Genomic DNA, 72,089 nt, shown 5'->3' with positions numbered 1-72,089 from the left:
GGGGAAGAGGAGAAATGGGAATGGGAAGGAGAGTCAGTTCAACAAGCCGGCACTGGCAGAGGTTAAGCTCTTTCCCCTTCCCTTTCCTCTCCCCAAGAATGCAATAGGGCAGTTCCCACATGTCGGGTATGGGCCTCCATAGTCTGACCCTTTCTTCACCACCTTGATCCACCTCAAGAGCCCCTCTCCCCACTTCAGGAGGGCCGGCCAGCTCTCTGGGGACAGTTCTGCTCACCCCAGCTCAGTGCCAGCCACTGCCCCTCCTCCCCGCCCTGCCCCCACCATGGTGAATGGCAGATTTTAACTGTGCTGCATGGGAGCTATGTGGTGACTTTTAAAGACCTACTCCTGCTCTTGCCCCTGCCCTGCATTACAGTACCCACCAGTACCTCCGTCTTTTCCTCCTGGGCTCCAAAGAGCTGCAGGGCCCAGGGGGGGCAAGGGTTTCCCCCCTGCAAAGGGATGGGAGCTCTTTTTCTAAGTGGAACAGAGTGAAAATTCCCCCAGTCCAAACAGAACAGGGTGGACAGTATAATGCTCATCTGCCCTCATCCAGCATAGGGCCCTAGGTGGGCTGCCTGTTGCCGATGCTGCCTTTCCTCACTCCCCATCCCCTGCCCTTGGCCGCGATGAGCTGGCTGGATCCCCATCTCTCCTGAGGTGATTTTAAGTAGGTTGCCTCACTGCACACTGTGGGGTGCTTGGTGGGGGTCCTCCTTATCGCCCCTCCCCACCCGGACTCAAGAGTCGCATTTGGTTCTAAGAAGAGCCGGGAATGGCTCTTGAGCCATAAGCGGTAGGACCAGGAGAGTTGGCCCAGGAGTTCAGACATCCTAGATTTTAGCTTTGCCTCCGCCCTGAGCTATGCAGCCTTGGGCCAGTCCTGTGACATCCCTGCTTCTCTGGTCCCCCAACTGAAAAGGCAAGGATAGTGTCTCTATGGTGGAGCCATCGTGGAGGATCCAGAGTCTTCTGACAGCAAGGCCAACTGGCATTGTGATTTGTGGAGGATCTAGGTGGGCCAGGAGTATACTAACCCCCTCCCATATAACAACTGTTCAGAAGGAGTATATGGCATCTTTTCCAGAAGTATTAGAGGAACTCTCCTGTTCTCTTCAGCAGTGTGGACCAGAGGCCTTTTTCAAATGTGTCTAGGATCAGACACCAGTGCACCGTGAATCACAGCCTTGAAAATAAGAAATACCGTCAAGAACCCATTTCTCAGCCATAAAGGAGCTATTTTTAATTTGGCAAAGTATAAGCCAGATAAACCAGTATATTTACAAAGAGGAGATGTTGTGAGCATGTTCATTTGTTTCTTTTTTATTGTACTCAAAGATACTGATTAAAGTCAATTCCCCACATCCTGCTTTTTGAACGTGAGTGAACATGTACACCATTTGAACCCGTGGGGACTGTCAAATCATTTAGACCCCAAATCCATGTTTGTTTTCTTTTCCTGTGTGATTTTTTTTAAAATACCAACTAGGAGCACCTTATTTCTAATATTTATAAAAGGCATATAAAGGTTACCATGGTCTTTTGGATGCATGAATAAGGGTAGATTGTGGTTTGGTTAGATCAAGCATGGCCTTGGCGTAGTTCTTACGTTGCCGACTCCCTGGGGGGTCCAGCGTGTCCTCAGATTCCTCCACTCCACTACTTCCCGTAACTCCCCCATCCCTAAACAGGACTGATTCAAAGATCAGGAAGCAAAGAGGAAGCAGCAACGATAGGGCTGAGAATCACAAAGAGCCATTTGGGACCTCCCAGGGAGTTGGCAGTGGCCCAAGTACACTACCCTCAGCCCACTGTGATACTGATAATTAGCAATATTTTTCAGAAGGCTGGGGAGAGGACAGGAACAGTGTAGCCAGAGCCATGGCTGACTGTCACTGTCAATCTGGTCTGAATACTAGTATGGCTAGCTATCTGCAGAATTCCATTCTCATCTTCAAAACGCCTCTTTCCCTTCCATCCTGACGTCCACTTTTCCCTTTGTAGTAGAGAAAAGATGAAGATTCCAGAGATCTGATCCCAGTTTTCGAGTTTGCTTACCCTATTGTGCTTTTCCAAGTGCTTAGTTCAGTGCTCTGCTCATAGTGAGTGCTCAATAAATACCACTGATTGACTGGGGTAAGGGGTTGCTTTAAGCTTCAAAGGTGTTTGAATAGTTTTCTTTATGCCCTATTTTTCTAGGAATGTTTATGTTTTCTAAGAATGTGCTAGTAGACATTTTGCTAACATTTCAAACAAATACCATAGAGAGAAGTTATTAAACAAGTGTCTACCCCTGTAGCCTAAAATGGGCTAGCAGCTAGCTCTCCTGGGCACAAGGGAAAGTAGTGTCCCTTCTAGCACCTGGCATTCACTGGTGGTGGCTGGAAATGAACCACTCTCCATTTTTTTAATGGCATTTGTTAAGCACTTACTATATGCCAGGCACTGTACTAAGCGCTGGGGTAGATACAAGATAATCAAGTTGGACACACTCCCTGTCCCATTTAGGGCTCACACATGGTCTTAATCCCCATTTTACACATAAGGGAACGGAGGCCCAGAGAAGTTAAGTGACTTGACCAAGGACACACAGCAGACAAGTGGTGGAGCTGGGGTTAGAACCCAGTCCTCTGACTCCCAGTCTCATTACTCTATCCATTAGGCCATGCTACATCTGAAGCTAAGCTGCTGGCAGTGTGCACTGACTTGCAGAATTTTATCCTGCACATGTTTTATTTGTGTGTGTGTATATATATATATATATATATATATATATATATATATGTGTGTGTGTGTGTATATATATATATGTATATATGCCTATAATGTATGGAGCTGGGATTCGAACCCAGGTCCTTCTGACTCCAAGACCTATGCTCTATCCACTAGGCCACTCTGCTTCTCAGGGTTGTGTACACCAGCTGCCTTAACTTCTTCTCCTTCCTTGAGCTACTACAATCTGGTTTCCACCCCCTTATCTCAATCAATCAATCCATCAATCAGTGGTATTTATTGAGCATTTACTGTGGGCAGAGCACTCTACTAAGCACTTGGGAAAGTAAAATACATCAGAGTTGATAGACACAGTCATCAATAAATGGTATTTATTGAGCACTTACTATGTGCAGAGAACAGTACTAAGCACTTGGGAGAGTACAGTGCCACAGAGAAGCAGTGTGGCCTAGTGGAAAGAGCACAGGCCTTGGAGTCAGAGGACCTGGGTTCTAATTCCAGCTTTGCCACTTGCTTGCTGTGTGACCTTGGGCATGTCACTGGACTTCTCTGTGCCTCAGTTTCCTCAACCTTAAAATGGGGATTCAATATCTGTCCTCCCTCCTACTTAGACTGTGAGTTCCATGCGGGTTGGGGCTGGTACATCCCCCAATGATTAGAACAGTGTTTGACACATAGCAAGCACTTAACAAATACCAAAAAAACCCAAAACAGACTTAACAGACACGTTACCTGCCCAGAATGAGCTTACAGTCTAAAAGAGGAGACAGACATTAATATGTGGTGAGCCCACAATAAGCTGCCTTACTAGTGACTGTTTGTGATCCTGCGAACAAGAAGAAGGAAGAGACTGGCGAAGGCACTGATGCAGAGAAGCAGCACAGAGGCACACAAAGAGGCAAGCAGCAGACAGCAGAAGAAGCAGCAGGAGAGCAGCACTCGAAAGCAGCAGAAGGCAATGGAACTTGGAAGCAGAAAGAAGAAGAATTGGCAGAACGGGCTCCTTTGACCACAGACTGGTACTGGACCCTTGGTGGAGTGGAGTGAGTGAGTGTGTGTACGTGTCACTCCCTTGCACGCAAGTAAAAACTTTCCGCAGTAACCTTGATCAGAGGTGTGATTTGAACTCTACTATGTGTCACCGAGGCTCCCCAGATCCAGGAAGGTCCTGGTTGGTACAAACCGGGGGCTCGCAATGTAATATAAATGAATAATTTATACTATATAATTTGAAGACATACACATGGTGCTGTGGGTTTGAGGGTGGGGCGAATATCAAAAGCCCAGAGGATCCAAGTGCATTGATGACTCAGAAGGGAGAGGGAACCAGAGAAAAGGGGGCTTAATTGGAGAAGGACTCTTGAATATATGCCCTTAATAATGCTTTGAAGGTGGGGAGAGTGGTGGTCTGGTGTATAGAGAGTGGGAAAGCATTCCAGGCTAAGAGGAGGATATGGGAAAAGTGTGGCAGGATAGACAGGATTGGGGCACAGTGATTCATTCATTCATTCATTCAATCATATTTATTGAGCGCTTACTGTATGCAGAGCACTGTACTTTGGGAGAGTACAATACAACAATAAACAGACACATTCCCTGCCCATAATGAGGTTACAGTCTAGAGTGGGGGAGACAGACATGAATACAAATAAATACAATTACAGATGTGTACATAAGTGCTGTGGGGCTGGGAGGGGGAAAGTGCAAAGGGAACAAGTCATGGTGATGCAGAAGGGAGTTGGGGAGGAGGAATGGTGGGGCTTAGTCTGGGAAGGCCTCTTGGAGGAGATGTGACTTCAATAAGGCTTTGAAGGAGAGGAGAGTGGTTCTCTGTTGGATTAGAGGAGGGAGGGCATTCCAGGCCAGAGGCAGGACTTGGGCTAGGGGCTGGCTTCAAGATAGGCGAGATCGAGGCTCATTGAGAAGGTTAGTACTAGAGCAGGAAAGTGTGTGGGCTGGGCTGGGAAGGAGAGGTGCAAAATGAGGTAGGAGGGGGCAAGGTGATGGAGTGCTTTAAAGTCAATGGCAAGGAGTTTTTGTTTGATGTGGAGGTGGATGGGCAACCACTGTAGTTTTTTGAGGAGCAGAGTGACACACCCTTAACGTTTTTGTAGTAAAATGATTCGGGCAGCAGAGTGAAGTATCGACAGAGTGAGGAGAGACAGGAGGCTGGAAGGTCAGCAAGGAGGCTGATGCAGTAATCCAGGCAGAATTAAATGAGTGACTGTATTAACGTGGTAGCAGTTTGGATGGAGAGGAAAGAGTGGATTTTAGTGATGTTGTGAAGGTGGGACCGGCAGGATTTGGTGACGAATTGAATAGGTGGGTTGAATGACAGAGAGGAGTCAAGGATAATGCCAAGGTTACGGGCTTGCAAGATAGGAAGGATGGTAGTACCATCTACAGTGATGGGAAAGTCTGAGGGTGGACAGGGTTTGGGTGGAAAATTAAGGAGCTCTGTCTTAGACACGTTAAGCTTGAGGCGATGGGAGGACATCCAAGTAGAGATATCTTGAAGGCAAGAGGAGATATGAGACTAGAGAGAGGGAGAGAGATCAGGGGAGGAGATGTAGATTTGGGTATCATCCGCATAGAACTGGTAGTTGAAACTGTGGGAACCAATGAGTTCTCCAAGGGAGGGGGTGCAGATGGAGAATAGAAGGGGACCCAGAACTGAACCTTGAGGGACCCCCACAGTTAGGGGGTGGGAGGCAGAGGAGGAGCCTGTGAAGGAGACTGAGAATGAATGGCCAGAGAGATACGAGGATAAGAGATAAGAAGTGTGCAGGCTGGGCTGTGGAAGATCAGTGAGGTGAGGTAGGATGGGGCGAGTTGATTGAGAGCTTTAAAGCCAATAGTAAGGAGTTTCTGTTTGATGTGGAGGTAGATTCATTCATTCATTCAATCGTATTTACTGAGTGCTTACTGTATGCAGAGCACTGTACTGAGTGCTTGGAAAAGTACAATACAGTAAACAGTGACATTCCCTGACCACAACAAGCTTACATTCTAGAGGGGGGATAATAATTGTGGTATTTGTTAAGCGCTGACTATGTGCCAGGTGCTGTACTAAGCGCTGGGGTGGATACAAGCAAATCGGGTTAGACACAGTCTCTGTCCCAAATGGGGCTCACAGTCTCCATCCTCATTTTACAGATGAGGTAACTGAAGCACAGAGAAGTTTAGTGACTTGCCCAAGGTCATACAGCAGACAAATGGCAGAGCTGGAATTGGAACCCACGACCTTCTGAGTCCCAGGCCTGTGCTCTATTCGTTACATCATGCTGCTTCTCACGCCACACTGCTGGGCAGCCATTGGAAGTTCTTGAGGAGTGGAAAGACACGGATTGAATGTGTTTTTTGAAAAATGATCCATGCAGCAGAGTGAAGTATGGACCGGAGTAGGGAGAGACAGGAGGCCAGAAGGTCAGAGAGGAGGCAGATACAGTGGCCAAAATGGGATAGGATACGTGTTTGGATCAGCGTGGTAGCAATTTGGATGGAGAGGAAACGGCAGATTTTAGCAGTGCTGTGAAGGTAGAACCGACAGGATTTGGTGTCAGATTAAATATGTGGGTGGAGAGAGAGAGCAGAGTCGAGGACACCACCAAGGTAACAGGCTTGTGAGATAGGGAGGGTAGTGGTATTGTATACAGTGATGGGAAAGAAAGCGGGAGGATAGGGTTTTGGTGGAAAGATAAAGAGTTCTGTTTTGGACATGTTTAGCTTGAGATGTTGGAGGGACATGCAGGTAGAGATGTCCTGAAGGCATGAGGAAACAGGGAAAAAGAGAGAGAGAGAAAGCTCTCAACTAAGATTTCTCTCTCCAAAGTGAACAATGATCCACTTTAGCAAATCTAAAGTCTTCTAGTCTGTTCTAACCCTCTTCAGTCCTTCGGCTGCCTTCAACACTATGGACCATGCCTTTCTCCTAGAAACACTAACTAACCTTGGTTTTTCTGACAGTTCTCGTCTCATTCTTTTAGCGTGGCTCAGTGGAAAGAGCCCGGACTTTGGAGTCAGAGGTCATGGGTTCAAATCCCAGCTCCGCCACTTGTCAGCTGTGTGACTTTGGGCAAGTCACTTAACTTCTCTATGCCTCAGTTACCTCATCTGTAAAATGGGGATTAAGACTGTGAACCCCCCCATGGGACAACCTGATCACCTTGTAACCTCCTCCTCAGCACTTAGAACAGTGCTTTGCACATAGTAAGTGCTTAATAAATGCCATCATCCTCTTTTGCTGGATCTTCATCTGCCTCTCACCCTCTAATTGTGGGTGTCCCTTAAGGCTCAGTTCATGTTCAGCTTCTCTTCTGAATCTACAGGCATCCCTTTAGGGAGCTTATCTGCCCCTAGGGCTTCAACTATCACTTGCAAATCTCTCCCTCTGGCCCCCAAACTCTCTTCTCTGCAATCTCTGATTTCCTCCTGCCTTGAGGATATCTCTATATGGATGCCTTGCCAGCACCTCAAACTCAAAATGATCAAAGCTGAACTTTCTTCATCCTCCCTTCAAAATCCTCTCCACCCCCTAACTTTCCCATCACTTTGAACACTACCATCTTCTCATCTCTCAAGCCAGTAGCCATGGCATTGCCCTTGACCCCTCCCTCTCTTTCAACCCCCATATTGAGTCTGTCACCAAATAATAATGATGGCATTTGTTAAGCGCTTACTATGTGCAAAGCACTGTTTGAAGTGCTGGGGGGGATACCAGGTGATCAGTTTGTCCCATGTGGGGCTCACAGTCTTAATCCCCATTTTACAGATGAGGTCACTGAGGCTCAGAGAAGTTGAGTGACTTGCCCAAGGTCACACAGCAGACATGTGGGGGAGCCGGGATTAGAACCCATGACCTCTGACTCCCAAGCCCGTGCCCTCTCCAAATCTTGTTGGCCCTTCCTCCTGACCCTCCTTCACATGATTTCCAGGATCCACCCTCTCTATCCAAACAGCCATCATCCTAGCGCAGGAACTTGTCAAATCCCAACACAACTACCACGCCAGCCTTCTCACTGGTCTCCCTGCCTGCACCTCTTGCTATCTATTCTACACTTCACTCTGCTGCTAAGAAAAAATTTTTTAAAGCATCATTCTGTGCACATCTTTCTACTTCTCAGTAACCTTCAGTGGGTGCTTATTCCTCTCTGCCTCAAGCATCATCGGGTTTAAGGAACAAAATCAACTTCCTCTCTTCTTATCCACTCTCTTGTCTTTTTATGATATTTGTTAAGTACTTGCTATGTGCCAGGCACTGTACTAAGTGCTGGGGTAGATACAAGCTAATCAGTTTGGATTCAGTCCATGTCCCACATGGGTTCTCCCACTCCACCCCAGCTCACACTCTTCCAACTTTTCATGCTAATCTCCAAGAGGCATTCCCTGACTCAGTCCTCCTTTCCTCTTCTCCCATTCCCTTCTGGATCAACCTGACTTGCTCCCTTTATTCATCCCCCCACCAAGCCCCATAACACCTATGCACAGATCTATAATTTTTTTATTTATATTAATATCTGTCTCCTCCTCTAGACTGTGAGCTCACTGTAGGCAGGGAATGTGTTGTTCATTGTTATATTGTACTTTCCTAAGCACTTAGTACAGTGCTCTGCACACAGTACACTCAATAAATTTGATTGACTACTCACCAAGTCTTGTTTTCGTCTCCCCTACTACTGAGCTCCCCTCTCAGGGTCGCACCTGGAGAGTTTCCAGTATTCTACCAGTCTCGGCTATGGATGGGAGAGTCAAGCAGAGGCCTAGCCATTCCATCCCTAGCTTGGGAAGTGTCTAGCAAGTGGAAGGCAATCTGCTACAACTCAAAACTCCCCCGTTCTGGGCAGAGCGTCAAGGGAGAGAGTCCAGAGCAGAGACTCAAGTTTACTGTGCTGAAGGCGGCAATGGTAAACCAATTCCGTATTTTTACCAATAAAACTCTATGGCTACACTACCAGAATGATTGCAGATGGAGAGTGGGGCACTCTGAGAGAGATGTGTCCGTGGTGTCTCTATGGGTTGGAAAAGACTCGACAGCATAAGACAAGACTCTCAAGCCCTTTTCCCTGATTGGAACTCTCTCCCTCTTCATATTCAGCACACTACAACTCTCCTCATTTCATTGCCTTTCTGAAATCACATCTTCTCCAGAAAACCTTTCCCTGTTAATCTCTATTCTCCCTCCCTATATTCTCCAACAATTCCTTCAGCCTTTTCACACCACCTAAGCTCTTAAATTCTCACAATCCGCATGACACTTATATTTATATCTTATATATACCTATTTGTAATTTATTTAAGTGTCTCTCTCACTTTATTATAAGATCCTTGAAAGCAGGGATGATGTATACTAATTGATGGTGATGGTACTTGTTAAGCGCTTACTATGTGTAAAGCACTGTTCTAAGTGCTGGGGGGGATACAAGGTGATCAGGTTGTCCCACGTGGGGCTCACAGTCTTAATCCCCATTTTACAGATAGGTAACTGAGGCACAAAAAGTTAAGTTTCTTGCCCAAAGTCACACAGCTGACAAGTGGTGGAGCCGGGATTAGAACCGATGACCTCTGACTCCCAAGCCTGTGCTCTTTCCACTGAGCCACGCTACTTCTCTTAAATTCTCACAACCCCCATAACACTTATATTTGTATCTTATATATACCTATTTGTAATTTATTTAAGTGTCTCTCACTTGATTATAAGATCCTTGAAAGCAGGGATGATGTACTAATTCTACTCTATTGTACTCTATTGTACTCTCCCAAGCATTTAGTACAGCGTTCTACACACAATAGGTGCTCAATAAACACTACTGAATGATCCTGTTCCAGATGTGGCTTTCAGTTATTTCAGTCTCAGTGATGTGATTTCATTGATGCAGTTCAGAGCCCTGCAAAGCTTAACTGATGTTTATCAAGCTTTTGGCTACCTCAAAAAAAAAACACAGGGTAGAAGCTCACTACATTTCTAAGGTTGATGTGTAACTGCACAGAAAATTAAAGAGATTAAATAAATGCTGATTAGTAATAATTAATAATGCACCTTGGACTACTACTGAATACAGTAGGAAGCATAACCTACATAAATTAATTTTGCTAAGTGACATTTCATAAATTCAGGTCTCTTAACCATAGTCTCCTTAATTCCTTTAAAATCCCACATATTCAGGGAAATTCATGCCCTGGGTATATCTTAAAGAGAGAAACTGTGTGTGTGTGTGTGTGTGTGTGTGTGTGTGTGTGTGTGTGTGCATGTGCATGGTTGCAGCTGAGCCACCATACTAAGATATCTCAACAAATACATGTGTAGACTAGTTTTAAGAAAGATTGGGCTGGGCTTGTTTCAGAGCTGTTTTCAGGCTTAATTGGGAAGGGTTGTGGAGGGGTATAGAAAGAAGCTGTGGGGGGTGGGTTGGAAGCTGCACCTACATTTTTTGTGCCCATTGGTTTGAGCTGCTGAAATGTGGGATACAGATTTCTGTCTACTTAGCTAAGTCTGACTGACTCTATACAAGTGCAGTGATATGGAACGTTTGATTCCACTTCAAGCATTTGATCTTTCTAAAAAAGAGTCTGTGCCTGCAAGAGCATACCAGACAGCTGTATCATAAAAAGGTACATTGAAGGTATATGGACTGTCCCAGTTCCTTCAACATTGGTGACCTCTTTTCAGGCCAGTAGTTGATGGGGTCATAAATATCTCCCATCCCAAACATGGTGCAGATGAGACTTAGCAGTGAAATTACTTAAAAATCGGAGGATATATCCCAAATTAAAGTACAGAGGAAGAAATTTAGAATCCCTCTCTAAACTGCTCAGAGCAACCATAAAAGTTAATTACTTTCCAAATATTTGAGGGTGTAATTTGATTTGCATTTTAAATGCAGTCAGGGAGCTGATTACATGAAAGGACAAGTCTTGGAGGTTGCCTTTAGTTCTGACAAGAGAATCTGAAACTCCAGACTTTAGATCACAAAGGTGTGAGGAAAAGTGTGGCTGCCAAAGGACTTTGAAGGGAGATTGAGATTCAGAATGATATCAAAAATCAAAGCTGTGTGGAGGTTGAGGTAAGGTGGCAAAAATGAAAAAAAAGGCATATACACGGCAATTCTAATTTGTTAGAATAACCTTTCTCCAGAAAACAGTCTCTAGGGCCTTCTCCATTGTTTTCCCTGTTCCTATTATTACAATTATTATTAATGGTCTTTATTAAGCATTTTTCTTCAGAGAAGACAAGGTCCCTATCCCACCCAGGACTCACAGTCTAAGAAATGGGGAGATGGGGTATTTTATCCCCTTTTCACATCTGAGGAAACTGAAGCTAAGAGAAGTTAAGCAACTTGTTCACGGTCACTCAGCCGGCCAGTTGCAAGCTGGAAGTTGGGTCTTCTGGCACCCAGTTTTATGCTCTTTCTACTAGGCCACTTAGTGTCCCTGCTGATGCGTGGGCCTGGAGCTGAAGAAACTGGCTTCACGGCCTCTGGAAAGCTTCCCAGACTAGCCCATGAGATTAACAAGGGGTACTGACAGGGCTCTCAACCCATCAGACACGCATACATGTCCCTCTGCCCGCCCCCTCGCTCCAACCAGCCAATCTTGGAGGTGACTCCAACTGGATTTCCTTTCATCTTGGAACCTACATTATTCCAGAAAGAGCTTGGCCCTGATCTGCTCCTGATGAATGGGATTTACCTGTAATATAAATACAGCAAAAGCCTGTTAAGTAAGCCACCATTTGGGGCAGGCTTGGAACATTGCAGCACTTTGCACTTACAACACAGACCTTTCTATAATGGTAGATACAATCCCTCAGCACCTCCAACCTTAAAATGTCCCCCAAAGTAGGCAGGTGACAGACTTTGGCCTTAACATCATAATTAGGTCAGATTTAGATATGAGTTTCTCCTCTAAATATGTGTGATCATTTCTTATTTCAAATCCATCAATCAATAGCACTGACTAGAAACCTGCTGTGTACAGAACACTGCATTAAGCACTTGAAAAAGTAAAATAGAGGTAGAAGACAATTCCTGCCCTTAAGCAGCTTACAATATAATGGGGGAGACAGACACAAAACAATTAATAGGAAGAGGAGGAGACTGGAAAGACGGCTATGTGGAAAAGCCAGTGCTTAAATAGTAGACTATACAAATGAATATGTACAAAAGTGCAGCAGTTGTCATTGGGTGGGCAAGATCTGGGGAGAAGAAAACATTAATTGGGGAAAGCCTCCTGGATGAGAGAGGACTTCAGGAGCACTTTGAAGATGGGGAAAGCTGTGGGCTGGTGGATTTTAAGGGAGAAGGAGTACCAGGCATATTGAAGGCCAGAAACCATATTGGAGGCAGGAGACTCAAGAATGAAGCACAGTGAGTTGGAGTGTACTAAGAGAAATGAGAGAATAAGTAAGAGGGAGACAGCTGATGGAGTGCCTTAAATCCAAGGGTTAGTAACGTTTGGGTTGCCTATGCGCTCATATCTGTACCCTTTAAATTGATATTCACCCCACCCTCAGCCCCACAGCACTTATGTACATATCTATAATTTACTTTGATGCCTGTCTCCCCATCTAGATTGTAAACTCCTTGTGATCAGAGAACTTTAATCCCAGCTCCGCCACTTATCAGCAGTGTGACTTTGGGCAAGTCACCAAACTTCTCTGCCTCAGTTACCTCATCTGTAAAATGGAGATTAAGACTGTGAGCCCCATGTGGGACAATCTGATAACCTTGCATCTATCCCAGTGCTTAGAACACTGCTCGGCGCATAGTAAGTGCTTAACAAATACCATCATCATTATTATTATTTGTCTATGGGCTCTGTTGTACTATACTCCTCCAAGTGCTTAGTAGAGCTGTTGCACACAGTCGGTGCAAACATACTGCTGATTGTACGCCCAGTTTTCATATGTAAAGAGCAATTGCAATGAATCCTTTATTTAATCAGTTTGCATCCACATGTGGCTCAGCAGGGCTACACCTTCATATCAAAGTGTCTCCTCAATAGCTCTCATGGGTAGGGAACATGTCTTCCAACTCTGTTATATTTTACTCTCCCAAGTGCTTAGTATAGTGCTCTGCACAAGTTAGCTCTCAATAAATACAGTTCATTTACTGATCCTCTAGAAAATAAGACATAATAATCATCATAATAATCATAATAATAGTATTTATTAAGCACACACTACATGCCAAACACTGTGCTAAGCACTGGGGTAGATACAAGATAATCTGAACAGGGACAATCCCTATCCTACACAGGCTCACGCTAAGAGGGAGGAAAAACAGATATTTTATCCCCACTTGACAGCTGAGGAAACTGAGGCACAGAGAAGTTAAGTGACTTGCCCAAGTTCAATTGCTAGATTAAGCCTTATTCTGTACTATCACCAGTTTTCTCTGCATGGAAGATGGGTAGGAAAGTACTGCTTCTCCTACTCCTGCAAAATCTCTTGCCCCTTCCTTCCTTCCCTCCTTAACTTCCATCTTCAACCGCTCACTCTCGAAAGCTTCTTCCCCTCTGCCTTCAAACTTGCCCACGTCTCCCCCATCCTAAAAAAACCCTCTCTTGACCCCACTGCCCCCTCCAGTTAGCACCTTACCTCCCTCCTACCCTTCCTTTCCAAACTCCAAAAGCAAGTTGTCTACACTTGCTGCCTCAAATTCCTCAACTCCAACTCTCTCCTGGACCCCCTCCAATCTGGCTTCCACCCCCTTCACTCAACTGAAACTGCCTTCTCTAGGTCACCAATGGCCTCCTTCTTGCTAAATCCAATGGCTTCCACTCTATCCAAATCCTCCTCGACCTCTCAGCTGCCTTTGACACTGTAGACCATCCTGTTCTCCTCAACAGGTTATCCAACCTTGGCTTCACAGACTTCATCCTCTCCTGGTTTTCCTCTTATCTCTCTGGCCATTCATTCTCAGTCTCCTTCACGGGCTTCTCCTCCCCCTCCCATCCCCTAAATGTAGGGGTTCCTCAAGAGTCAGTTCTTGGTCCCCTTCTGTTCTCCATCTATACTCATTCCCTTGGTGAACTCATTCACTCCCACAGCTTCAACTATCATCTCTACGTAGATGACACACAAATCTACATCTCCTCCCCTGTTCTCTCTCCCTCCCTCCAGGCTCGTATCTTCTCCTACATTCAGGACATGGATGTCCACCTGCCATCCAAAACTAAACAAGTCCAAGACTTAGCTCCTTATCTTCCCTCCAAAACCCTGACTTCTCCCTGACTTTCTCATCACTGTGGATGGCACTACCATCCTTCCCATCTCACAAGCCCACAACCTTGGAGTCATCCTGGACTCCGCTCTCTCATTCACCCCACATATCCTATCCATCATCAAAACCTGCCAGTCTCACCTTCACAACATCGCCAAGATCTGCCCTTTCCTCTCCATCCATCCATTACCTTGTTGGTACAATCTCTCATCGTATCCCGACTGGATTACTGCATCAGCATCCTTTCTGATCTCCCAACCTCAACTTCAATCTATACTTCACTCTGCTGCCCTGATTATCTTTCTACAGAAACACTCTGGGCATGTCAACCCCCTCCTCAAAAATCTCCAGTGGTTGCCTATCAACCTTTGCGTGAAGCAAAAACTCCTCACTATTGGCTTCAAAGCTTTCCATCACCTTGCCCCCTCCTACCTCACCTCCCTTCTTTCCTTCTACAGCCCATCCTGCATACCCTGCTCCTCTGCCGCTAACCTCCGCATTGTGCTTCATTCTCACCTGTCCTGCCATCGACCCCTGGTCCATGTCCTACCTCTGGCCTGGAATGTCCTTCATCCTCAAATTCGCCAAACTAGCCCTCTTCCCCACTTCAAAGTTTTACTGAGAGCTCACCTTATCCAGGAGACCTTCCCAGACTGAGCCCCCCTTTTCCTTTGCTCCTCCTCCCCTCCGCATCAGCCCAACTCCCTCCCTCTGCTCTACTCCCTTCCCTGCCCCACAGCACTTGTGTATATTTGTACATATTTATTACTCTATTTATTGTATTAATGACATGTATATATCTATAATTCTATCTATCTATTTTGATGCTACGGACGCCTGTCTACTTGTTTATGTTTTGTTGTCTGTCTCCCTCTTCTAGACTTTGAGCCCGTTGTTGGGGAGGGATTGTCTCTATCTGTTGCTGAATTGTACTTTCCAAGCGCTTAGTACAGTGCTCTGCACACAGTAAGCGCTCAATAAATACGATTGAATGAATGAATGAATGCATGTCAGAGGAGATTTATTTACCCTTTCAGTAAAACCAACAGGGTAGTGCCACTGTGGCACCCTTGTAACTTAATTTTGTGACATTCCCCCAGCATTCAGAACAGTGCTTGGCACATAGTAAGTGCTTGACAACTACCATCATCATCATCATCAAAAGAGTCATGGCATGGGCTGAAATCCTGAGGCCAATCCTCAGGTCAAAGTCTAAGCCCAGGGACAAAACAGACCCAGCCCAAAGCCCCAGTTGTGTGCTACGGGACCATCACAGGAACCATTACTTTGTTTTATTTGAAACAGGCCTACCACCATCGCAAATTTTAGTGTCCATCTCCTCAGCTAGGTAGTAAGCTTCTTGAGGACAGGGAGGAGTAACTAATGTTACTATGCTCTCCCACTCCCTGTATAATGATGTTCTGTTTAGAGTAGGCACTCAATAATTACTACAGATTGGTTGATTGCAAATATCCCATGAAGCATAGCTACTGGAAAAACACACCTATTTATTACAAATATATGTTGAGTGTCTACTTTGTGCAGAACACTGTACAAGGCCCAGGTACCCGGGAATACACTCAGTTATTTTGATGAACTCCATGTTAGGGAAAACGTGCATTGTAGCATGTGCTCCTTGACCAACACAGCCGGCTTTCCACACATGTACGCAACCAAGCACTTAGTATAGTGCTCTGCCTGCAGTAAGTACCTAATAAATATCATTGGTTGACTGATTTCTTCTACCACATCATGTTTGATCCAGATAGACGCCTGTTGTCCTAAGAACGTTCCCTACTTCTCTTACAGCATTTTAGTCAAAACGGAGAGGAAATATACATTCTGGAAGAACTTTGCCCCTGCCCACAAGGAACTTCGTAGGAAGAGAGGAAGGAAGTGAAGTATAGAAAAAGATAAAAATGATGAACTTTTAAATACCTAAACAAATTCTAACCATCCTCTGACCCTCCACAGTACAGAAGCAGTGAAGTTTCCAACTTTGGAGTGGAGTGCTTCCCTTCACTCTTGTAGAAGGCTTTTGCTGTGATGGTGAGCAATGATCTCAGGAGGGAGACCGAGGCTGCGAACTCCCAAATGGCCTGGACAAAAGGGTGAGGGGCTCAAGATACACTCTGCATTAACCCATCCTCCATCTGAGAGGAATGGTATTTATCAAATCCTTCCTCTATTCAAAAGGAAGGGCTTGCCCCCTGAGACATATGGCCCCATTTCTTTTCTCCTGATATTTCTGGGACACGTAGTACTATCAATCAATCAATCAGTGCAGAGTACTGTACTAAGCACTTGGTAGAGTTGGTAGATGTTCCCTGCCCAGAATGAGCTCAAAGTCTAGAGGGAGGGACAGACATTAAAATAAATTACAGATGCTTATATGTGTAGTGGGGCTGAGGTCGGCGTGGATAAAGGGTAAAAATTCATCTGCAAGAGTGATGTAGAAGAAGCAGGGTGGCCTAATAGATAGAGGAAGGGCCTGGGACTCAGAAGGACCTGGGTTCTAATCCAGCTCCATCACATGTCTGCTGTGTGATTTTAGGCAAGTCACTTCACTTCTCTATGCCTCTGTTACCTCATCTGTAAAATCAAGATTAAGACTGTGAACCCCATGTGGGACATGGACTGTGTCGAACCTGATTAGCTTGTATCTACCCCAGTGCTTAGTACAGTGCCTGGCACATAGTAAGTGCATAACAAATACAATAAAAAAGAGGCAGTAGGGGAATTGAGGGCTTACTCAGGGAAGGCCTCTTGGAGATATGATTTTAATAAGGTTTTGAAGATACCAATAGTGAAGGTCACTTGGATACGAAGGGGGAAGGAGTTCCAGGCCAGAGGGAAGATGTGGGCCGTGGGGTCGGCAGTGAGATAGAAAAGATCAAAGTACAGTGAGTAGGATGGCGTTAGGGGAGCTAAGTGAGCGTGCTGGGTTGCAGTAGGAAATCAGTGAAGTAACATAGAGGGCAATGTGATTGAGTGCTTAAATGGTACAAAATGGTAAGAAGTTTCTGTTTGATGTGGAGGTGGATAGTCAACCACTGGAAGTTCTTGAGGAGTGGGGAAATATGGACTGAACAGTTTTTTAGGTAAGTGATCCAGGCAGCAGAGTGACATATGGATGTGGGGAGGAGTGGGCAGGTTAGAAAGGAGGCTGATGCAGTAGTCAAGATGGGACAGGATGTGGTTGCAGTTTGGATGGAGAAGAAAAGGTGGATTTTAAGGAAGCTGTGAATGTTGCGCTGACTGGATTTGGTGACAGATTGAATATGTGGGTTGAATGAAAAAGATAAGTAGAGGGTAACCCCAAGGTTGCAGGTTTGTGAGACAGGGAGGACTGTGGTGCTGTCTATAATGGTGGGAAGATGAGGAAATCTGTTTCAGACAAGTGAAGTTTGAGGTGTCGGTGGGACATCCACATAGGGATGTCTTGAAGGCAGGAGGAAATACGAGGCTGCAGAGAAGGAGAGAAATCAGGGCTGGAGATGTAAATTTGGGAATCATCTGCATAGAGATGGTAGTGGAAGTCATGGGAGCAAATTAATTCTCCAAGGGAGTGGGTGTACATGGAGAATAGATGGGGACCCAGACCTGAGCCTTGAGGGACTCCCACAGTTAGAGGAGGGGAGGCAGAGGAGGAGCCTGTGAAAGAGACAGAATGAGCAGCCAGAGTGATAGGAGGGGAATCAGGAGAGGACAGTAATATCCACCTACTTCTTGGATAGATTTATAGAATTACAAGGAAGGATTACACATCCAAGAAACCACTGAGTTGTGGAATCTCCTTCCACTCTCCTGCATCCATCTCTACAGTCCTCTGATGAAAACTGTACACCAGCCTCACTTCCAGGAGAAGATGGGTCATGCCTGTGTGTGGTTCTGTGCCCATAAAGGACTTTGCTTCAGAGAGCCCACCTTTGAGAAACAGTTTGAATTTACACCATCTGCAAGTTGGCAAGACATTCCCCATTGTTTCCATGCACAAAAGTTAAGGTAATGTCAGTAGCCAAGAGAAAATATTGTACCAATGAAATGCTAATGTAGTCATACTCTAAAGAAGGAAGCATTAGTGCCAGGAACTCTAGAGATCTAATGCCTTGTTCATTGATTCATTCAATCGTATTTATGAAGTGCTGACTGTGCGCACAGCACTGTACTAAGCGCTTGAGAAAGTACAATGTAACAATAAACAGTGACAGTCCCTACCCACAACAAGTTCATAACCTAGAGGGGGGAGACAGACATCAGTACAAATAAATACAATTACAGATATAAACCTATATGCTGTGGGGCTGGGGGGTGGGGGAAAATAGCAAAGAAAGCAAGTCAGGGCTGTGCAGAAGAGAGTGGGAGATGAGGAAAAGTGGGGTTTAGTCTGGGAAGGCCTCTTGGAAGAGATGTGCCTTCAATTAGGCTTTGAAGGCAGGGAGAGTAATTGTCTGGTGCATTTGAAGAGGGAGGGCATTCCAGACCAGAGAGAGGATGTGGGCCAGGGGTTGGCAGTGAGACAGACAAGATCAGGGCACAGTGAGAAGGTTAGCACTACTGGTGTGAGGTTTGCAGGCTGTGCTGTAGAAGGAGAGAAGCAAGGTGAGGTAGGAGGGGGCAAGGTGATGGAGTGCTTTAAAGTCATTGGTGAGGAGTTTTTGTTTGATATGGAGGTGGATGGGCAACCACTGGAAATTTTTGAGGAGGTGGGGGAACGTTTGAAAGTCCTGAACATTTTTGTAGAAAGATGATCTGGGCAGTGGAGTGAAATATGGACTGGAGTGGAGAGAGACAGGGATTTGGGACTTCAGCATGGAGGCTAATGCAGTAATCCAGGTGAGATGCGTGACTCAGTGGAAAGAGCAAGGGCTTTGGAGTCAGAGGTCATGGGTTCAAATCCCGGCTCCGCCAACTGTCAGTTGTGCGACTTTGGGCAAGTCACTTAACTTCTCTGTGCCTCAGTTACCTCATCTGTAAAATGGGAATTAAAACTGTGAGCCCCCCATGGGACAACCTGATCACCTTGTAACCTCCCCAGCACTTAGAACAGTGCTTTGCACATAGTAAGTGCTTAACAAATACCATCATTATTCTTATTATCTTATTATTATTATGAGTGATTGTATTAACATGGTAGCAGTTTGGATGGAGAGGAAAGGGTAGATTTTAGCGACGTTGTGAAGGTGGGACCGACAGAATTTGGTGACAGATTGAATATGTGGGTTGAATGAGAGAGAGAAGTCAAGGATAATGCCAAGGTTATGGGTCTGTGAGATGGGAAGGATGGTGGGACCATTTACAGTGATTGGAAAGTCAGGGAGATGACAGGGTTTGGGTGGGAAGATTAGGAGCTCTGTTATGGACATGTTAAGTTTGACTTGATGAGAGGACATCCAAGTAGAGATGTCTTGAAGGCAGGAGGAGATGTGAGCCTGGAAAGAGGGAGAGAGGTTAGTGGAGATGTAGATTGGGTATCATCTGCATAGAGATGGTAGTTGAAGCCATGGGAGCAAATGAGTTCTCCAAGGGAGTGAGTGTAGATGGAGAATAGAACTGAACCTTGAGGGACCCCCACAGTTAGGGGGTGGGAGGCAGAGGAGGAGCCCGTGAAAGCGGCTGAGAATGAATGGCCAGAGAGCAGAACCAGGAGAGGACAGAGTCAGTTAAGCCAAGGTTGGATAACATTTCCAGGAGAAGGGGGTAGTCCACAGTGTTGAAGGCAGCTGAGAGGTCAAGGAGGATTAGGATAGAGTTGGGGCCGTTTGTACAACTGCTTTGCTCTGTGAGCTGGGTTAAATCCTTACCTTCTTTGAACTTATTTCCCCTTTTATAAAATGCTGTGATTAGATACTGATAATAATTAGATACAGAGAACATGCTGGGTTCTAGTACATGTAGTGGCCTGAAAGAGCTAATGGTCCTTCAAAAAAAGCTTAATTTTATTCATCTGGTAGAATATGAACCGATAGGGTACACTCGCTATTACCTGTCCTAATGGAGGGGAGCCAGTGTGCAGACATTTGAAATAGCAGGTAGACCATAAGAATACACATGCTTACACACACACACACACACACACACACACACACACACACACATGCACAATAATAACAGCTTAAACCCTGGCTTCTGCTCTGGAATTCCAACTCTGCACCTGCAAGAAGTGTAAAGGATTTCCTCATGATGTGTATTTCATAGTCCTGAATGCCCCTAAGACTCCAGGTCTGTTGCTAGGAAATCTATGCCACTTTTAACAAGCACCTGATTGTCATTATTTATTTTGCAAGGGAAAGCCAGGGCTTAATGGGTTTTTACTTTCTCAGAAAAAGGTGGGTGAGTGCTAAGGTGAAAGAAGCAATGGAGGTGGTGATTGTGTGTGGGTGTGTGTATGCATGTGCATGCACATGTGCGTGCACACACACACACACACACACACACACACACACCCCACCCCCCACCCCCAGGAGTATGTGATAGGTATGTTAAGGGAGGAAAATAGCCTCAGAGCTGGTTTCCCAATAAGCAAGGAAGGAAGGCACATGAAGAATCCACATTGTGGATAGTCTGCACATTAACAATCAGGAGTTTACTGAACAAAAATGTCATAGGGGTGGAAATATGAGGCTTGGAGTATCTGAGACCCATTGAAGTCCCAGAATATGAATCATCACAGAAATATGCAGAATATAAATTTAGCTCACAAATGTATTCAGATGATTTTTAAATTTTAAACCACTGCACTTGCATCTGTGATCTGCACTTGGATCTGGGACCTTTGGCCATTTGATATTCACCCCACCCCAAACCCACAGCCCTTATGTTCATACCTTTAAATTATTTATTATAAATTATATACATAGTATAGATTACTTATTCATATTAATGTCTGCCTCCCCCTCTAGACTGTAAGGTCATTATGGGCAGGGAGCATCTTTGCTAATTCTGTTGTATTGTACTGTCCCAAGCATTTAGAACAGTGCTCTGCACATATTAAGTGCTCAATAAATACCACTGACTGACCGATTGTTTCCCTACTTGTGAAGATAGTTCTATAACTCAACCATTGAAGCTGACACAGCTGTTGATGTATGCACTCTGAATGATTAGTTGGCATTTTCTTTGGAGAACTCTATTCGCCTATTTATGTTTCGATTTTCTATGTCTTAGAAAAACACTTGATGAATGCTGAAGTACTTAATGCAATGAGACAGTAGATACAGAATGATCCATTAATGTTAATAAAGCATTTTGAAGATGAAAAGATAGAGTAACTGTAAAGAATGATCTGATTTGTTGATTAAAATTATATGGGCAAGCAGTCTAGCCACACCTTAAAATTTAGACTTGGAGTTTGACAACAGTATATATTAATAATAATAATAATCATGACATTTATTAAGCACTTACTATGTGAAAAGCACTGTTCTAAGCGCTGGGTAAGTTACAAGTTGATCAGGTTGTCCCACAGGGGGTTCACAGTCTTAATCCCCATTTTACAGATGAGGTAACCGAGGCACAGAGAAGTTAAGTGACTTGCCCGAAGTCACACAGCTGACAAGTGGTGGAGCCGGGATTTGAACCCATGACCTCTGACTCCAAAGCCCATGTTCTTTCCACTGAGCCACGCTGCTTCTCGAGTCATGGCAAAGTCTGTTTGTGGTCCTTTAAAATGTTTCATATACAACTTACTTCTAATACAGGCTACCAATCACAGCTGATGGATCCCAAAATTGTGCCAAAAAGTGAAACAGATACTATAAGAGTGGGTCATTCATAGAAAACTCCTCTCCACTGGCTTTAAAGCAGTCAATCACCTTGCCCTCTCCTAACTCACCTTGCTACACTCCTACTACAACCCAGCCTACACACTTAGTTCCTCTAATACTGGCCTCTCTATACCTCGACCTCATCTATCTTGCTGCCGACCTCTCGCCCACGTCCTACCTCTGGCCTGGATCACCCTCCCTCCTCGAATCTGACAGACAATTACTCACCCCCTCTTCAAAGCCTTAATAAAGGCACATCCCCTCCAAGAGGCCTTCCGTGACTAAGCCCTCCTTTCCTTTTCTCCCTCTCCCTTCTGCATGGCCCTGACTTGCTCCTTTCATTCATCCCCCCTTCCCAGCCCCACAGCACTTAGGTACATATCTGTAATTTATTTATTTATATTAATGTCTGTCTCCCCCTCTAGGTTGTAAGCTCAATATGAACAAGGGATGTGTTTGTTTATTGTTATATTTTACTTTCCCAAGCACTTATTACGGTGCTCTGCACACAGTGAACACTCAATAAATATGACTGAATGAAGGAATGAAGAAAAAAATATGAAACAATGCACATGTCTTCCCACTCCTCAAAACCCTCCAATGGTTGCCCATTCTTCTCTGCGTGAAGTAGAGACTTTAAGGCACTCAGTCAGCTCTCTCCCTCCTACTTATCCACTCTCTTCTCCCCCTATACCCAGCCCGTATGCCCTCTTTGTTCTTCAAAAAATAATGTTTTCATTGTGCCCCAGTCTCTATTCTCTTGCTTCTTTCCTGTTGCCCTTCTTCCTGCGTGGAACACTCTCTCCCTTCAAATCCACCTGGCCACAGCTCTCCTCATCTTCAAAGTACTCCCCAAATCCCTCCTCCTACTGGAGACATTCCTTAATTAGTGTTTTTTCTCCCTAGATCATATCCACCCAAGACTGACTACCTCAGTACTATACCTCAGCCACCTGTGGCACTTTACTGATATCAATTTTCCTACTAAACTATTTAAGTACTTATTCACTCATCTATTTAAGCATTCTCTTTGTCTTCTCATCTGTAAATTATTTTGTGCCTGCCTCACCCTTTAGATTGCAAAATCCTTGAGGGCAGGGATTGTCCTTTTTATCCCTATTGTGTTCTCGCACACAGTAGGAGCTCAATAAATACTGTTGATTGATTGAAATGACAAATGAAAGAATTGTGAACTCAAAGGTTCTGTTTCTATATCTTTCCCTTGTCTGCTTCACTTAAAGTCACCAGGAGAGTCTCACATATTCTGGGGAAATTACTTCAACGTCTCAGCTGATTTTATCTGCCTAGATGGAAAGCCTTTGGCATGTCCAAGGATGCCTCAGAAATTCAGAGGATTCAGCCTAATCAATTAGAAAATTCAAAAAGTTTGGAAGCAAGGATGAACCAAGGAAAAGTCATTTTCTTCTCTAAGATTCTGTCCTTTTTGCTCTCTTGGGTCACGTGGACATCAAGACCTCTGTCACTGGAAGCCAGTTTAGGAATGAAACCCAAGACATCTCACTCAGACCACATTTTTACCCAGTAAACCATACTTCCTCTGATTCTGGGAACACATCCTTAAGAGAGCTAATATATTTACATAGTTACACTAAATCCTCTGCCTCCAGTAAAGACATTTTTTGCAGACATTGAATGACCTTCCTGTGTTGAGGATCAATCAATGATATTTATTGAGCACTTACTGTGTGCAGAGCACTGCATTAAGCACTGGGGACAGTATCATATAACAGAGTTGGTGGACCTGTTCCTTGCCCACAAGGAGCTTACAGTCTAGAGGACTGGCATTTCCTGGCTAGTAGCTGTGTTGCTGCATGGAGCTTTGATCGACATTAGTAGTGCTACCCCTTACCATTCCAGTACTTTTTAAAGATTGAGCTGCTTTTGTTCCGTTGGCAGCATGGTCCAAGGTTGTGCTTTCATTCAATCTACCAATTTTGAGGAGTATATCCTAATCCAAGCCTCTCTTGTTTTACAATAGGGTTGCTTTTTGAGAAAAGGGAGTATGAAGTGGACAACTAGAAAGAAGGGGATTAGTTAGGTTCCAGACCCCTTCAGGATGAAAAGCAGCATGCATTTTCCTGCCTAAAACAGGGCTCACTTTTAACACATCAATACCCAAACAACCACACACCTCTCCCTTGTTGCTTGTCCCAGGGCACAGGGGATGAGAAACTCCTTCAAAGCAGTGGAGGAAGAGCCCAGAGACTGATGGGAAGGGGAAAACCTGGCAGAACTGCAAATGCTGGCAACAGGATGAGTTCAGATTGAAGCTTTATAAATCAGGAAGCTGAGAAATCAGAAGAGGGAAAGCAAGAAAGTCTGATAAAAAAAGAAATACCTCCTTTTCTTTAATCGTATAATAGATACAGTAACTGTAAACAACATATAAGAGGAGACCCACTGAGACAGGACTGTGGTCCTTATTCAGCATTGGGAACAAAAGCTCAGTGTATTTGCTGCATTGCCAAGGGACAAGTAGTGGATAATGTGTAAGTAGCCCCAGGACAGCTGAAGCCCTGCACTCAAAATATGCAGCTGGGAACCAATCCCATGCACTGTGAAATACTGGTAATAATAATATTAATAATAATAAATCAAATCTGTACAGGTTCAATTCCATCCAGAAAGTAATATAAAAAATGAGGGAGTCCTGCAAACTTCTCTGATGCTTGTCAGTGAAAATTTCTACCCCAAGCCAGCAAAGCTAGAACTGAGCTTGGCAGTCTGAAAGCCCTGGGCTCTCCTGAGGAGTAGAGCCTTGAGCAGAGCCAAAAAATGTCAGTTCCCCAACTTCATTTTCAAATCCTCTCGATAGAGGCCCCAGAGCCTCAAGGTTCATTTGTAATTTCTGTTCATTCTGGCACTTAAAGCAAAGTTAACCAAGCTAGAATATGTTCTGACTAAATAGGAAGAAAGCTACTCAGACTTTTTTTTATGTGGTGTGCGTGAGAGCACTCTCATAAACCCTGTACATGAGGGCATGAGGACAAATGGCTGGCGTCCCAACAGCACTAGCTAATCCTTATTTAAAAGGCACCAAGATTAATTCTGGAAAGATGAAAGAATAGGCATTGTCCTTCAGACTCGTCCCAGTGAAACACGCCAGAAGGAACGCCAGAAGGAACAGTGTGTAATATTTCCCAGAGTCTAGTAATGGTAACCTTATTGGAACTCTGGCCTGTTGCTCACAGCCAAATGGGTATAAATGGCACAATCCAGAGAGGCTAGGTGTCGATTTGGAAATCACCAGAGCAACGTTAAAAACTACTAAACCAGAGGGATAAAGGAAAATTGAAGAGTGGGCTCAGAACTGTACACTGTCATGGAGGACTTTGGTAGCCACCCAGAAAACACTGTGAAGCTCGTAGAATGATCGTCTTAGAGAGGCATTGAGAAAATGACGGAGAAAGGCTGTGTTAAAAGAGGGAGTCCTGCGCCTCACAAGAAACACCTTGAAGAGGTATTTTTACAGGGATGGTAGTCTGTAAAACCCAGAACTTGAGAGAGACAAAAGAAATAGCATGAAAAACATAGTACTATTGGAGTTTACCTCATCAGAGGAATTTAGAGGAAAAGGGTCCAAGCAAAGGATTTTACTTTCCATAATGGTGGAATGAGGAAATGTTTCAGAATGGAAAGGGCAAGGCCTGAAAAGGAGAAAATATTTGCAGGTAAAGATAAAGGAAATAGTAAGAGAGGAAAGACTGGGAAAAGGAGAGCAAGGCTGAGGTTATGTAGTTGTTTTGAGAGATTGGAAGAAAAAAGGATTTTTTTTTTTTAGATTCAGAAACCAGAGAGAAGCATAAGAAGGTGAGGAGAGGTGGAGGGGAGGGAGGGAGGAAGGTGGGGATGGAGAGAGAGGAATGAGTGAGTTTGAGTCAGACTCAATTTTACTGGTAAAGAAAAACTCAAAAACTTTACTTTAAAGATAAATTTGAGACTAGCAGTGTCTCCAATTTGCTTCTCCCCTCATTTTTTGATCAGCTTGGAGAGAAAATGGTCTGGTGCTGAAGAGGGCTCTATTCCACAACTGGACTAGCACCCAGAGATATGGGAGTTAAGGTAGGTGTTAAGGTTGGAAGGCCAGTGAGAGGGACTACAGCTATGTCAGGTTTTCAGTGAGACTGCAGGGAATGGACATGAAGGGTCTTGAGGAGACCTGGGCAGTAACAGACAGTCAGCAAGAATTTATACAGTACCCACGGACTGCCAAGGGCACAGGTGAAGCAGGAAAAGGGAGCAAACAGCCAAGTAGGGAGGTAGAAGAAGGGGAAATGTACTGAGCATGAGGAATAGAAATATAAAATACAAATAAATCTCCTGAGCAGGGGAAGTCACTAGAGGGCACTGCACAGCCACGAGAGCTAACTTCTTTTCCAATTCCTTGCAAAAAGCCGTTTTCGTAGGCCAGCATCATGCTAAATCTGGTTTTATTATTACCGTTGTTATTATTATTATTGTTAATAATAATACTACTAGTAACAATGATGTCCATTAAGTTCCTATTATGTGCTAAGCACTGTACGGAGCACTGAGGTAGATACAAGTTAATCTGGTCAAAGACACAGTCCGTATCCCACATGAGGCTCACAGTCTAAGTAGGAGGGAGAACAGGTATTGACTCCCCATTTTTACAGATGGGGAAATTGAGGCACAGAGAAGCTAAGCAAATTGCTCAACATCACAGAGCAGGCAAAATTAGCACCCAGATCCTCTTATTCCCGGGCCCGTGCTCTTTCCACAAGGCCGTGCTGCTTCTCTAATTCATGCCATTCATGTGTAATTCTCACTGATGTGGTTTAGGCTGCCTGGCGTTTAGTTTGGTGGCCGAATGAATGGGGAAAATAGAAAATCAAATGAAAACTCCATAAACCCATACTGTTTCCCCACCAGGAAAGTATGTTTTCCTGGGTCAATTTTTCAGTAGAGTTGGTTCTATTATAATCCAACACAAGGCAAGGCACACATTCAATGCCTTAGAAATTTTCATGATATCAGTACCATGTTACCAGGTCAACCTGACTGGCAGAAGAGCATTTCAGACCTGGCCACCAAATCTAGCCCTGTCCTGGGTGGCCTTAGGGCAGTCTGCAGAGTCCAGGCTGATGGGGGAGGGAAGGGAAGCCCACCAGCACACTCGGGTTGGTGACAATCACCTGGGCTCCCGAACCAGTGTGCTACCACCAGAAAAACAATGCCTACATCTGGTACTTTGTCTGCACCAACCCAATGCTCAAAGTAATCATTGGGCTTAACTGCAGTGAACATCACCTGTCTCTGGTTTGGCTCTGGACAACAAGCTCCTTGTGGTCATGGAATGTGTCTACCAAATCTGTTATATCGTACTCTCCCAAGCGTTTAGTAAAGTGCTCTGCATGGAGAAAGTGTTCAGTAAACACTATTGATTGATTGATTGAAAGCAGCAGACCGATAATGCAGGCCAATAAGTGGTAGGAAAAGTGTTTAGATGCTTTTCCCTCTGTTCAGCCTAGAGGCTGCCTCCCAGAGACTGAGATTCCATTCATTCATTCATTTGATCGTATTTATTGAGTACTTACTTTGTGCAGAGCACTGTACTAAGCGCTTGGGAAGTACAAGTTGGCAACATATAGAGACGGTCCCCACCCAAAAACAGGCTCACAGTCTAGAAGGGACTGTTGGTCCAGAATGGTTAAAACAAGTTTGCTGTCAGACACCCTCTTCTCTGCACAGAACACCCACCTCATTAAGGTCCAGGATCCTTTTCTGTTGCTATCCTAATGATCAGCTCTCCAACTTCATAGCAGGGCTGCTACCTCACTGCCTCTGATTGTAGCAGCTTGGAAGGACTTTCACCCTACATCTTCTTGAAGGATGAAGGATACATCTTCCTTATTCTGCTCCTGGCTCTTCCAAAACCCAAACACCAGGAGTGTGGAGAAATAACCAAGCCTCCCACTCTCATTCATTCATTCATTCAATCATATTTATTGAACACTTACTGTGTGCAGAGTACTGTACTAAGTGCTTGGATTCCTCCATAATGTAACAGTATTGGGAGCTTAGAGCAAACAGCTGGTCCTGGAAAAGGCCAGCTTTAAAAAAGAAGTACACAGCCCTTCTGTCCTTATTTTCCCAGTAAAACATTTACAGTTATGAGCGCAATGTATTCTACACAAGTAAACAGTGTAGTGTAAAGCCATTTATTTAAAGTATCCTATCACCGTAAGCTGTGTTTCAATGTTTATACTTAAATGTACTCTTTGTAGCTACATCTATACTTAATACAGTTTAATGCTGGCAAAATCCACAATCTACATCCACTGTTTGTAAAGCATATTTCATGCTATTCACAATAGCTTATATAGTGCTCACAGTGGATGAATAGTAGGAGTTACAATAGCTATAATCATGGCTTAAAGAATCACTGGGCCCTGAAAGGGCTTTTTCAAAACCCTGCCTCCTCCAGAAAGTGAGTTTCCCTTATTGGAGCATTAGCAAAAACTGCACTGGCTGCCCTGTGCTTCCAGAATTCCAGCTGCAGATCCCCTGGGAGCTTTGGGAAAGCTGAAGTGTGGAAGCTCCACTACGCTTGAAATTCCAAAATGGGAACTTTGGCACTGAAACATGCTTTCCCATCTCAGTGCTGATGGCCTGTGCCTGAGGGAGGAGTGATATTGCTTATATCTGCTTTTGGAGGGGGCCAAAGACAAGGGGACCTGGGAGGGGATGGTGGGGCTTGAAGAGACAAACCATCTACTGCCCCATTAGTTTTTCCTCTTTGAACTGCCCCTTCCACAGACTGAGCCCAGGGCAGCGTTGGAGTCTGGAACCATAGTTCAAGAAGGAAAACTACTGGAGCAGTCGGGGGTGGCGGGGGGAGGCTCTGTCCTTTAAACCTTCCCTTCCCATGCCGCTGAACATGCTGGTTTGCCTGGAACTGCCAAATTGCATGGGCCGACAGGGCAGAGATGCAGGGAGCTCCTCTCTGGGTTTCTGTCACTTGAAGGGAGTGGGAAGGCCTTGAAAAGGCAGATTTTTCAAATTTCTACCTGCCACCCCCCCACCCAACTTGGTCTGCCCACAAAACTCCACTCTTCTCAGGTGGGAGGCAAGTTTCCTTTCTTGCCCCACACACCAAAATAAATGCCTCATTAAAATGCTGCAGAGAACTTTAAGCAAACTATTTAAGCATTACCATTGTAAATTCAACAAACTTTGCCCTCCAAAACAAACAATAGAACCTCTAGCACTTTCCCTCTCTGAACGTTCACTGAACATCTTCTTAATAATAATAATAACCATAATAATAATCATCATTTTGTTATTTATTAAGCACTTACCATATGCCAGGCATTGTACTAAGTGTTGTGGGTAGATACAAGATAATGATCCACATGGGGCATACAGTCTAAGGGAGCGCAGGAATTGAATCCCCATTTTACAGGTGAGGAAACTGAGGCACAGAGAAGTTACGTGACTTGCCCAAGGTCACACAGCAGACCAGTGGTGGAGCCAGGACTAGAACTCAGGTCCTCTGACTCCCAAGCTGATGCTCTTTCCAATAGGCTTCGCTGCTTTCTAAACATCTGTTCAACAGGATTACAAATAAAGAGGTCCTGGAGTATCACGAGTGGACAGGTAAGAAAATAAGACAATTTTGCTGGGCAGGATACAGGAGGATAACCAACCGCAGCAAGAAGCCTAGCACCTGCTATTCTATGCGTTGAATTGGAGCAAACAGATGATAGGAGGCAAAAGAGAAGACAAATCAGCTTGGAATGAAGCAACCGGGTTCTTTTTGATCAGAGCTTGGGAAGATAATGCTAATGAGGAGCAGGATTGAAAATATCTCTAGCTGCTGCAACCACACTGAGGGAAAGAACAATCTTTCTGTGTGAACATGTTATTTGAATATGAAGGGCACTCACACGTGCACATAAATATATACTGCGTGCATGTTTCTGCTAAAGAATAAAACATGGTGAATAAACACATTTTGTCCTACATAAATATCATGCCATGTTGCTACTCTACCTTATTGTTCAGTCTTTTAAATGTTGTACAGATTTTAGTGTGGGTGACTATTTTGGTTGCGCAAATGACTCGTCACGTACAGATTAAAACAACAAGCTCGGTCTTACTCAGACTTTTTGTAACAGCTGTATAGCTGTAACATACGAGGAGTTTAACACCCGGGTCATATTTAGTTCTTGGACAACTTCCATCAGTGCCATTTACAGTACATATTCAGAATTTAAGAGCAGGACAAAATCTTCAACTGTTAGGTCTTGGGATGGTCACAGATTAAATATAGAAATGGAGGCCACAAAATTCCCAGTGAACTCTGCTGGACAGCAAATGAAAATTCCTTAATAACATTGCTCAAAGGTAGCTGACAGAGGGAAAATGTATACAGGTTGGTAATCTAGACACATCTTGAGAATGTGGCTGATGGGACAACAATATGGGCAGAAGGGACTATCCTAGGGTAAACTTCTAGAGGACAGGAGCAGCCAACTGTGTCAATAAACTAAATGCTAAAGCCAAATAATAACAATAACAATGATCACTGTGGCATTGCTTGTGCTTACTACGCGTCAAGCATTGTTCTGAGCTTTGGGGTAGATGCAAGAAAATCACATCCCACCTGGGACTCACAGTCTAGGAGGGAGAATGGGTATTAAATCTCCATTTTGCCGATGAAGGAGCCAAGACACAGAGAAATGAAGTGACTTCCCCAAGGCCACAAAATAGACAAGTGGCAGAGTCGGGATGAGAACCCAGGTCCTCTGGCACCCAGGCCCATGTTCTTTTCGCTAAGCCACACTGCTTCACAATGGTGCTTGACAAAAACATTACAGTGATTTCTGTGAAAGGTGTTAAGTGTTAAGTGTTCTGTGAAAAGTGAAAACTAGTGCTAGGGTGAGTAGGACATAGAGCGATTCCCTTGGCCATCAAGATGAGCTGCATCAGGAATGTTGTTTTCATCCTTGTAGGACTGTCACTGCTAAATCACTGACATGGAAACGTGTGGGTGGTTCTTGCTCTTGCTTGAAATTTTGTGTTTGGCCCCATTATATTTGAACGCAAATTGTCATGCACCTGAGGCCAGGCACAGTAGCACTTGGCACTTTGTGGGAGCTGATGGAGAAGCAGCTTGGAGTTGTGGATAGAGCACAGCCTGGGAGTCAGAAAGTCATGGGTTCTAATCCCGACTCCACCACATGCCTGCTGTGTGACCTTGGGCAAGTCATTTTACTCTCTGTGCCTCAGTTACCTCATCTGTAAAATGGGGATTGAGACTGCGAGCCCCATTTGGGACAGGGACTATGTCCAAACTGATTTGCTTGTATCTACCCCAGTGCTTAGTACAGTGCCTGGCACATAGTAAGTGCTTAAGAAATACCATTATTATTATTATTATTAATAAATGTTCAGCATCAGCCACAGTGTGCACATGCATGCACAAACTCACACAAACACACAAGCACACACACATACAGCTCCCCATTCAACACCCTTGCCTAATAATGATTCCTCCCAGTACTGTTTAACAGCCCACCAGAAGCATATTAACCTCCAGTAAGGTGTTTCTATTTCTCTTTTCCTCCGGCTGTCTCTCCCAGCCTCCTTACATACCATGTAGTATTCTCATTTATTCATTCATTCATTCAATTGTATTTATTAAGCGCTTACTGTGTGCAGAGCACTGTACTAAGTGCTTGGGAAAGTACAACAATAAACAGTAAAATCCTCCAGTGGAGGTTCCAACCAAAAGTTGTCAAACAGCCCTGTCACCCGCTCCTTTTCCTCTAATGACTTCCATTCTATCGGTGATATTTATTGAGTGCTTACTGAGCGCAGCACTTGGGAGAGTACAATACAACAGAGTTGGTAGACCGTTACCTGCCCACAACAAGCTTACAGTCTAGAGGGGGAGACAGACATGAATATAAATTACAGATACGTAAATGCTGTGGGGCTGAGGGCAGGGTGAAGAACTGCTTCAGGGGCACAGATCCAAGCACATAGGCAATGCAGAACGGGGAGGGAGGAGGGGAAATGAGGAGCTGAGTCGGGGAAGGCCTCTTGGAGGAGACGTGATTTTAGGAGGGTTTTGAAGGTGGGGAGAGTGGCGGTCTGTCGTGGCTCAGTGGAAAGAGCACGGGCTTAGGAGTCAGAGGTCATGGGTTCTAATGCCGGCTCTGCCACTTGTCTGCTGTGTGATGTTGGGCAAGTCACTTAACTTCTCTGTGCCTGTTACCTCATCTGTAAAATGGGGATTAGGACTGTTAGCCCCATGTGGGACAACCTGATTATCTTGTATCCCCCAGCGCTTAGAACAGTGCCTGGCACATAGTAAGCGCTTAACAAATACCATGCTTATTATTACTATTATTATATGAAGGGGGAGGGAGTTTCAGGCCAGAGGGAGGACATGGGTGAGAGATCGGCTATGGCCAGGCTTGGGACCGACTGACCTAGGCCCCGGGAGAGAAGGAGTTGTAGCTGCACTATGAGAACGTTCAAAAGAACATATAGGGTACCTTTCCTGTGGACAGCTGCACCCCAGGGCTAACCCTGCTATCGGTCACGGAGTCTTTCCTCTGAAAAGCACACTGAGGGCTGGGAAAACGGAACTGTGCGTGGCTGGCAATGGCCACACCTGCTGCAGTCTGAGACATGCAGTCATCCCCTCCCAGGACTCCTTCTCCTCCTCTCTCTCCCCCTCTCTCATTCCATCCCTGGCTCCCCTGCCTTGTGACAGCCAGAAGCCGCCTTTTCTGCCCGGTATCTGGAGGGGATTAAGGAAGGGCCCCGAAACCCATTCAAGCCATTCAGGGCGATGGGAAGGAAAGTGCTCTTTTGCCGCCGATCATCCTCGGCAGGTATTTTCTGAGGATTATTCCCGGCATTGTTCTGTCAGAACATCACACAAAGGGAAGCCCAGCCCACTGGGAAAGGCAGATTCCAAGTTGGAGATAACTCAGTCTAGTCTCTGGTTAGGCTCTCTTTTGTTCTGAGGCAATTAGAACGTTAATACCGGCCCTTTCTAATGAGTTGAGAGATGTTTGTGAGGTATTGTTAGTGTGTTTCCTATGCACTGCTTTTGCCCTTTATCTGCCCCACAATGGATGAACTTTCTAACTCCCGTGGGCACAATGAGCAGATATCCCTGAAAGATCATGTACATAACAGGATTCCTTTTCTGCCCCTGCACAAAAGTACAGCATGTGGGTTTTCCCTTTACAATAGGGCATTAAGAACAAAAAGCAGGCGCGTGAGGACAAGTTCATTTATATCTGAGTGAACCAGCCGATTTGATAAATGCGCTGAAGAATCAGTCAGTGAATTTCCTCTGCCCCACTACACCCCTCCTCCATTAATCCTGCTCTTGGGTGTACACTATGAGTCTTTGAAGGTTAATCTCCAGCATGGAGTCTTCAGTGCTTACATGTTTCCCAAGGAACACAGTATCTCTCTCCTCTGACCTTACAGCTGGGTGCCATGGCCGGTCCATTTACTCTGGGATTTGGCTTCCATCAGTAGCCCAAAGAAAGAAGTCAAAAACCCAGCCATGCTTCTTACTGCTTCCTTACTGTTGCATGTGGTGACTGGAATGATTTGTTTCAGATTAATCATCTGGTAGTAAAATGTTTCACTTAGATTGGCCTGGGCAAATTAAAGCCCACTCCCGAAGGCACACCTGTATCGGAGGGCAACTTTAGAAATATAACTGCTACTTTATACCGAAACTTTGAATGCTGCTAAACATCATCATCATTATAATTGCGGCATTTGTTAAGCACTTACTACGTGCCAAGCACTGTACTAAGAGCTGGGGTAGGTACAAGATAATCAGGTCCCTCATGGGGTTCACAGTCTAAGAGAGAGAACAAGTCCTCATTTTGCAGATGAAGGAACTGAGGCGCTGGGAACTTAAGTGGCTTACCCAAGGTCACACAGCAGACAAGTAGTGGAGCCAGAAATTGAAGCCAAGTCCTCTGACTCTCAGGCCTGTGTTCTTTCCACTAGGCCACCCTGCTTCTCTGTTAGGATGTTAGAGCAGCAGCATCTTGAGGAAGAAAGGGGAGAGTAGACAGGACTAAATCCTTCCATCCCAGCAGTCTCACCAGAGGAAAGGGTGCTGTGGGTAAGCAGTAGGTTCTCTTGTCGACTAACAGTTACTGAGCACCAGCTAGATCCATGGAATCTTAAAAAACTTTAGGGGTTTTGCAAAGTAAGAAAAGCTACAGCCCCTGACTTAAGGAATCTATGGTTTAAGAGGAGACAAGACGAGCTAATATGCCAGCCTGAAGGAAGCAGGAAGTAGAAAGACTTGGGCTGTTGGAAAGCTATTAGGGGTGTCCTCATATACCACTGAGGCTTTAAGTAACTGGGAGAAAAATATGCCCTTCTCCTGAGTTACAAAGACAACTGGAACTATCAGCAAGCAAGGGCTCTGGAAATTGCTAAGAAAACAATATGGTATTTATTAAGGACTTACTATATACAAAAAAATCAGACTGAATAATAATAATAATAATACTTACAGTACTTAAGTGCTTATTGTATATCAAGCACTGTTCTAAGCACTGAGATAGATATGAAGTCCCTGTCTCAAAGGCAGTCAGACAAATGAATTTATTGAGCGCTTACTGTGTGCAGAGGATTCTACTAAGTGCTGTGGAGAGTACAATATAACAGGCATATTCCTTTCCCACAATGAACTTACAGTCTAGAGGTAGAGATACCCATTAATATAAACAAATAAAATTACAGATATGTACATAAGTGCTGTGGGGCTGAGAGGGGGGGATGAATAAAGGGAGCAAGTCAGAGTGACCCAGAACGGAGTGGGAGAAGAGGAAATGAGGGCTTAGTCAGGGAAGACCTCTTGGAGGAGATGTGCCTTCAATAAGGCTTTTTGAAGTGGGGAGAGTACTTTATCAGATATGAAGAGGGGAGGAGTTCCAGGGAAGAGGCAGGATGTGGGCGAGAAGTTGGTGGCGAGATAGACAAGATTGAGGTAGAGTGAGAAGGATAGCATTAGAGGAGTCAAGTGTGCGGACTGGGTTGTAGTAGGAGAGTAACAAGTTGAAGTGGGATGGGGCAAGGTGATTGAGTGCTTTAAAGATGATGGTAAGGAGTTCCTGTTGATGTGGACTTGGACTTGGGTGGGCAACCATTGAAGGTTCTTTTCATTCATTCATTCAATCATATTTATTGAGAGCTTACTGTGCACAGAGCACTGTACTAAGCGCTTGGGAAGTACAAGTTGGCAACATATAGAGACAGTCCCTACCTAGCAACGGGCTCACAGTCTAGAAGGGGGAGACAGACAAGAAAACAAAACATGTGGACAGGTGTCAAGTCGTCAGAACAAATAAAACTAGATACACATCATGAACAAAATAAATAGAATAGTAAATATGTACAAGTAAAATAAATAGAGTAATAAATCTGTACAAACATATATACAGATGTCGTGGGGAGGGGAAGGAGGTAGGGCAGGGGGGATTGGGAGGAGGAAAGGAAAAAGGGGGCTCAGTCTGGGAAGGCCTCTTGGAGGAGGTGCGCTCTCAGTAGGGCTTTGAAGGGAGGAAGAGAGCTAACTTGGCGGATGTGTGGAGGGAGGGCATTCCAGGCCAGGGGGAGGACGTGGGCTGGGGGTCGACAGAGGGACAGGCGAGAACGAGGTACAGTGAGGAGGTTAGAGGCAGAGGAGTGGAGGGTGGGGGCTGGGCTGTTGAAGGAGAAAAGGGAGGTGAAGTAGGAGGGGGCGAGGTGATGGACAGCCATGAAGCTGAGAGTGAGGAGATTCTGCTTGATGCGTAGGTTGACTGGCAGCCACTGGAGATTTTTGAGGAGAGGAGTAGCATGCCCGGAGAGTTTCTGCATAAAGATGATCCGGGCAGCAGCCTGACGTATAGAGGAGTGGGGAAACATGTGGCCTGTACGTTTTTGTAAAAGAATAATGTGGGCAGCAGAGTGAAGTTCCCAATCTACCCACTCTTGATGACCAAATAGATGTTCTCAACACCACCCTCTCTACTGAACTCAACTCACTCACTCCCCTATCCCTTCATCACTCTCATACCACTAACCCACAGCCCTGGATCACCTGTACTGTACCGCTCCTTCACTCTTGTGCTCGAGCAGCAGACCGCTGCTGGAGGAAGTCTAAATATTAGATCGACCTTGTCCATTTGAAGAAAGTTTATTCTTTCTTGCTTTAGCTCTGCCTTCTCCTTTGCCTGGCAAAACTATTTCTCTTCCTTTATTTGACACCCATGCACATTGCCCTCGCCAGGTGTTCCAAACATTGAAGTCACTCCTCAGGCCCCTGTCCCCCCACCTCCTCGATCTCTTGCCTTCAATGACCTGGCCATCTACTTTATAAAGAAAATTAACACCATCAGGTATGAGCTCCCTAAAATCTCCCCTCCCGCTCCTCCTGGCCCCCTCTTCAACTTTCCCATCCTTCCCAGCAGTATCTCCAGAGGAGATCTCCTGCCTCCTTTCAAATGCCACCCTCTCCACATGTGCATCAGATCCCATTCCTTCACACCTTATAAAAACTCTCACCCCTTCCCTCCTTCCCTCCCTAACAGCCATCTTCAATTGTTCACTCTCCAATGGCTTCTTGCCCACTGCCTTCAAACAAAATCCAATGGCTCCTACTCTATCCTAATCCTCCTCCACCTCTCAGCTGCCTTTGACACTGTAGACCACCCCCCTCCTCCTCTCCTGGAGATGTTATCCAACCCTGGCTTCAATGACTCTATCCTCTCCTGGTTCTCCTCATCTCTCTGGCTGTTCATTCTCAGTCTCCTTCCCGGGATCCTCCTCTGCCTCCCACACCATAACTGTGGGGGGCCCCTCAAAGTTCATTTCTTGGTCCCCTTCTATTCTCCATCTACATTTATTCCCATGGAGAACTCATTCGCTCCCATGGCTTCAACTACCATCTTTATGCAGATGATACCCAAATATTTCCATGGAGAACTCATTCGCTCCCAAGGCTTCAACTACCATCTTTATGCAGATGATACCCAAATTTACATCTCCTCCCCTGATTTCTCTCCCTCTCTCCGGGCTCACATCTCCTCCTGCCTTCAAGACACCTCTACTTGGATGTCCTCCCATCACCTCAAACTTAACATGTCCAAAACAGAACTCCTTATCTTCCCACCCAAACCCTGTCCTCTTCTGGACTTTCCCATCACTGTAGATGGTACCAACATCCTTCCTGTCTCATAAGCCCATAACCTTGGTGTTATCCTTCACTCCTCTCTGTCACCCAACCCACATATTCAAACTGTCACCAAATCCTGTCGGTCTCACCTTAACAACATTACTAAAGTCTGCCCTTTTCTCTCCATAGAAACTGCTACCACTCATCCTATCCTGGTTAGATTACTGCCTCCTTGCTGACCTCCCAACCTCCTTCTCTCCCCACTCCAGTCCATACTTCATTCCACTGCCTGGATCATCTTTTTACAGAAACGTTCAGGACATGTCACCCCCCCTCCTCAAAAATCTTCAGTGGTTGCCTAGCCACCTCTGTATCAAACAAAAACTCCTCACCATTGGCTTTAAAGCAATCCATCACCTCACTCCCTCCTACCTCATCTCACTTCTCTCCTTATACAACCCAGCCCACACACTTTGCTCCTCCGGCGCTACCTTCTCACTGTGCCTTGATCTAACCTGTCTCGCTGCTGACACCTGGCCCATGTCTTATCTCTGGCCTGAAACGCCTTCCCTCCTCAAATCCGCCAAACAATTACCCTCCCCTCCTTCAAAGCCTTGCTGAAGGCACATCTTCTCCAAGAGGCCTTCCCACTCTAAGCCCTACTTTTCCTCATCTCCCACTTCCTTCTGCATTGCCCTGACTTGCTCCCTTTTCTCTTCCCCCCTCTCTCTGCCCCATAGCACTTATGTATATATCTGTAATTTTATTTATTTATATTGATGTCTGTTAATTTGTATTGATGTCTTTCTCTCTCCCCCTGCCCCCACCACCTCCAGACTGTGAGCTCATTGAGGGCAGGGACTGTCACTCTTTATTGCTATGTTGTACTTTCCCAAGCACTTAGTACAGTGCTCTGAACACAATAAATGCTCAATAAATATGATTGAATGAATGAAAGTATGGACTAGAGGGGGGAGAGACAGGATGTAGGGAATTCAGCAAAGAGGCTGGTACAGTAATCAAGGTGGGATAGGATAAGTGCTTGGATTAAAGTGGTAGCAGCTTGGATGGAGAGGAAATGGCAGATTTTAGCAATGTTGTGAAGGTTTTACCAACAGGATTGAGTATGGATTGAGTATGTGGATTGAATGAGAGAGAAGTCAAGAATAATTCCAAAGTTACAGGCTTGTGAGACAGGAACAATGGTGGCACTGTCTACAGTGATGGGAAAGTCAGAGGAAGGCTAGGGATTGGGTGGGAAGATGAGGAGTTCTGTTTTAGACATTTTAACTTTGAGGTGACGGCGGGACATCCAAGTAGAGATATCTTGAAAGCAAAAGGAAATGTAAGACTGTAGAGAGGGAGAATGATCTGGGCTGGAGAAATAGATTTGGAAATCATCCATATGGAGGTGGTAGTTGAAGCCATGTAAGCGAATGAGTTCTTCAAAGGAGTGGGTGTAGATGAAGGGGACCCAGAACTAAATTTTGAGGGACCCCCTACAGTTAGGAGGTGGGAGAAAGAGGAGAAGCCCACAAAAGAGGCTGAAAATGAGTGGCCAGGGATATAGGAGGAGAACTAGGAGAGGGCAGTGTCAGGGAAGCCGAGGTTGGATAATATTTCCAGGAGAAGGGGGTGGTCGACAGTGTCGAAGGCAGCTGAGAGGTCGAGGAGGATTAGGATGGAGTAGAGGTTGTCGGATTTGGCAAGAAGGTGATCACTGGTGACCCTGGAGACAGCGGTTTCTGTGGAGTGAAGGGGATGGAAACCCGACTGAAGGGGGTCAAGGAGAGAATTGAAGGAGAGGAATTTGAGACAGCAGGTGTAGACAAGTTGCTCAAGGTGTTTGGAGAGGAAAGGTTGGAGGGAGATGGGGCGATAACTGGAGGGAGCTGTGGGGTCCCATAGGATAGGGGAGACATGGGAATGTTTGAAAGCAGTGGGGAAGAAGCCATTGAAGAGCTAACAGTTGAAAATAGTGAATAGGGAGGGAAGAAGGGAGGGAGCAAGAGTTTTGATAAGGTGTGAAGGGATGGGGTCAGATGTACAGACTGTAGAGAGGGAGAGAGATCTGAGCAGGAGATGTAGATTTGGGAATCATCTGCATAGAGGTGGTAGTTGAAGTCATGGGAGCAAATGAGTTCTCCAAGGTGCAGATGAAGAATAGAAGGAGACCCAGAACTGAACCTTGAGGATGGGAGGCAAAGGAGGTTGAGGGGGTGGATTTTGAGAGAAGGCAGGAGATCTCCTCTAGAGATACTGCTGGGAAATATGAGGGAGTTGAAGGAGGGGCAGGGGAGATTTTAGGGAGATCACACCTGATGGTTTCAATATGGGCGAGGGATGGGGGAGGTGGGGGGAACAGGGGGCTTGAGGAAGGATTTAACAACTGATGAGGGCAATGAATAAGGGTGTCATTAAGGATGGAGAAATAATTTTGCCATACAGAGGAAAGGGCAGAATTAAAGCACGCAAGGATAAAATTGAAGTGGATGAGGACAGCCTAATATTTAGATTTCTAACATCAGCGCTCTGTGGTTCATGCACAAGAGCGAAGGAGGTAGACTGTGTAGGTGATCCAGTGCTGTGGGTTAGTGGTACGAAATTGACAAAGGGGTAGGGGAGTGAGTGAGTTGAGTTCAGTAGAGAGGGTGGTGTTGAGAGTGTCAATTTGGTCATCAAGGGAAGGTAGCTTGGGTATGGAGGCTAAGTGGGTCATGATGGATTGAGAAAATTAGATGGGGTCAAAGGATCAGCAGTCTCTGTGGGACAACAGCACAAATTTCCCACATGGGACTCACAGTCTAAGTAAGAGGGAGTAGGATTTAATCCCCATTTTACAGATGCAGTAGCTGAATCACAGAGAATGAAGTTACTTTTTATGGTATTTGTTAAGTGCTTACCATGTGCCAGGCACTGTGCAAAATGCTAGGGTAGATTCAAGCTAATCAGGTTGGACACAGTCCAGGTTCCACAAGGGGCTCACAGTCTTGATTCCCATTTTACATATGAGGTAACTGAGGCCCAAAAAAGTTAAGTGACTTGCCCAAGGTCACATAGCAGACACACGGCAGAGCCAGGATTAGAACCCAGGTCCTCTAACTCCCAGGCCTGTGGATATTCTACTGGGCATGCTGCTTCTCTACAGTCCCTGTTCCACAAGGGGCTCACAATCTAAGAGAAAAGGAGAGCAGGTAATCTATCCAAGCCCATGGCAGAGCTGGGACTAGAACCAGAATCCCCACTAGGTCATGCTGCTTTCCAGGACATGCAGATAGCCTAAAAAATTCACCAAGATCCTCCAGTTACTTCATGATGAAATAGTTGGTAAGAGTCGGAGTTGAAGATGCCCTGTCTAACCCTTCCTCCATCATTGTTGGAATGAAGCAGACCTGCGTGGAGGATTCCTATGCTGCCATGCTGGAAGATTGATAAGAAAACTGCAAGCTGGGAATCAGAATACATTTCTGATCTGCACAGAAATTCTTCTAGTCCAACAGCCTACATTTTTCTTCAAAAGTCTTTGAGACAGTAGTTCCAAGACTGCTTCATGCAGATGACTAGGCTCTAAAGACACGCACACAAGAAAACACGGAAGTAACTATAAACTGCTCTACAGTTGTAGTACAGCCTATGGACTGACAACAATCAGTCTTTGGATTGAGCATTTATTGTGTGCAGAGCACTGTACCAAGAGCCTTTTTTTCTGGTAGTTGTAAAGTGCTTACTATGTGCGAGGCACTGTTCTAAGCGCTGGGGTAGACACAAGCTGAACAGGTTGGACACAGCCCATGTTCCACATAGGGTTCACAGTCTTAATCCCCATTTTATAGGTGTGGTAACTGAGGAACAGAGAAGTTTTGTGACAAATGATGGAGCCGGAATTGGAGGGTAAATACCACAGAGTTGGTGGACACGTTCCCTGCCCACAACCAATTTAAAGTCTAGAAAACAAGAAGACAATGGAAGCTATTTACCAGCCTACGACCAGTAAACCCTACACACAACCAAATATTTTCATTAATAGTGCAGAACATATAGTTGTCACTGAATTCTTCTACCAAGCACGGCCAGATGAACTCTTCTGTGGAACCCAAGTGATTATATTTTTTTTTTGTGGGGTCCCTGTAGAGAATTCTCTCTCCTAATTTTAAACAAAATAAGCATAATTCTGACATTGAAGCTACTAATGCTATGTTGTTGTCTTATGCTGTTGAGTCGTGTCTGATCCATAGCGACACCATGGACACATTCATTCATTCATTCAATCATATTTATTGAGCGCTTACTGTGTGCAGAGCACTGTACTAAGCACTTGGAAAGTACAATTTGACAATAGATAGAGACAATCTCTACCCAACAACGGGCTCACAGTCTAGAAGGGGGGTGGGGGGACAGACAACAAAACACATAGACAGGCATCCATAGCACCAAAATAGACAAATAGAATTATAGATATATACACCATTAATAAAATAAATAAAATAATAAATATGTACAAATGTACACAAGCATTGTGGGGTGGGGAAGGGGATAGAGCAGAAGGAGGGATTAGGGGTGATGGGAGGGGAGGAGGAACAGAGGAAAAGGGGGGCTCAGTCTGTGGAGGCCTCCTGGAGGAGGTGAGCTCTCAGTAGGGCTTTGAAGGGGGGAAAAGAGCTAGTTTGGTGGATGTGAGGGGGGAGGGCATTCCAGGCCAGAGATAGGACACGGGCCAGGGGTTGACGATGGGACAGGCGAGAACGAGGCACAGTCAGGAGGTTAGCGGCAGAGGAGCAGAGTGTGTGGGCTGGGCTGTAGGAGAGAAAGGAGGTGAGGTAGGAGGGGGTGAGGTGATGGAGAGCTTTGAAGCCAATAGTGAGGAGTTTTTGCTTCATGCGAAGGTTGATAGGAAACCACTGGAGATTTTTGTGGGGGCTGGGAGGGGGGTGACATGCCCAGAGCGTTTTGGTAGAAAGATAATCTGGGCAGCAGAGTGAAATATAGACTGAAGTGGAGAGAGACAGGAGGGTGGAAGATCAGAAAGAAGGCTGATGCAGTAATCCAGTAGGAATATGATGAGAGATTGTACCAACGAGGTAGCAGTTTGGATGGAGAGGAAAGGGTGGATCTTGGCGATGTTGTGAAGGTGAGACCGGCAGGTTTTGGTGACAGATTGGTTGTGTGGGGTGAATGAGAGAGCAGAGTCAAGAATGACATCAAGGTTACGGGCTTGTGAGACGGGAAGGATGGTAGTGCCGTCCACAGTGACGGAAAAGTGAGGGAGAGAACAGGGTTTGGGAGGGAAGAGAAGGAGCTCAGTCTTGGACATGTTGAGTTTTAGGTGGCAGGCGGACATCCAGGTGGAGGTGTCCTGAAGGAAGGAGGAGATACGAGCCTGGAGGGAGGGAGAGAGAACAGGGGAGGAGATGTAGATTTGGGCGTCATCTGCGTAGAGATATAGTTGAAGCCATGGGAGTGAATGAGTCACCAAGGGAGTGAGTATAGAGAACAGCTACCTCCATCTGCAATTGTTCTCAAACTGTATCCATAGACTTTTCTTGGTAAAAATATGGAAGCAGTTTACCATTGCCTCCTTCCGCATAGTAAACCTGAGTCTCCGCCCTAGACTCTCTTCCATGCCACTGGTGCCCAGCACAGGTGAGTTTTGACTTATAGCAGATTGCCTTCCACTCTCTAGCCACTGCCAAACCTAGGAATGGAATGGATATGCCTCTGCTTGACTCTCCCTCCAGTAGTCAAGACTGGTAGAATGCTGGAAACTCTCTAGGTGCGACCCTGAGAGGTGATTAATGCTATACTATACTTGTATTTTAATGAACAAAGCCATTCTGTTGCCACATTTTAAACTTAAAAATTGTAGAATATCATTTAAATTCAAACCAGCCTACATGTAACTTCTTACAGCAATTATATATGCCCCAAACCAAAGAAAATACATATTTGAAGGGGTCGCCCATGACGGCCAGTTCCACTGGCCCTCGACTGTGAGCTCACTGTGGGACAGGGATATCACTCTTTATTGTATTGTTCTTTCCCAAGTGCTTAGTACAGTGCTCTGCACCCAGTAAGTGCTTAATAAATACGATTGAATGAACGAATTAATGAGTGAGAAGGAGGAGAAAGTCAAGAGAGTCACTCCATGATAACTCTATCAGAGGGAAGTGAAAATAGGTAGCCAAGCCAATCATCAAGATTGTGATATGTGATGCCAATTTGTACTTCCCAAGCGCTTAGTACAGTGCTCTGCACATAGTAAGCGCTCAATAAATACGATTGATTGATTGATTGATTGATCAAGAAGGATTGAGGAGGAAGGATCGAGGATTGAGTGGTTTGCTCCAAATTGTTTTCATTGTTACCAAATTCAGTACCCATTAAACTAGAGAAACAGCATGGCCTAGTTGATAGAGTACAAGCCTGGGAGCTAGAAGGACCTGGGTTCTAATCCTGTCTCTGCCACTTGTCTGCTGTGTAACCTTGGGCAAGCCACTTCCCTTCTCTCTGCCCCATTTACCTCATCTGCAAAATAGGGATTAGGTCTATGAGCCCCATGTGGACTGTGCCTGACCCGATTTACCTGTATCTGCCCCAGCACTTAGTACAGTGCCTGGCACCTAGTAAGCGCTTCACAAATACCACAATTATTATTATTATTATTCTTGTTGAGATGTCAGATCTTGGTGTCTGTCTGTGGTAGAGTGTAAAGGAGAAGCTCCGGGTGTCGGGGAGATGTGTGAACCTGGAGAGAGTCATAGGACAGGGAGGAAGTGCTTTCTCCATCAGCTTCCAACCCTGGGAGTGGGTGGTAGGTTGGACCCCAGTGACCCCTTCACCTTTACAGCATCAGTCGATGGGTGGTGGCAATGAAAGGGGTGCAGAGACATGGGGATAACTTAGTAGAAAAGATCTCCAAATCTGTTTTAGAAGAATTGACGAACTGGAGGGCTTTAGTACATAGCAGAGGCTGATGGGGGTCCAGAAGTTCATAAAGTGAATCTGGGGGACTCTTTTGGTCGGGATTGGGAGTGAGAACCCCTAGTAGCATTGCAACTCCTTAGCCCAAGTCTATGGACTTGTAGACTCCAAAGTCCCTTTATTAATCTGGCCCAGTACCCTAAGCGGTGTGCTGTCTAAGGTAAGAGATGGTAAACAGAATCAAGTCTGCCACTAGAGCTTTACGCTGCAAAACAGGGTAAGGTGACAATGGGGCATCAAATTCAGAAGGACCTGGGTTCTAATCCCAGCTCTGCCATTTTTCTGCTGTGTAACCTTGGCCAAGTCATTTCATTTCTTTGGGTCTCAGTTACCTCATCTGTAAAATGGAGATTGAGAATATAAGCCTTATGAGCATGGTGTAGTGGATAGACATGAGCCTCGGAGTCAAAAGGTCATGGGTTGTAATCCCAGCTCCACGTCTTGTCTTGGGCAAGTCACTTAACTTCCCTGAACCTCAGTTACTTCATTTGTAAAATGGGGTTTGAGACTGTGAGCCCCACATGGGACAGGGACTGTGGCCAAACTGATTTGCTTCTATCTACCCTCTTGCTTAATACAGTGCTTGGCACATAGTAAGCACTTAACATATACCATTAAAAAAAAGCATACTTAACATCAAATGGCAGGACAAGATTAGCAACAGTGAGATCCTGGAACACAGTCATCTCACTAGAATAATAATAATAATAATGATTCACTGCATCAACGCAATGCTCTCAGAAGCATAGTTCATTGGACAGGACCTATGAGAAGAATGGATGACACAGGATACCTAAGCAACTGTTGTATGATGAACTGAAAAGGGGCTGATACAAGCCATGAGGGCGGAATAAACAATATAAAGGCACAGAAAAACACAGTTTCAAATAATGTGAAATAGCAGAGGACTGTTGGGAGGTCACTGAAGTGGATAGACTACCCTGGCAGGGAGCAATCAGGAGAGAGGTTGTTCTCCTTAAGCAAAGGTTTTGTAAAGATTGGGATGCCAATAAGCAGGTTCAAAAACAGACCCAAGTCCTGTATGGAATAAATCCATTAATGCAGTAAGGATCTGTCCTTAAGTGCAAGCAATGCAAGTAGGGTGTGTTTTCAGCCAGAGCCACGTGCAAAGCTACCTGTTCTCCTGCCTACTTAGACTGTGAGCCCAATGTGGGATAGGGACTGTGTCCAATCTGATTATCTGGTATCTAGTCCAGTGCTTAGTCTAGTGCTTCGTTCAGTGCTTGGCACAAAGTGCTTACCAAATACCATTTAAAAATACATAGGATCTTCATCTTCAGAAAGGAAGGCCAGCTACATCAACACATATTCCTACATGTGCATGAAAAGAAAGGAGAAAAGATTGTGTTGGAGTTAGTGGATCATATTCTGTTTTGGCCTAAAAAAGGAAGTGTTTTAGTTATGTTTTAAAGGAAAGATGTGGATTGTTGCGTTGGGAAAAAAGAGGCCATTCTAAGCTCAGTCCTAGAAAAATGTGATGCTAGCGATAACGTTTGAAGAGAAAATTGGCCACAGGGTCATCATTTGCAACTGGCCAATGTCAGTGAATTGATTTCCAGGAGCATGTGAGGTCTTTGAGGTCCCCGGGTTTTACCTCAGGGATCTTAGCTTGGCCTTTATCCCTAGTTTATCATTATTATTATTACTATTTATCATTACTACTAATAATAATAGTACTAACGACAACAACAGCAAAATAGTGGTGTTAGTTAAGCCCTTACTATGTGCCAAGCACTATATTAAGCACTGGAGTAAATACAGGATAATCAGATCAGACAAAGTCCCTATCATTCATTCATTCATTCACTCAATCGTATTTATTGAGCGCTTACTGTACTAAGAGCTTGTGAAGTACAAGTTGACAACAGATAGAGATGGTCCCTACCCAACAATGGGCTCACAGTCTAGAAGGGGGAGACAGACAACAAAACAAAACATGTAGACAGGTGTCCAGTCATCAGAACAAATAGAATTAAAGCTAAATGCACATCATTAACAAAATAAATAGAATAGTAAATACGTACAAGTAAAATAGATAGAGTGATAAATCTGTACAAACATATATACAGGTGCTGCGGGGAGGGGAAGGAGGTAGGGTGGGGGGGATGGGGAGGAGGAGAGGACTACATAGGGCTCATAGTGGAAGGGGAGAACAGGTATTGAATCCCCAGTTTACAGTTGAGGAAACTGAGGCACAGAGACATGAAATGACCTGCCCAGGGCACAGAGCTAGGATTAGAACCCAGGTCCTCTGATTCCCTGGACCGTGCTCTTTCCACTAGGCTATGCTGCTTCCTGTTAAAGGGTTCCTATATTAGTTCCAATCAAAATGAACCTGCTAGAGGGTACCACCTCTACAGGAATGGTCAGCATCCTGGGATGATCAGCCATCACAACTCACCAATCCAAAGAAACCCCCAAGGATAATCAATCAATCATTTATATTTATTGAGGGCTTGCTGAGCGCAGAGCACAGAACTAAGCACTTGGGAGCATACCACATAGCAGAGTGTAGACATGTTTCTTGCCCACAAGGAGCTTAACAGTCTAGAGGCGGAGACAGGCATTAATATAAATAAAGAAATTACAGGTATGTATGTAAGTGCTGTGGGGCTGAGGGTGAGTTGAATAAAGGGTGCAAATCCAAGTGCAACTTGGTTAACTCTTGGAGCTGTAGGGTCTGGAGTGTTGGGGAAGGCATCTTCTCCCTTCCCAGCCACCAGCCTCTAGCAATAATGGGCATTATATTCATTCAGTCATTCATTCAATCATATTTATTGAGCACTTACTGTGTGCAGAGCACTGTACTAAGCGCTTGGGAAGTACAAGTTGGCAACATATAGAGACGGTCCCTACCCAACAACGGGCTCACAGTCTAGAAGAGGGAGACAGACTACAAAACAAAACATGTGGACAGGTGTCAAGTCATCAGAATAAATGGAAGTAAAGCTAGGTGCACATCATTAACAAAATAAATAGAATAGTAAATATGTACAAGGATACACACATATATATGTGTGTATCCTTGTACATATTTTATTCTGTACATATTTATTCTGATATATATATATATATATATATATATCAGAAGGTCATGTAGTCCAAAATATATTTTCCCTGAGGAAAAATGTCTCAGATAGGAGTTCCTGGATGTCATCTCACAAAACCTAAAGCATCTCTTTCTTTATCCAGCTATTTAACAGCTTGATTTAACCTTCCTGTTCTGAATCCCTTCCTTTATATGTAAACAAATGGCAGACAGCTCTTTTAAGAACCACCCATCCCTCTCACAACGTATTCCCTCAGTCACAGCACTTATTCAATGTACATACACCTAAATGGTATCCTTAATCTCGAGCCCTTTCCCCAGTCACCTCTTGTCAAGCCCACACAAGCTATATACTCAACCAGCAGAGAAGATTCAGCAGGGATAAAACAAGGGAAGGTGATTGGTATAGTGCTTTTTCCATGATAAATGACTTATCTCATCACCTCCCTTAAGGAGCACTTGCAACCAGGTGTGCACACCTGCAGGCCCACATTCAATTCACAAAGCAAGTAACAACCGTAGAATCTGAGAACTGGAAGGAACCTCAAAAATAATTTGGTTCATCCCCCCGCCTGCCTCCAGGCAAGACTGTATTTAAAGCACCCCAGAGAGGTGGGTGTCTCTCCTATACTGAAAGACTCAGGTTGCATTGTCAAGATAAAGCAAATAGAGAGTAAAAAAGAAAAAAAAAACAGGACTAGGAAAGGCAGCTTGAAGGCAAGGATCATGTCTACCAACTCTATTGTACTCTCGCAAATGCTTAGTACAGTGCCCTGCATACATTTATGTGCTCAATGATAATAATAAAGATAAAAGCAGTGTGGTCTAGTGGAAAGAGAGTCAGAAGACACGGGTTCTAATCACGGCTCTGCCTTTAGTCTGCTGGGTGATTTAGGGACAATCATTTCACTTCTTGGCCTCAGTTACCTCATCTGGAAAATGGGGACTAAGACTGTGAGCCCCAGGTGGGACATGGTATCCAACCTGATTAGCTTGTATCTAGCCCAGCACTTAGTACATTGCCTGGCACATAGTGAGAGATTTAACAAATACCAAAATAATTATTAATCCATCGGGCTGCACTTCTACAACCCAGCCCACGTACTTTGCTCCTCTGGTGTTAACCTTCTCACTGTGCCTCGATCTCACCTGTCTTGCAGTCGACCCCGGCTCACGTCCTACCTCTGGCCTGGAATACCCTCGGCTCTTCAAATTCACCAGACAATAACTCTCCCCCTCCGCCCTTCAAAACCTTATTGAAGGCACATCTCTTCCAAAAGGCCTTCCCAGACTAGTGCTAAATACGATTGAATGAATGAATAATAATAATTCTGGTATTAAGCGCTCACTGTGTGCCAGGCACTGTACTAAGCTAAACTGAGCCCCAGAGAAGTGAAGTGCCTTGCCTAAGGTCACACAGCAGACAAGTGGTGGAGCCAGGATTAGAACCCATGACCATCTGATTCCCAGGCCTGTGCTCCATCCACTATGCCATGCTGCTTCCCAATAAATAAATACTAAATAAATGCTCAATAAATACTATTGATTGACTTCCCCCTAGTCCGTAAGCTCCTTGTGGGCAGGGAATGTATCTAACTATTCTATCGTATTTACTCTCCCAGGTGCTTAGTATAGTGGTCTGCACACAGTAAATGCTCAATAAATACCGTTGATTGTGTCCATGGGTAGATTCTCATTTGGGATGGAATGGATGTGATCTTGTCTGAAGGTAGAAGTCCAACTACATGATTTTTCATAATGTTTCCAACCCTAGGATTCTATAATACAAGCAAGGCATTTTAGGTCCTCATTCAGCATTCAATAGTTAGAGCAAGAGGGCAAACACGTAGGCTAGGAAAAGATAAATAGAAGGAGAAAGCTTTTTTAAAAAGCAGCCATACCTTTAGAGAAGCCCTTAGAGAAGTAGCGTGGCTCAGTGGAAAGAGCCCGGGCTTTGGAGTCAGGGGTTCAAATCCTGGCTCCACCAATTGTCAGGTGTGTGACTTTGAGCAAGTCACTTCACTTCTCTATGCCTCAGTTACCTCATCTGTAAAATGAGGATTAAGACTGTGAACCCCATGTGGGACAACCTGATCACCTTGTATCCCTCCAGTGCTTAGAACAGTGCTTTGCACATAGTAAGCGCTTAACAAATACCATCATTAATTAATTAATTACCCAGCACTCCAATAAACAACTGTTCTGAGCCCCACAGTGATAGCCTCAACTTTACTGAGGGACTTTACTCTCACCATCTTAATGTCTAGTTTCAGACCCAATCAATCAATCACATATATTGAGTGCTTACTATGTGCAGAGCACTGTACTAAGCACTTGGGAGAGTACAACAGATTTCCCTGCCCATGATGGTTCTGGGTCTTCTTCTATTCTTCATTTGCACCCTCTACCTTGGAGAACTCATTCACTCCCATGGCTTCAAGTACCACCTCTATGCGAATGATTTCTAAATTTACATCTCCATCCCTGATCTCTGTCCCTCTTTGCAGTCTCACAATTCCTCCTGTCTTCAAGACATCTTTACTTGGATGTCCTCCAATCACCTCAAGCTTAAAATGTCCAAAACTGAACTCCGTATCTTCCCACCCAAACCCTATCCTCCCCCAGACATTCCCATCACTGTAGATGGCACCACCATCCCTCCTGTCTCACAAGCCTGTAAACTTACCATTTTGACTCATGTCTTTCATTCAACCCGCATAGTCAATCCATCACTAAATTCTGTCAGACCCACCTTCACAACATTGCTAAAATCCGCCCTTTCCTCTCCATCCAAACTCCTACCACGTTAATACATCACTCATCCTATCCCACCTAGAGTACTGCATTAGCCTCCTTGCTGACCTCCCAGCTTCTTGTCTCTCCCCATTCCAGTCCATACTTCACTCTCCTGCTGAAATCATCTTTCTACAGAAACTTTCAGGACATGTCACCCCACTATTCAAAAAACTTGAGTGTGGTTGCCCATCCACCTCTCCATCAAACAGAAACTCCTCATCATTGGCTTTAAAGCATTCAATCACCTTGCCCCCTCCTACCTTGCCTCTACTCTCCTACTACACCCCGGCCCATACACTTTGCTCCTGTAATGCTAATTTTCTCACTATGCTTCTATCTCACCTATCTCATGGCCGACCTCTGGCCCAAGTCTGCCTCTGGCCTGGAACACCCTCCCTTCTCAAATCCAATAGATAATTACTCTCCCCCACTTCAAAGCCTTACTGAAGGCACATCTCCTCCAAGAAGCATTCCCTGACTAACCACCCCCTTTCTTCTTCTCCCACTCCCTTCTGCACTGCCCTGACTTGCTCCCTTTTTTCTTCCCCCCTCCCAGCCCCACAGCACTTATGTACATGTCTGTCTCCTCCCCCCCCACCACCCCGTTTAGACTGTAAACTCACTGTGGTCAGTGAATGTGTCTGCTTATTGTTGAATTGTGCCCTCCCAAGCACTTAGTACAGTGCTCTGCACACAGTAGGTGCTCAATAAATATGATTGAATGAATGAATGAACAAGCTTACAGTCTTGATAGGGAGACAGACATTAATATGAATAAGAAATGTATATTATATAATTTAAAGATATGTACATAAGTTCTGTGGAGTTGGAGGTGGGCTGAATATCAGTTGTCCAAAGGTCACAGATTGAAGTGCATAGGTGACACAGAAGGGAGAGCAATCCAGGGAAAAGAGGACTTAATCAAGGAAGGACTCTTGGAGGAGATGTGACCATAGTAATGTTTTGAAGGTGGAGAGAGTGGTGGTTTGGTCTATTTGGAGAGGGAGGAAGTTCCAGGCTAGGGGAGGATGTGTGAAAGTGGTCAGTGGTGAGATAGATAAGATCAGGGCACAGTGAGTAAACTGGAGCTAGAGGGGTGGTGTGTGTGGGCTGGACTGCAGTAGGAGATTAGTGAGGCGAGCTAGGTGGGGCGAACTGATTGAGTGCTTTAAAACCGATGGTAAGGAGTTTCTGTTTGATATGGAGATTCTTAAGGATTGGGGTGACATGGACTAAACATTTTTGTTGATGAATGATCCATGCAGCAGAGTGACATATGGATTGGAGTGGGGAGAGGCAGGAGGCTGAGAGGTCAGTGAGGAGGTGGATGCAGTAGTCAAGGCGGCATAGGATAAGTGCATGGATCAACATGGTAGCAGTTTGGATGGAGAGGAAAGGGCAGATTTTAGCAATGTTGTGAAGGTAGAACCTACAGGATTTGGTGACCCACCAGAAAGTTGATGCATCTGTGACTTTTTATAAGGAAAAAAAGCTCAGGTAATAAGGAAAGTACACGAACTCCATGAAAGGTGCAGTGGAGAATCTCTTCATTTCCTATATCCAAGTCTATTTTTCAGAATCTTTTGTAAGTGCTCTAGAGTGCTACAGCCAACAAAAACACTGGTGCTACTATATATTTTTTTGAAGAATACTCATTTTGCTATTTCAGAGTCCCAAAGGTTTAGGAGACTCAGCCAAATGATGTCAAGATTTACAAATAACATTTACATGCTGTATGATAAAATAAAATTCCTTTCACTGTGCATCAACAGAACTAATTCCCCTACTAATGCTAGTTAATGTACAATGATTGCCGGAAGCCAGCAGAGTGACTGAAGCTTATGCTTTCTGCTTACCAAATAACACATTTTAAGCTCTAGTGCAACATGTTAAAATCTATGGTGGTGATTGAAGGATGCATACAATTATACTAAGACCTTCAGAATACAAATGTAGGGTTCCCCTTCTTAATTCTTAATTTTGTGAAGCAATTAAGGCCAAAGGTCTGCATGTTTTTCTTATGGAAACAGTCAATGCACAGCTTCACACTGCACATGCAGTAGATACCAAGGATGCCATTCTAAATCCCACAGCCTTTTAGGGACGATTTCTCTCTTTTCAAAGTTATTTTGACCATTTTCAACTTCTTTAGATGCTCTCCCTTTCTTGATAACAATTCCTGCTACAAGTCACCTGCATCTGAGCTCCTGGTGTCCTGGATGCTCGATTATCCATTGCTAGTATTACTACACGAGAAGCAGCGTGGCTCAATGGAAAGAGCCCCGGCTTGGGAGTCAGAGGTCATGGGTTCTAATTCCGGCTCCGTCACTTGTCTGCTGTGTGATCTTGGGCAAGTCGCTTAACTTCTCTGTGCCTCAGTTACCTCACCTGTAAAATGGGGATTAAGACTGTGAGCCTCACGTGGGACAACCTGATAACCTCGTATCTACCCCAGTGTTTAGAACAGTACTTGGCACCTAGTAAGCGCTTTACAAATGCTATCATTATGATTATTATTATTACTTACATAGGGACTGCATCTTAACTCTAACCCTGGGACTGTTAGTAATCAAGTGGTTAGGTAATGTGGAAGTGCTGAAGTGGCCATTGGATGGGGGGCAGGGGTACATGGTGTGGAGGTGAAAGATTAATCAGGGAGGACCTCCTGAAAGAGATGTGGTTTCAGAAGGGCCTTGAAGAAGGGGAGGTCAGTGGTCTGCCTGACATGAAGTGGGGTGGGAGTTACAGGCATGAAAGAGGGTGTGAGCAAGAAGATGGTGGCTGGGAAGATGAAATCGAGGTACAGTTGACTTCAGAAGAATGAAGCTCCAGAGCTGGGGATTAGTAGAAGAGGAGCGAGAATAAGTAGGAGAGGAGAGAGCTGATTGAGTGCTTTAAATCATCATCATCATTGGTAGTTATTGAGCACTTCCTGTGTGCAGAACACTGTACTAAGCGCTTAGGAGAGTACAATACAACAGAACTGGCAGTCACGTTCCCTGCCCACAGTGAGTTTACAGTCTAGAGATGAGCTTACAGTCTAGCCAATAGACTTTCTGCTTGATGCAAGGAGGAATGGGCAACCAATGGAGGCTTTTGAGGAGTGGGGAGACATGTCCAGAAAAATGTTTTAGAAAAATGATCTGGGCAGCAAAGTGGGTGATCTCCAAGGCCTAGTCTACTGACAAAACTGCGCTGTCTGCACCAGCTCAACCTAAAAATTTACAGTATTACTCTGCTAAATTGCAAGACTCTGACTCTCCAACTAGAATGTGGGCAGAGGTAATGTTATCAGCTGTATGGCACTCTCCCAAGAACTTAGTAGAATGCTCTGAGAGCTCAATAAATGTCACTGATTGAATGATTGAATAACTACTGGTACTAAACCCCATTTATTTAGCTTGAAAACAAATGTTGTTAACACAGGATTTTAAGAAATAGGATTTAATTATTTTTTAAGTTGCCATGCAACCTGTCATGTAAACACAATCAACCTGTTCATTTGCTGCCACTCTACACTGTCATGGAGAAGGCAGAGTTGAGCATGCGGATTTTTGCATCAGGAAAGGGAAGATTGGATTGGGAGTCGAAATAGGGCATGATGGCCTGGGGTAAGTGGAGGGGGACAAGAGATTGGAGGTTTCTTTCAAAGGGGAGAGGATAGTTCTTTGGGGAAGAGATGTGTGGGAGGGAAGGCAGGTAAGGAGGTTGGTGATTCAGTGAAGGGTAGAGCCGGTGGTTGGCAGAGTCAAGGAATTAGAGGAAGCGGGCAGCTCAGAGGTCATCAGGAACATCCTCAAGGATATTGAAGTCCCAGAGGCTCAATGTAGGGATTGAGAAGGAAACAAAGAAGCTGATAGGGGCACCAAAATCTCTGAGAAAATTGGATATGGGACCTGAGAAGTAGTAGATAATGGGAACTAGTAATTGAAGTGAGAGGTAGAAGTGGGTGATATGAGCATAAAAGGAGGAGAAAGAGAGGGATGGAGGGGGAAGGATGGTGTGAAAGCAACATCAGGAGGCAAGAAGCAGGCTGACTCCTCTCCCTTTTCCAGTGAGCCTTGGGGAGTGGGAGAAGGTGAGTCCCTCTCATGAGAGAGCAGCAGGGCAGACAGTGTCATCTGGGGAGAATCAGGTTTCAATGATGTTGAAAAGGTCGAGGATGAAGGGGAGCTTTTCTATGACAGAATGGAGGTTCCCCAGGCTGCATTTGGATGGAGTGGTAAGGTCAGAGGGTAGGAGAAGGGACAGCACAAGGGGTCCCAGGTCACATTTAACTGGGGAGGGGTTGGATGGAAGTAAATTGACAGATACTCAAGTAGGGCAGAGATAGGGTGAATAGAAGGTGGGGTGCAGATGGTCATGGTGAAATACAAGCACCTCAAGGGCTGCAGCTTTTAGAACCTGAACTGGAGTTCAATTCATAATCCAGAGAAACTACAGCAACCAGTCCCTTGTCTTCCAGCTTCCAGTCCATAGTCAGGATGAACCAGTTCATCTTTACAAGATGCTGAAGCAGATGAAGAAGTGGTTAGGGTTTCTTTACTACTAGCTAAAATCTTGGGATTAAAAAGCCTTGCATCAGTATTCAAGAAAGTAGACGAGTTTATAATATGATTTAAAAAAATGATACTAATGGAGAGAAGTTCAGAAACAGTTGGCCTGCTACAAGGCACTTGATGAAGACAAGAAGGCTGCTGTTCAATCTAAATTGGACAAATTCTTCACTCAAAAAACCACTACCGTAGCCAGCAGAACAAGCTGAGAAGCTTCAGAACAAGCCTCCTACCAAGTCTCATAATCACTTTACATCTCCCTCATTTATTTGAAATTGTGATATGCTTTGAGTTACTTTTCTGATATAGAGCAGGACAGTGTATAGCACATAACCTCCACCCTGCGACCCACCCGCAAAACCCCCCAAACTTAAGTCTATGAGAAAACATACCCAACCATACAGCCATTCTTGATACAAGTGCATTTTCAAGGAATAGAACCTCGTAGTATTGCTGGCTTGATCTGTAGCCAATTTATTGCAGTCTTTCAGTCACCATTCTAATCTCTTGTCTTTAATGGAGTCTTGCAACTCAAGACATCCTCGTGTGCTCTGTCTCCACCAGTGGGACACTGAGAAAACATTCAGGGTTATAGGACGCTCCTAATTCCCACATGGAGTGGGAAGGTGAAAAAGCTGGAAGTCACTGCAATGCAGAACCATGCCACTCTCCATTTCTAGTTGGATAATGGCTAATAATAATACTACTAATAATAATTTCAGTATTTATTAAGCACTTACTATGTGCCAGGCATTGCACCAAACTCTGGAGCTCATCAGGCTGAACACAGTCCCTGTTCCACATGGCGCTCACAGTCTTAATCCCCATTTTACAGATGAGGGAATTGAGGCACAGAGGAGTTAAGTGACTTGTCCAAGGGCACACAGCAGACAAATGGGAAGCAGGGAATTAAATCCCAGGTCCTTTTGACTCCCAGTCCTGTGCTCGATCCACTATGACATGTTGCTTCTCATACAGAGCTGTTAATTCAGGGCTTCTCAAACTGGGGTCAGGCCTGCTAGGGAGCTCATAGTAGAGCTTTAAAGGGGTTGTGGAGACTGAATCCGCAGAGATCTGAACAGCTATTTCATGAAGAGCCGAACTGAGGGCTGTATGAACAGCGTGAGCTATCATCCACCTCCTCATCAAACAGAAACTCCTCAACATCTGCTTTAAAGCACTCCTACCTCACCTCACTATTCTCCTACTGCAACCCAGCTGCACACTTTGCTCCTCTAATGCTAACCTTCTCACTGTATCTCAAGCCCATCTGTCTCACCGCCAACCTCTCGTCTGTGTCCTGCCTCTGGCCTGGTGTGTCTCCCTTCTTATATCAGACAGATGATTACTCACCCCCCATTCAAAGACTTATTGAAGACACATCTCCTCCAAAAGGCCTTCCCTGACTAATCCCTCTTTTCCTTTTCTTCAGCTCCCTTCTGCATTGTCCTGACTTGCTCCCTTTATTCATCCTCCCCCACAACCCAAGTCCCACGACACGTATGTACAAATCTGTAATTTATTTATTTATTTTAAATGTCCTTCTCCCCCTCTGGACTGTATGCTCACTGTGGGCAGGGGATGTGTCTGTTATATTGTTTTGTTGTTGTATGGTACTCTCCCAAGTGCTTAGTACAGTGCTCTGCACACAGTAAGCACTCAATAAATACAATTGACTGACTGACTCCTCTGCTTCTTCTTTGTAAACTCTTTCTCTTCCAACCTTTAGGATCCACAGAAATGCCAAGAGAGAGACAGACAAACATGATTTTGATACAAAGGTAGGGCCAAAAGAGTCCTTAAGGTGAGTGCTAGAACAAAAACTCTTTGGAATCATAATCACTCTTTTTAGATTGTAAGCTCTTTGAGGACAGGGACCATACCTTCTACCTCTACTGTATACTCACAAGCACTTAGTTCCATGATCCGCCCAGAGTGGGTGCTCAAAAAATACATGATGATGATCTCAGATCTGCTAACTTACAGCATTGAATCATAGTGTGTCAGCCTAGAAACATTATTAAAATTAGGCCCAACTGCAATGCAACCTTGTCACTGCTCCAGAGTTCATGTTACTGTGGCAACTGTTCCAGAATCTGCTGCCATTTTCCCAGGTCCTTTTTAATGGTCCTGTCACCCAAGAAGAGGTGTGACATACAGTAGCAGGAGCATCCAGGATGGTGACACAGGACCGAAGATGGAGAGTGACTGAGTGAGCACAGGGCCTGAAAGTAGTGGTAGTGAGTCAGAGAGTGGCAACAGAAACAAGTTTAGGATCTGGCACAGTATCGGTGCCAAAGCCGCAGCCAGGGGATCAGTCTGGGTCATATTTGCAGAGGTTGCCAATACCTGAAAGCTCTTTAAATCCCATGCTTTGAATGTTTCCTTATTTTTTCTGAACGCCAAACAAGTAAGGAGCTTCTTAGAATCAGATGCAGCCCAGAGTGGGCCATGCAGGTATTAGTCTGCTGGAATTCTACTATCCTAGTGGGTCAATTGAGCCTTGTTCACAACAGCAAAATCTCCTCGGTCAATCAATCAAATTTATTGAGCACTTACTGTGTGCAGAGCACTGTACTAAGCACTTGGGAGAGTGTAATGCAAATAGAGTTCCCCTAGACATTGGACTACATAAATTGAATCACAGAACCACAGGGTTACAAGGTTTCTTGTTTTTTTAAGGGTATTTGTTAAGTGCTTACTATGTGCTAGGCACTATACTAAGTGCTGGGGTAGATACAAGTTAATGAAGTTGGACACAGTACCTGTTCCACATAAGGCTCACAATCTTAATCTCCATTTTACAGATGAGGTAACTGAGGCCCAGATAAATTAAGTGACTTGCCCAAGATCACACAAGAGGCAAGTGGCAGAGGTGGGATTAGAATCCAGGTCCTTATGACTCCCAAGCCCGTGCTTTATTCACTAGGCCATGCTGCTTCTCCCATGACAAGGTTATTATCTAGGATCTCATCTTTCCCCCCTGTTTCCAGGCAGGGCCACACTATTATTATAGCCTCATCATCATGACATTTATTATGAGTTTACTATGCGCCAACATTGTGCTAAGCACTGGGGTAGACAATCAAAACAGACATAGTTCCAGTCTCATACAGGGCTCACAGTCTAAGAGATAGTGAGAACTGGCATTTTGTCCCCATTTTCCAGATGAGGAAACTGAGACTCAGAGCTGTTATGCAACTTGCCCAAGTCACACAGCAAGCCAGTAGTAGAACTGGCATTAGGATTTAGGCCTCTTGTCTCCCTAAATCTATCTGGTGCAAAAATACCTGCAGAAAAGAAGATTCAGTAAAATCATTCAGTAATATGAATAGAATAAAATAGAGAAACAGTGTGGCTCAGTGGAAAGAGCCTGGGTTTGGGAGCCAGAGGTCATGGGTTCTAATCCCAGCTCCACCACATGTCTGCTGTGTGACTTTGGGCAAGTCACTTAACTTCTCTGGGCCTCAGCTACCTCATCTATACAATGGGGATTAAGATTGTGAGCCCCCCGTGGGATAATCTGATCACCTTGTAACCTCCCCAGTGCTTAGAACAGTGCTTGGCACTTAAAAAATGTCATTATTATTATTATTCTTAAAAATCTATTCAGTGTTTCAGTGTTTTAGAAAAAAAGAAAAATCTGATAGAAAAATCAATTCAGTGTTTTAAACAAAAATCAGTGGTTAAAAATCCTCAGTTTGCCTCAATTTTCCACAGCTAAACTCAAGATAATAGTAGTTGTCCATCTTTCCTACCTCACATGAGAATTCAGTGGTAACAAGGTAACATATTTAAAGTACTTTGAACTGCTCAGTAAAAAACAGAAGAGTTGTCAGGGTAGTAGAAAGGGCATCTCCCTCAAGAAAGAGAAATGTTGCATTATGCGCTTTCTTCTTGTATTCAGCTGAACTGAGTAAAGACATACACAACACATTTCAAACCACATTACTGGATGGGGCAGGCAGACCTTTTAAAGGAATTTTTTCCTTGCCCAAAATTCCACTTTCGCCTGAATCTGCACAGGCCAGAGCTAACATTAAACGGCAAACTAACAATGCATTGCACTACACCGACAGGATTAAAGGTTTTGGAACCAAATACAATGTCAACAATCCCTCCTCTCAGCCCACCCTGGTAAACAGCATAGGGGGTATTCCTGCCTCCTCAGTTTTAGCTCCCCATTCCACTGCCACTGTTAGAGGGAGGGGTCCTCAGGGGTCTCGGAGTCCAGGAAGGCAGGGGGTGAGGTGAGAGGGCCAGTCAAAAGTCACCAGAAGTCCAGGGAAGCAGGCTCGCAAGGCAAATCAGGCCACAATTTCACTGAAAAACTCTCCTAACTGCACAACTACAACCAACGATTTTCTCCCCTGCTGTGCTAAATAGTGACAAAATGTTCTACTATCAATTGTCTTAATGCTAACTGGCTAATGGGTGGAATATCGTTAGGGCAGTGGCAGTCAACAAAGAATCTGACATTTTTTTCAGTGTGTTAGGAATACTGTTTACAGTGCAGCCACACAAACTCAGGGTCTGATCCTTACCATCTTAACTTTAAGTAATCAATTTATCAGGTAGAAACAAGTGCCATGCACCATACTAAGCATTTGGGAGAGTACAATAAAAGCAAGACCCATGCTTCCTGTCTTCAAGGGGTTTACAGTCTACTGGGGGAAATAGATAAAATGTATTTACACATAGTGGGAGCAGAAGGAAGAACAGGAATATAGTAGGTAGGAGTACAAACACCAAGTTTACTCACCTAATTGTCTCCCCCAACACAATTCCTTCTGCCTGCTCCCTGCAATTTTTGAGGAAGAAATTAAATATTATTTTTGTAAGCCAGGAGAGTGGAACCCCAGAATAGGAAGAGGAGAAGGGTCAGAATGTGCTAAGGTGGCAAATACAGACTCACGCTGGGAAGGGTGTTTCTTCAATGAGACACGCGAGAATGCCGGGGTAAGAAGAGGAGAAAAGAGGAGAAGGAGGGGGTGGTTATTCATTGTGTGCCTACTGTATGTAGCACTTGGGAGAGTGCAAGAGAAGTAAGGGACTCAGTTTCAAAGTGCTCTCTTACCTTCCTCTTCCTTTTTCCCTCCTTTCCTCTTCCTTTTTTTCTCCTCTTCTTTTCTCCTGACCCCCCGGTTGCTAGATTTAATTCTTCTATGACCCCATGTAATAGCTCCTCCCTTGTTTTTAGGTTGCAAAAATTATGCAGAAAGATAGGGTAGTTCTGCAAGTAAATATAGTATATTGGGATGGAATAGCTAAATAAATAATGAAATATACAAATAAATAAAAATATGCATTTGCATATATAAGTGCTGAGGAGAGAAATAAAGTCCTTATATGCTTAAGGTGGATGTTGGGTTGATATGATAGGGTTGTAAAAATTAATTGGAAAAAGCTTCCTGGAGGCGATGGGGTTTTACGAGAACATTGAAGATGAGAAGAGCCATAGTCTGGCTGATTTTGTTGGGCATGGAGTTCCAGGTTTGTGAGTGAGGAGTCGGAGGTGGAAGAGTAGAGAGTGAGGTACAGTTAGAAGGTGAGCTTGGGAGAAATGAAGAGGGTGACCTAGGGAACGACGGGTGACGAGAGGCGAAAATGTCAGAGGAAAAAAGCCAGTGGAGATTCTTGAGGCCAGTGGTAAGGATTCTCTGCTTTATGCTGAGGGAGATGGCTAGCCATTGGAGGTTTTTGAAGAGTGAGGAGAGGTATGCCAGGTGATGGTTTAATTAGGTGATCCGTGCAAAAGCCTGGAGAAAGGACTGAACAGAGAGAGGGTGGAGATAGGGAGATTTAAAAAGACCAGGGAAACAAGGTTTGGGTGGTAATTGAAGAGCATAGGATTGGGTCTTTCAAGATTTTATTCCTTTTGCTCCCCTCTGATTTTCCCAATTTCACATAATTTCCTGTAGAGGATGCACACACTCTATAGAATATAGAAACTTACTGAGAGAGCACTATCATATTTCTTGATTCTACACTTATGACCAGCTGTTTTTGGCATCAGAAAACACCACATTTTCCAAAGCCTTTAATACTCAAAAACTTTTGCAAGGAAGAGAGACTCACAACTCAAACCTCCTATTTCATTAAATTTCATTCATATCACGATAGACTCTTTTCACCCACAAATCAAAGCAACAGATTCATTAGGCATTAATCAAATGTGTGTAAAATTTAACTTGCAAAAGCAATCCCTCTTCTGGAAGAGGAGCAGTGTGGCCTAGTGGAAAGAGCACGGGCCTGAGAGTCATAAGACCGTAGTGCTAATCCCAGGTCTGCCACTTGCTTGCTGTGAGATCTTGGGCAAGTCACTTAACTTCTCTGGGCCTCAGTTACCTAATATATAAAATGGAGATTAATACTGTAAGCCCCATTAGGGACATAGATTGGGTCCAACCTGATTAGCTTGTATCTACCCCAGTGTTTAGTACAATACCTTGCACATAGTAAGTGCTCAACAAATACCATACATTAAATGAATAAATACCATTGATGATGTTGAATGATGGCTGTGCCTGAGCAATGACAGAGAGAAGTAGAGAGTGGTTCTGGAGCTGATGTGCTGTTAGCCATTTGGGAAGGTTTAAGTTCTCTAGCAATCGTTCTGTTCCCCACATCCCTTACCTAACATTTCCTCCCCACCTCCCAAAATAAAATCATCAAATAACTTCTTATGAAAAGGCTATTTTAGAATTTGCTTGCCTAAGCACCAGGGAACTGTATGATTGATCATTCATTTTCCTCTCCCTTCAGCCCTTTCCTGATCCACCTCCTTGGGCCCTGGAGGGCAGCAGCAGCTGGAGGGGTGAGTGTAATGTCACAGGGCCCGGGAGGTGGGAGCTGGAGGCAGAGCTGCCTCAGTAAGCCTGGAAGCTGGAGGATACATGGTTTTGAGAGGCACGGATGGGTAGATCACAAATCTGTAATTGATTTTAATGTCTATCTCCTCTAAGCTCCTTGTAGACAGGATGCATGTCAACCAACTCTGTTGTATTGTACTCCCATTCTCCACACGGTAAGTGTTCAGTGAATACCACTGATGGATTGATTGGATCCTGAAAGCCCCGTGAGAGTGATCGGGGCCATTGCCTTTCAGCCCTGCTTCGTGAGCCAAGAGAACCTGGATGTGCTGAGTGGGAAGTAGGAGGCTTACTTGGGCATTTCCATGTCCCCATCTTGTCTCCAAGGCTGAGCAGCATTTCCAGGTGAGTCCCAGGGCCATCCTGATGATGGGGATGGAGTGGAGTCTCCTCCTGCCAGAGAGGCACTGGAATTTGCCAGGAAACATTGCTCCACCTCCCCTGGGGTGGATGGAACTTTGCAGGCAGCCACGGAGTTTGTGAACTGGTGGGCAAGCCGGTGGGAGTTTCAGGAAGTGTTGTGTGGGAAGCAGCATGGCTTAGTAGAAAGAACATGGGCATGGGAGTCAGAGGATGTGGATTCTAATCCTGGCTCAGCCACGTATCCGCTGTGTGATCTTGAGCAAGCCACTTAGCATCTCTGGACCTCATCTGTAAAATGAGGATTAAGACTGTGAGCCCCATGTGGGACAATCTGATTGCCTTGTATCTATCTCAGCACTTAGAACAGTGCTTGGCACATAGTAAGCACTTAACAAATACCATAATTATTATTATTATTATTATCAGGGGATCCAGGTCTTGCTGTCCTGGGGAGGCACCAAACCACTGCTGCTGGGGGGTGCCCACCGTTGCTCATTTCCCTCCCCTATCGCCCATCCTCCCAGGGTTCAATATGTTCAGAGAGCTGCTGATGCTACAGAAGGAGGAAGCCCGGGCCCTGGACTAACATGATGTAAATGAATGATGTCACATGTAGTGCTGTGGGTGTAGTGAGACACAATGATGTCATCAGTCATGTGGGGGGGTCGGGGTGGCCAAAAAATGCCACCGTTGTGGCAGCCAGTAGTCTAAAGCCTCTCTAATGTTAATGCTAATGTGCAGGATATGGTTAGGACAGAGTAAATGATTTTATTTTTCTCTCTCATAAGGTTTGTGCCAAGCGGGCACAGTCTAAATGCGGAAGTGCAGAACCAGTTTTGTCTTGAAATTTCACCTCTTAGTCATTTATGAGAAATGATCTCCACTTCTTCATGACACAAACACAAATAACAAGAACAACAAGAAAATCAACAATATTAAAATCCCTTTAGGTAGACCTAGATCGGTTTTAATGGTTTTGTTAGGGTGAGCTTTACAGGATTTGTGTTGTATGTTTTGATTCCATAATCATCCTGTCTTATTTAGTATTAACATCATTTTGCAAGGCCCACAATCACCTTGGCTTAGAATGTGTGGAAGCGCTTTGTGGAAAAAATATTAATTACTCATATGACTTGAAATGTATCAGGGGTCAACAGTTCACTACAGAATATCTGCTTATTTGGGTTATGGTGAAATAAATAAGAACCTTAGTTTATATTTTAATGTAAACTTTTTTAAAATTTATTTTAGGACTCGCTTTTCCCAGATTGCAAATTCCACAAATGGGGATGTATGGGGTAAGGGATGTATGGGGTAAGAGTCCTGCAGATCACTTGGTGGTATGCCCTAAATGTTTCTAATTCTGCAGACTTAAAATGACATTCTTCAAAACAAGGGTAGAATAAAGCTCACTGAAGTGCAGAGGGGTGATGTGCTTTGTTTCTAGTAAATGCTAACACGTGCTTTTCAATATGTGAATCTTTTTTATTTCCATCAGAAGATTGGTGCCATGAGAGCTGGGTCTACCTGAGCAGGACCTCTTAAGAATAAGGAAGGTGGAGTCAGACTATAAGTGAGTTTTGCTAATGAAAAGGATCTCAGATTTATTTGGTATACAGTGTCTGATCCTGTGGTCTTTGGGACCTGGACTTTCTCCGATCTGCTTATAACAATATAACAATTATACCTGCTCCAGCAATTGGCACATAGGAGGTGCTGAACAAATACCACAATTAGCATTACTGTCGAGCACTATGTAACATGTACGAAGGCAATGAAAATTATGCTATATAGTGGTGGAAATGCCGGGGAGGAAGGGAAATTTACACATGGAAATGCAGCAGAAGGACCCTCAGCCCTTCCAGAATGCAAGTTTTTACTAGGATATTCAGAATTTTCAAATATTCTCTCTCTCATAAGGCTTGTGCCAAGCGGGCACAGTCGAAATGCAGAAGTACAGAACCAGTCTTGTCTTGAAATTTCACATTTTAGTCATTTATGAGAGATGATCCCCACTTCTTCATGACACAAACACAAATAAACAAGAACAGAACATGAGAAACATTGCAGCCTAGTGGAAAGAGCATGGGCTTGGGTGGCAGGGGACCTGAGTACTAATTCTAGCCCCGCCAATTGCGTGCTGTATTCCTTGGGGCAAGTCACTTCACTTCTCTGTGCCTCAGTTTCCTCAAATGTAAAATGTTGATTAAATACCTGTTTTCCTTCCAATTTAGACCGTGAACCCCAGGTGGGACAGGAACTGTGTCCAACTTGATTGGCTTGTATCTACCCCAGTGTTAGAACAGTGCTTGACATAGTAAGAGGTTAACAAATACCATCAATTGTATTTATTGAGCTCCTGCTGTATGCAGAGCACTCTGTTAAGCCCTTGGTTGAATACAATATAACAGAGTTGGTAGACACTTTCCCACCCACAGGAGCTTATAGCCTAGAGGGGGAAATGGATATTAATATAAATATGACAGTAATAATAACAACAACAGTCAGAGTCCCAGTCACCAGCAGTTATTCTCTCCCGGAGAATTTGCTCTCAGGGGCAGGCTATATTTGAACCGCTATCCCCACTTCAAATAAGAGGAGAAGTTCAAGGTATTTTTGTCATCCTCTGCTGAGCTGTTCATTCCCAAGCCTGAAAATGGAAAATTTGATTCTGCCCATTTTACACAGTGAGAACTCGAGTTGAAAATAAACTCTCCTTAGCTCAGGAGAGAGATTAACCTCACCAGTTACACCTATCCTACAAATTTCAATCTAATCATTCGTGTATTTATATAACATCTTCAATAGGTTAAAACTACCTCCCTCCAATAGACCTCCTACAAGAAATCTGTATAATTGAAAAGTATCATCTGCAGTAAAATCAGGAAATCATACTTGATCTAGACCATGTTCCCTATGAACTGTTAATTACTGGAATGATTGCATTCCTTTCCTCTGAGCACTTGATGCCTTGTACCAAAAAAATTAACATTTTGCTCGTGCAAACTTTATTCATTTTATTTCCTTCAGAATATTTCTGTATTTTTAAAATGAGTTCCCTGTGCAATGTGCTGGTCTGACAAATATGTATCGTGGTTTTTTTTAAAGATTACTTTACCTTTCAGTATAGCAAAATCTCACCTGGGGATCTGGAATGTGGTTCTGTGGAAAAGCAAGGTCTTATAAATTTCACTTTACTAATGGAGTCAACAGGACAATGGGGGATTTCTATATTTATTTAAAGAGAACACTTTCAAAACAGGGAGGTCAACATTTGTTCTCTGCTAAAGGAGACAGGCGCACATACACACACACACTCACCCCACCCCTTAACTGCAATCTGGTTTAACTAAATAGGCTAGGAGCATTTTTCATCATCCACAACAAATCAAACAAACTAGAAGGAATTCACGAATGCGTGGCTATTAAGACTTTTTCCTTATGTGCCGATCAACTGTGTTTCAAAGTTAAATTCTTATGAACCCTGTTATTTGAAGGAATAAATTCCAGGAACCCCTGCTTGTCCCATAGAAATTCTCCAGTCTTGGTTCCATTTGCAGTGTTTAGACAGACTAGACATAAAGTACCTTATTTAGACTGATCAGCAAGGCCCAAGTAGTGGATAAACATGTATGGGCAGCACTTCTGAGAAGCTTGCCTTTCAGGTTTACTAAGAGCTGGTGTGCCCAAGGATTCAGTAATGAGGAGGGATTTGTTTGCTGAAGGATCTTTGCAGCTCTATTGCTTAACTCATAGGTGAGATGGAGGTAGTGCCAGGTATGCAGATACAAGACATCTAAAGCAACTTTGCCTGCTCCGATCAATAAGTTAAATTAAATCTTTAGAAAGAGTTACTCTAAAAAAATGTGCGAGGAGGTTTTAAAATGGAACTAGTGTGAAAAAGCACAAAGCGACAGGGCTCTCTTCAACTTGGTGATTTCAAACAAGATTGAAGATATGAAAAAATCTATAATATTCTGCAAGATAGTGCTGCAGTCACCCAGAATGCATCTCAGGGTCCGTCCAGTCTTGCTTACAATTAAAGCCTTTGTTGGTGCTTTGTACGTTGCTATAAAATATCAGCCACAGCTGTGACATCTGGGTTTTAGGATGCTGTATCCTTTTAAAACTTTCTAAGATGTTGTTATTGTACAACCTTGTATAACAGCTTTTTTCAGGCTATCCTGCCCAAGTCAATAAATCATATTTATTGAGTGCTTACCGTGTGTAGAGCAGTGTACTAAGCACTTGGGGTAGTATACTACAACAGAGTTTGTAGACGTGCATTCTGAGCACAATGACCTTACAGTCTAGAAGGGAGACAGAGGTAAACATAATGATAAACTAGCTAAAGTAGAGGGAGACAAGATTATAAATAGTTTGTGGTAAACTTGATGCAAACCTAACCTGCTGCTTTATCTGCAATAGTTCACAGGGTTTCAGATGGTAGCCATTCCCCAAGAATCTACACCTCCCTCTCAGCTTCCTGATAGTCATTACTCATTTTTTTTTTGAAGGCTGGACCATAGCCACTGGTTTGGTAATTGAACACAGCAACCCACCTACATAAAGTTGTCAAATGAAGCAAATCATTCTTACCTTCTGAAATATGAAGTGGCCTGTCTGTTTGCTTTTAAATGAAATTTCTAAAGCCTCCCTAGTTCCAATTGTCATAGCTTGGATACACCCATGCAAATTATTCCAACGACTGAAGCCAAAAGTACCCTTTGGGCTGGATACCCTGGGTATTAGGCCACACACAAAAACAAATGAAAAAAAAAACAAATAAAAAACCACCCTCTAACCAATCACTTGAAATAGTTCTGTCCAAAATGTATGGTTTGAGCTTGAAATCAATTGATCAATGATATTTACTGAGCACTTAATGTATGCAGAGCACTGTACTAAGTGCTTGGGAGAGTACAGAGCTGGTATGCTCACTCCTTGCCCACAGTGAGCTTATATTTTAGTTATGGAGACAGAGATTGATATAAATAAATAAATTATGGTATATACATAAGTGCTGTGGGGCTGAGGGAGGGGTGAATAAAGGGTGCAAATCCAAGTGCAAGGGCGAATTTCCTATATAATGTGTGTATGGTCTCAGCAGTGGATCCTCTTTTTTTATGGAATTTGAAAAGATTGAAGACGTTTTCTGTGAAGGGCTATGGAATGTCTCTCTCTTCTAGCCTAGGAAAGCTCTGGTTTTGGACCTTCCCAGTTCTAGGCAGGGCCCCTCTTTATAGAGTAGTTTTTGCCCAAAAGACAAGGAGATCCCCTGGGGTAGGGTGATCCTGTCGGCCTAACTTTTTTTTATTTGTAAATTTCTCCTCTAGACTGTAAGCTCACTGTGGGCAGGGAATGTGTCTGCTAATTTCATTGTATTATACTCTCCCAAGCGCTCAGTTCAGTGTTCTGCACTCAGTAAGTGTTCAATAAATACCACTGACTGATACTGGGCTTCTTGAGCAGGTGGGCATGGCTAGGTTTTGAGACACTTAGAAAGAATAAATCAACCTGCCCCGTGCCTGCAGTCCTAGAGATGTTTTCCTGAAGAAAAATATTGCACACTAAAGTCAATCCAAACAGGTTCCTATAGAGTGGATACATTACCAACCCACACAATTGAGGATAATGCCGTTGTAAATCCCAAATGAATCTGTTGTTCACATCATTCTCAACTGGAGGTAGGAATGACTCATGAGCCTCTTCATTAGAAGGTACAGCTGTAGTTTTCCTGTTCCATCACACACACACACACATGCACACACATGCACACACACACAGAGAAAGGCCCAAAGGGCCCCTAGCTCCCTCCATCTGATGGTGGAATGTTGTTTCCTGACTTGATACATCTGGGTAAGATAGCTGCAGTCCAACAGTAACAGATACAAGACAGGCTTTTGGGATTCAGATAATGAGACCGTAACTGACATTAAGGGATGGAGGATAGGAAACAGAACCTAGTTCCAGAGTGAGAACAATGTGTGATGTGGGGGGGAAAATGGAGATGAAGCAGCTCAGCTATTTTGCTAGTACTACTTCAAATTGTGAGGATAAAGCAGAAGTTCCTGGAGAATACAGCAGAAAATGTCACCTGAAAAGAATGAAAAGAATATTTCATGATGATTGCTACAGTTCTCTTCCAATGTTATACTAATACCCTGATCAACCTGACAAGATCAGTATTCATGCTGAAGATCCCACTTTCATTAAGTGCACAAACAGCTCTGAAGACAAGCCCCGAACAAATGAATCTTAATGTTTTAGGGATTACCTCCAAGGAAGGAAAATAATCAGACCAGGTTCAATCCACTTTGGTCATAATGACTAGAAAACAGCAAGTTTATCCTGTAAAATTGGCTAAGAAATGCCAGTGGTACTTACCTGAGCACAAGACTGGGAATCAGGAGTTCTGATCCCAGCTCTGTCCCTTTCCTGCTATATCACCTTGGGCAAGTCACTTTTCTGTGCCCCAGTTTCCTCATCATTTTACAGATGAGGTAACTGAGGCACAGAGAAGTGAAGTGACTTGCCTAAGGTCACACAGCGGACAAGTGGCAGAGCCGGGATTAGAAATCATGACCTTCTGATTCCCAGGCCCATGCTCTATCCACTACACTATGCTGCTTTCCCTGACACTCAGCAATTGCTTCTCAAACACACAATACTCACAATACAGTACCCCAGCTCAATCACATGATTTCAAAGATTTATTACATCCTAAATGATCCTCAATTTACTGAACAGTGTGCTATTCAGGTAACAGAATTAATGGACAGCATTCAACTCTATCACTGATGGAAATGCTTGCTCGTGTGTAATATTTGCCATAACCTCAGTCTCCATTAGCCTGTCAGTCCATAGCACTTGGCTGATTTTAACTCCAATGGTTGCCGATCAACCTTCGCTTGAAGCAAAATCTCCTCACTGTTGGCTTCAAAGCTTTCTGTCACCTTGCCCCCTCCTACCTCACCTCCTTTCTCTCCTTCTACAGCCCAGCCCACACACTGCTCTTCTGCTGCCCACCTCCTCACTGTGCCTCATTCTTGTCTGTCCTGCTGTCGACCCCTGGCCCACGTCCTACCTCTGGCCTGGAATGCCCTCCCTCCTCACATCTGCCAAACTAGCTCTCTTTCTCCCTTCAAACCCCTACTGAGAGCTCACCCCCTCCAGGAAGCCTTCCCAGACTGAGCCCCCCTTTTCCTCTGCTCCTCCTCCCCTCCCCATCACCCCCATTCCCTCCCTCTGCTTTACCCCCTTCCCCTCCCCACAGCACTTGTGTATATTTGTACATATTTATTTCTCTATTCATTTTATGAATGATGTGTATATATCTATAATTCTATTTATCTATTTTGATGGTATGGATGCCTGTCTACTTGTTTTGTTTTGCTGTCTGTTTCCCCCTTCTAGACTGTGCGTTCGTTGTTGGGTAGGGATTGTCTCTGTTGCCAAATTGTACTTTCCAAGTGCTTAGTACAGTGCTCTGCACAAAGTGCTCATTAAATACAATTGAATGAATTGAATGAATGGATGGATGAATGAAATGGTTCATAATCATTTGCATGTCTTCTTGGATGTGGTTCTATGGCAGACTGCTGCAATTTGCACTACTACCCATAATTCAGGCAAAATCCTTCAAGATGATATGATAAACTAGTGGTCTGTAATGGCTACTGATCAGCTTACTTCTTAATTCGGATTACTAAGTCTCCTGATCTTCCAACCTGGGTTGGGGAGGGGGTGGCATGACTTTCTGTGAAGCTCCACAGGAGGAAGGGACTTAGACTGACCATCTGCATGTGGATCGAGGAGGGTCTGCATGTGAGGGGACAGCCCACCACGGGACATGCATGGTTTCCTCTCAGACTGAAGTGGCTTTGCCCTGGCTTTCTCTATTTACCTCCTGCCACCACTCCAGGGGAGAGAAAGGAGGTGGAGGGGCTGTGTAGGTGAAGGGGTACACGTGCTTGTGCTGTTCTACCCTGGACCTGGGGGGACAGGGGAGAGGCAGGCATAAACCGAGGCGACTCTGTCCCAGTTCCTTGGAGGAGATTGTGCTGCACCTCCCCAACCCTGCAAGGGGACAGAGAGGCTGCTCCAGCAGGGGCAGGGCTGGGGATGAAGATCTATCTTCCCCACTTGTCAGCCTGAGCTCTGGAGCAGGGAAAGCAGGAAAGCTCCTGCAGCTCCTTGCCAGGCCCCAGACTCTCTGGCCCCAGGATGGGCAGAGGAGACAAAAAGAGAAGGCGTGGGTTTGTTTAATTTTTTTTTTAAATGACAAAAAAATAAATCCCTCAGGGTCAGGAGTGGTTTGGGGCAGGGGTGACCCCTGGACTGGCAAGTGCCATGGCCATAAGGACAAAGCACATGAAACATCCTAGAAGTTGTGGTAATGGTGGTAGGGTATACCATCTCTGAATTAACTTCTCCAAGTATGCTTCTTTTAGATCTGGCCCAATTTTAGTCAGATCCTGTCCTGCCATTTCACCACCACCAGTGCGTGTCCTTGGCCTCCAACCCCTCTGGACCACCTCACTACATCACCAGAGAATCCCTGCCAACCCCACTCTGTCCCATGCTGGGACCTAGCTCATGGCCTGCCCTGCTTCAGCAGGAAGGATACAAGCAGCGGCCTCCATACAATTAGATATTATATCTCATTAGCAATGAGATAGCTGCTGCGGCTGTTAGACTCTGAGCCATGAGGAGACAGAACTCCACTCTAGCCACAGTTCCCAATTGAATTTGTTTAAATTCTATTTTTTGTCTTTTGTAGGTTTTTTTGCTTTTTCTATTGTTTCTTCTTCTGTTGCCAACCTCCTCACCCCCTCGTATTCTTCGCCAAGATCCGCCCTTTCCTCTCCATCCAAACCACTACCTTGCTGGTTCAATCTCTCACTCTATCCCAACTGGATTACTGCATTGGCCTCCCTTCTCATCCCATCCTCCTGTCTCTCCCCGCTTCAGTCTACACTTCACTCTGCTGCCCGGATTACCTTTGTACAGAAACGCTCTGGGCATGTCACTCCCCTCCTCAAAAATCTCCAGTGGCTACCAGACAACCTACGCATCAAGCAAAAACTCCTCACTCTTGGCTTCAAGGCTCTCCATCACCTCGCCCCCTCCTACCTCACCCCCTCCTACCTCACCTCCCTTCTCTCATTCATTCATTCAATAGTATTTATTGAGCACTTACTGTGTGTAGAGCACTGTACTAAGCGCTTGGGAAGTACAAGTTGGCAACATATAGAGACGGTCCCTATGCAACAATGGGCTCATAGTCTAGAAGGGGGAGGCAGACAACAAAACAAAACATGTGGACAGGTGTCAAGTCATCAGAATAAATAGAAGTAAAGCTAGATGCACATCATTAACAAAATAAATAGAATAGTAAATATGTACAAGTAAAATAAATAGAGTAATAAATCTGTACAAACATATACACAGGTGCTGTGGGGAGGGGAAGGAGGTAGGATGGGAGGATGGGGAGGAGGAGAGGAAAAGGGGGCTCAGTCTGGAAGGCCTCCTGGAGGAGGTGAGCTCTCAGTAGGGCTTTGAGGGGAGGAAGAGAGCTAGCTTGGGGGATGTGCAGAGCGAGGGCATTCCAGGCCAGGGGGAGGACATGGGCCGGGGGTCGACAGTGGGACAGGTGAGAATGAGGCACAGTGAAGAGGTTAGCAGCAGAGGAGCGGAGGGTGTGGGCTGGGCTGTAGAAGGAGAGAAGGGAGGTGAGGTAGGAGGGGGCGAGGTGATGGAGAGCCTTGAAGTCGAGAGTGAGGAGTTTTTGCTTGATGCGTAGGTTGACTGCTAGCCACTGGAGATTTTTGAGGAGGGAAGTAACATGCCCAGAGCGTTTCTGCACAAAGACAATCCGGGCAGCAGCATAAAGTACAGACTGAAGTGGGGAGAGACAGGAGGATGGGAGACCAGAGAGGAGGCTGATGCAGTAATACAGTAGGGATAGGATGAGAGATTGAACCAACAAGGCAGTGGTTCACAGCCTAGCCCACACCCTCCGCTCTTCTGCTGCTAACCTCCTAACTGTGCCTCATTCTCATCTGTCCCGCCATCGACCCCCGACCACGTCCTTCCCCTGGCCTGGAATGCCTTCCCTCCTCACATCCACCAAGCTAGCTCTCTTCCTCCCTTCAAAGCCCTACTGAGAGCTCACCTCCTCTGGGAGGCCTTCCCAGACTGAGCCCCCTTTTCTCTCCTCCTCCCCATACCCCCTGCCCTACCTCCTTCCCCTCCCCTCAGCACTTGTATATATTTGTACAGATTTATTACTCTATTTATTTTACTTGTACATATTTACTGTTCTATTTATTTTGTTAATGATATGCATATAGCTATAATTCGATTTGTTCTGATGATTTTGACACCTGTCTACATGTTTTGATTCCCCCTTCCCCCTTTACCCTTTCCCCCTGTCTCCCCCTTCTAGACTGTGAGCCCGCTGTTTGGTAGGGACCGTCTCTATATGTTGCCAATGTGTACTTCCCAAGCGCTTAGTACAGTGCTCTGAATA

The 72,089-nt window shown here is 44.6% G+C and overlaps 2 non-coding genes across 2 annotated transcripts; one reads left to right on the top strand and one right to left on the bottom strand.

Moving 5' to 3' along the window:
- The first annotated feature begins 8,415 nt into the window (after positions 1 to 8,415).
- On the top strand, positions 8,416 to 8,553 carry LOC119948573. Its single transcript, XR_005456960.1, has one exon. It is a non-coding gene; the product is annotated as a small nucleolar RNA SNORA7 (small nucleolar RNA).
- Positions 8,554 to 42,570: 34,017 nt separating this feature from the next.
- On the bottom strand, positions 42,571 to 42,708 carry LOC119948460. The gene has a single exon (XR_005456854.1). It is a non-coding gene; the product is annotated as a small nucleolar RNA SNORA7 (small nucleolar RNA).
- Positions 42,709 to 72,089: the final 29,381 nt, after the last annotated feature.

The sequence above is a fragment of the Tachyglossus aculeatus genome, chromosome X4 (genome assembly GCF_015852505.1).
Source record: "Tachyglossus aculeatus isolate mTacAcu1 chromosome X4, mTacAcu1.pri, whole genome shotgun sequence".
Classification (NCBI taxonomy): domain Eukaryota; kingdom Metazoa; phylum Chordata; class Mammalia; order Monotremata; family Tachyglossidae; genus Tachyglossus; species Tachyglossus aculeatus.
This window is presented reverse-complemented; position numbering and strand designations above follow the sequence as displayed.